At 32.2% G+C, this 72089-nt stretch overlaps 2 protein-coding genes across 2 annotated transcripts; one reads left to right on the top strand and one right to left on the bottom strand.

Moving 5' to 3' along the window:
• Nucleotides 1-33329: 33329 nt before the first annotated feature.
• On the top strand, nt 33330-36983 carry LOC148282499 (sorting nexin-13-like). The gene has a single exon (XM_088224960.1). The coding sequence runs from the start codon at nt 33644-33646 to the stop codon at nt 36785-36787; it is 3144 nt and encodes a 1047-aa protein (XP_088081086.1). The 5' UTR covers nt 33330-33643; the 3' UTR covers nt 36788-36983.
• A 1411-nt stretch (nt 36984-38394) lies between these two features.
• On the bottom strand, nt 38395-53580 carry Orc3 (origin recognition complex subunit 3). Its single transcript, XM_088224959.1, has 12 exons — nt 53404-53580; nt 53167-53319; nt 51675-51850; nt 50894-50999; nt 48248-48489; nt 47665-47812; nt 47233-47358; nt 45279-45593; nt 44755-45129; nt 41946-42182; nt 41047-41243; nt 38395-39109 (listed from the first exon to the last, which is right to left on the bottom strand). Exons 1-12 carry the CDS (start codon nt 53431-53433, stop codon nt 39013-39015), a joined length of 2202 nt encoding a protein of 733 aa, XP_088081085.1. The 5' UTR covers nt 53434-53580; the 3' UTR covers nt 38395-39012.
• Between the last annotated feature and the right edge of the window lie 18509 nt (nt 53581-72089).

Genomic DNA, 72089 nt, shown 5'->3' with positions numbered 1-72089 from the left:
CTGGGTAGAAGGGGTAGGTGTTTGTGGAGGTACTGCTAGTCCGAAAAATGAATGCTTTTTTTTCCATTTTGAGATTATAGATTTTTTTTCTTTTTAAATGACTTTTTGGAAAAGTTTTATTAATTTTTTTTAAAGCTTACCATGAAGAACGTTCCTCCGAAGTTTCGCGGTCTGCCCCTGAAAAACTGTGTATATCGTGTTTTAATATCTACCTACTTAATTTATTACTATAGTAGTTCTACAATGGGACAGAATATGAGTCGTGATTTTATAAAAAGTTGCTTTCGCAACTTGTAGAACTATTGCTCAAAATCGATTAGAAATTCGCACAATGCCAACGCCCATGAATAATAAAATTCAAATTTAAAATCTTGAATTTCATTAATATTGATTATGACTATTCAATAAGTTTAATTCAATCAAAAATCTTCGTTTTCCGACGGTAAACAAAATGTATCTATATAATATATTTTTTAATACATTTTTTACACCTGACAACTAATAATATATACAGTGGTGCCTCGCATAACGAACGCCTCGCACAGCGAACGCTGCACACAACGAACTTCCTTTTCGTTCATTTCACGATTCATACAACGAACTTCGCTTCACACAACGAACTTCGCTTCACACAACGAAGTCGCCCACTTCACACGATCACTGCCGATTTATTGCATCCTTCCGCGCAGGCAGTCGTTAGTCACTGAGCAGTACGCTTAACTTAGGCACGTGTCGCAGCAATCGTTGAAGAGGATGTAGAGGAGCTTATTGAGGAACACAAAGAAGAGCTGACAACTGAAGAGCTTTAAACACTTCTGGCCCAACAACAGGACAATGCTCAAAGGGAAGCGTCATCTGATAACGAGGAGCAACAATCAAACAATCAACCAATTCCAACTGCTGACATCAAGAACATCCTGGTCAAATGGAAAGCAGTTCAGGAGTTTACCAATGCCCACTATCCGGATTCCGCTGAAGCAAACAGGATCAACGACCTGTACTCCGATACTCTTGTCCGTTATTTCCGGCAGATGTTGAAGAAAAGAGAGAAACAAACGACTTTGGACAGGTTTTTCACTGCACCATCGGCCAAAAAGCGGAAAATGGACGAAGATGTGCAAGATTCGATTATTTCTTAAAATTAAAAAATGTGTGTTTTTTTCATTATGTTTTTAGATGTATCTAAATAAAAATAATAACAAAAAATTTATCTTTTTTTTATGTCATCTTACCATATTTTATGCTACAGAACGAATTATTTTTTTTAACATGTATTGTTATGGGAAAACGCGTTTCACATAACGAACTTTTCGCATAACGAACTTGCTCCTGGAACGAATTAAGTTCGTTGTGTGAGGCACCACTGTATATGTGAATGTGTAGATTAGTCAATTTATTACACGACTTGGAATTCTTTGGGATAGATCTTCCGCCTTTTCGTAGATCTCTTCGCGACTAAACAGTGAGGGATGAAGTTGGATTGGCATGGTTTAGCTCAAAGTTTTAGGTCTTTCGTGTTTTTTTAATATATTGTATACGATTATTGCTTTGCCCTTGTTTGTCTTTACTAAATAGTTTTATGTTCTTTTTGTTCAGTTTCTTACATTTATGTTTCTTCATGTAACTGTTGTAGTTGGCTTAGGCCGTAGATATAATAAATAAATATATGTAGGTAGTTTTGGTAGTCGGTAGTACCAAATATTATTTAAATCATTTTCACTGAAATATAATATATGTATTTAATATTTTAGATGAGCTCTCAAGGACAAAATCTATTTTCAGGAGAGGAGTTGAGGAATGGATTTTCCTTATTGGGAGGGATTTAAAGATATACTTGTATGTCTGTGTTAACTTATTTCTCGTCCTAACTCAACACAGGACTTTTAGTCTCGTGGAGTTGGGACTTTTGTCTAAAAAACTGTGTAATAAAACTTATAAATAAATAAAAAATATATTTAATAATCCATGGACATCTGAAACGTTCGACCGACCTTTTTTTAATAATAGTTTAAGGATGTCCAAATCAAATCTTTTTAGACAAGAAGGTACTGGAGTTAATCTAACTTTACAGATATGTCAACAGAGATAGAGACAACTTTTTTAGAAACAAATACTCATCCACATCAACAAATGTTTCAGAGCTTTTAATTAAGAAAAATTAACTACACTAGAGTAGTTGTCACTTAAATCTGTCAACAACTTTTCGTCTTGCCTTCGTGTAAGTAACGCATCTATAATACAAAACTGGTGTATCAACGCAACGCAACGCCCCGGTTCGGGGGTTGGCTGTCTCTGACAATGGCGGCGCATGTTCCACAAGTTGCGAGGTGTTAATTGGTAACGGAAATAGTCAACAATGGGGCATGGGACTAACTTAGTGACTTGTGGACTGGAGACTTAACTGGACTGGACTGGACTTGACTTCACCCCCCTCTCCTGCCGCTTTTTTTGTTAATGTTCAGAATTGAGAATACATTTACCTGCCTTCTTAATTTGGGTGATTCCCGATCACTGAACGACTTGAAGAAATTTAATGGTAAATTAATGTTTCTTTTTTGGGTGATGCCGAGTGTGTCGGATTTGTTCCTACGTTTCGGCTACCATTGCTGGAGCCATCTTCATATATGTGTTTATGTACTAGTAATTTGTGCCGTATCGCAATCGGTAGTAGGCACATTTCTATTCGTTTTTGTAGTATGAAGTGCTGGGAACTGGTTTTTTTCTGAATCTAATAGTATTATGTGTATCTGGATTGTCTTTTTCCTCCACATATGTATCTATAAAGCCTACCAGATTACGGAGAGCTACTTCGGGCACCTTATTTGTTAGAAAATTTGCATCTATTATTTGCATGTGGACGTCGCGCCGCTAAGGAGACTCATACATCATCATAATTCCATGTCTGCTCCCTAGTTGGAGCATACGGAGCACGCGGAGATCCTCCAGGCATCTCTGTCGACTGCCAGTTCCTGCGCATCCTCTCGAGTCAGGTTCGCGTCCCGCGGTTCTGACGTGAACTGCCGGCGAGCAGTCAGGAGTGGACGTCCGGGACGTCGACAACCTGACCAAACCTGGCTAGCGTGGTTAAGGCTCTCAGGAGCCATCCGCAGGACATGGCTGAGCCAACCGTATCGCCTTTGCTTGGTGACAGCTGTCACCGGTGTTTGCTGCGTCCGTTCTCTTATTACTTCATTCCTTACAAAGTAAAACTACCGCACGCCCGAGATTCTTCCGAGACGTCTATTCTCGAAACTCAGAATTTTGATGTTTGAGGCCCTAGTGAGGTACCACAATTCGCATCCGTAAAGGAAAATAGATGTTATGAAGGCGTTATATAGGCGGCATTTGGTTTTCGTTAAGTAAATATGCGATCTCCAGACAGCCTTCATATTATTGAATGTGGCGTTTATTTGACTTATACATATAATATTGTGTCCTCATTGTGCGCTATATTGTATGTGGGAGGCAAGCTTGCCTCTATAGAGCAATAAGTGCACATTTTAATTAGGTTCATAATGTAAATGTGTGTAAAGTCTGTTCATTATTACAAGAATTTCTAAATAAACAAACCAACCGCGTGATACCTGATGGAGAAAAGCCTATTTTACAAATAGCATCTTAATCTAAGCGGCACGGTAAAATTATAGTGGACTGATATTTATCAGATTAGTTAGTACTTATTTAGATTTTATAATATTTAAAAAAACACCTCGGTTAATATTTTATTTAAAAAAAAAAAAATATTGGCGTTCTTATAATTTACCAAAATATTTCAATTTTGGTGACCATTTATAAGGAGTTGTAAATAAAAAAACTTATAATTAGAAATCAAACACTGATTTGAGTCTACTGAACACTTTATTTTATTTTTACAAATATAAACATATAAAAATTAAAACTTCGTGACAACTGTTTCGCCTTATTAGGGCATTTTCAAACGTCAGGTTGTCACATTCGTTTGAAAATACCCTAATAAGGCGAAACAATTGTCACGAAGTTTTTATTTTTATATGTTTATATTTGTAAAAATAAAATAAAGTGTTCAGTAGACTCAAATCAGTGTTTGATTTCTAATTAAAAGTTTAAATATGGAGTTCTACAAAATAAACACCAAATCAATCAATACAATGAGTTGTAAATAACTCACTATTAGAAAATGGAAATCAAGTTGGGTTCGAGTGGGGTTCGAGACCCAAACCTCTGATCCGTGAGTCCGAAACGCTAGCCACGGGACCACAACCCGATTCAAATAATATAGTAAAACTTAACAAAATATATTTTATTGATAATTTTATAAAAATCATTATTTAAATTTAGCTAGTAGTAATCAAGCTAAAATCCTGCAAAAGGACATCGAAAGGAGATTAGTCGGTGTCATGGTGGTCTGGTTATTGCGTTTGCCAGACATAAAAGAAATAAATTATTGTTAAACAATAAATATCGATCCACCGTATAGTATTTTATTCATGCCGTGGTGTGAAATAGGCCAAGCATGGGATATCACGCAGTGGGCTACTGGTTTGCACGTGCACAGAGATCCAGTCTCTGTGAATGTTCGGTAGGTGGATATTGGATATAAACATTTGAAAAAAAAACACAATTTTTAGACAGACATATATTTCTCCGGAGAGCCTAAATGAGGTTTGCCTACTTTGCGAGACGTCAGGTTCTTGCGGTCCTGGGCGTCCGCGGCTGGCCTGACTTGGGAAGCGCGCAGGAGCCGGCCGCTGACATGACGGCCCGGAGTGCATTGCAGATAGGAAAATTATGATTTCGTCATCACATTGATATCTGCAAAAGCTAGATTTTTATTATCTATTTATTTACGGTTCCATGAATCTTTTACATAATTACAATAAAACCAGTGAAAAAAAAAGTACAAAAAGCATAATATTAAAAAAGAACAAAAACATAGAAAAAAGTATGCAATAGTAAACAGTATTTATAATAATAAATAAAAAAATAAATATGTTACAAACATAAATATTTACCTGTAAAAAAGAAAGGTAAATTAAAGAAAATAGCAGTTTTATAATTAAGAAAGATAATAAAACAGAAATATTTTTTAGAAAGTGCTTTTAAAGGATAATTAAAAAGTTTACATCGTGGTATGTATACATATTAATACTAAAAACAATATTTTTTTTTTAAATAATTAAAAACACAAGAGTAAATAGTTAAAACGAAAGTAAAGAACTAATCATTCCTTGAATTTGCAATTATTAATTATCTTTCAAAACCCGGGACTTGATCATCAGCGGCGTGGTATAAAATAAATCAAAATCATCATTGCATTGATTTGCAAGTCACTGCATGCGAATAATTGGTGAATTCAGTGAATAATTAGTACCATGATGATGACTAAAACATAAAAAAATTGTCTTATTGGTCTATGTGGAATACGAAAGTTTATTAAAATGAACAGTTCTGAGCAACCTATTTTATTATTATAAACAAGAGGTCATTTACTGTCCTCCTACTTGATAGTAACGGTAAATTAAAAATTTTAATTAGTCATCAGGGATTTATAATTTAGTTTTGACACAGGTAGAACTAATATTAATTTAATGTATTTTAAAAACTTTCTTTGTACTCGTTTAAGATCTTATGGGTTGCAGTAATAAGCGGGACTTCAAACTGCAAATGCATACTCTAGCTGTAATCTTATAAAAGAATAAAATAAAATTACGATTGTTTCAATATTTTGGAAATACTGAATGTTACGTGTAACAAAACCTAACATTTGCATAGCCTTCATAGTGATGTGAGAAAGTAACTTCGCATTAGTAAGGTTGACACGCATTTGGTGCCAGACTTGAATTTATTAAATATTACAGTGAAATAATTCTTTGAAAAATAAAAATAAAAAAAACCTTTAAAAAAAACGTTTTTAATGTATAATTAATAAACGATTCTTAATAACGCGGACAAAACTTGCTAGTAGTACAGTGGTTGAATTTATTGATGGAGTGTACAATATTTTAAACTTATTAACATATACGGCAAGGTTGAATTTACAAAGCTTATTATATAAACATATTCGGTTTAATTATAAAAAAAGGAAACATTTTTACCCAAGATTTGGATACAAATATTCTATAACAAATTCCGTAAAAGTTTAAAACAATTAAAAAATAAATCTAAAAACCAAATGGAATAATACCAATAATATTTTAAAGGATTAATATAAGAAGAAAATAATTAAGTACTGTTTCAGATAATAATTACACTAAAGGTGTAATTACCATTCACCATCTTTAAAAAAGTTCAAAAGGTTTGTTCTATAATAACCATACCCTATATGAGAAATATTGTTCTGGGCAATCCCATTTTGAATTTTGAATAAATTTAACAAGTCTTTGATTGTTTTTTTATCTTTATGTTTGAACAAATTTCATGTTTTTAATAAAAAAATCGTAATTTAAAAATGCAAGACTAATTCTTGGCTTTGAATTTTATTTACTTACCTTAAAAGTTTTGTTTTTGGACTCTTCAGAGAATTTTGGCGACAATTGTAGTAAGGAGTATTGTAATTGTATTGTATTATTGCATTCTACATATTTTATTGCTACGTTTAAAGTTACGAATAAATAATTACAATATTTTTTATAGCTCTGAATAAATTGTTACAGGTTTTTACATATTGTTACTAGATAAATTGGTTTATTTGCAATATTTCTTCCACTCAGTGTATATTTTGTATGTATTTTCTAATAGCTCGAGTTTCTTTTCTAACTAATATGCGTAGGCATGTTACATGTACAATTGCCCGAGTTCTCTTTTTAACTAGTATATGTAGGCAAATTATATGTACAATTGTACAATTTCCCGAGTTTCCTTTCTAACTAATATGCGTAGGAATATTATGCGTACAATTGCCCGAGTTTCCTTTCTAACTAATATATGTAGGCATATTATATGTACAATTGTACAACTGTCCGAGTTTCTTTTCTAACTAATATATGTAGGCATATTATGTGTATGTACAATTGTACAATTGCCCGAGTTTCCTTTCTAACTAATATATTTAGGAACATTATATGTACAATTGTGGTGGGATTGCCAGGCTGAGGAAGGTGTTGACTGCAATTTAAATCTATATTGGTCGGAGGGAGTCAGAGAAATAGTTGTCCGATATAGAAGGGCGTAAGCTAATTTCTTGTTTTACTAGTAATGACTTAGGACTTAGGATGTTTAGGATTTATTATTTACTTTAAGACTGTAAAAGTACACATAATAATAAAACTGTAATTACTTTTTAATATTATTATAAAATACATAATTTACTGCCTTAGAACGGGGAAGCTTTCCCTAGTTAGGCAATTTTGATGAACCACCAGCAAAAATAAAAAAAATCACAAATATTTACTTTTACTACTTAATTAATTTGCTGTATAAATAATTCATTCAAAAATTTAAATAAATTTTTTTTGGAAAAATTGCCCGAGTTTCCTTTCTAACTAATGTGTGTGGGCATATTACATGTACGTGTACAAGATATCTCCAAAGTGCGGGCGTGATCGTCCCATAAGCCACCTCTCAGTAAGCGATGTATTTACCTTTGCGGTATTTGCACAGTTCTATTTTTTACTCGAATTCCGTCAGTCAACGTCTTCAAGACCAATATTGGAATAAATACTCTCAAATCGCCCAAACGGAAAACAAATATAAATAAATCATGGTTACTCGTAAATTTTTATATTTTTCTTAGCACAACTGCGATGAAAAATGCAAATCTAGATTTTTAAAACAACCTTTCCCATAAAGATATTCTGCACGAAAGTAATATGGAAGTCTGGGCCCCGAAATGGCCTATTAACCATTTTAAGTACCTAATCGTGTTTTACCATTATTTTACATTTATACTTGTAAAAACAATTATACCTCGAATTCATTCATTAGACGTACCTGTAGAAATTATAACGGACTCAGTATTGATGTAGACATTTTTAACTGCACGTTGCATTTGTACAGAAAATTTCTTCATGGGGTCGATTATTTGGGATAGTTGCTGAATGTACATCTTGAGTGGTTTATGCTATGTATATGTGCCGCATGTAATGTATATGTTTGTGTATGTTTTATATGTGCGTTCATGTGTGTGCGTGGATGGCTCGGAGTGTACATTCGGTATTTTTATTTATTTTAATTTATTACCTCCATGGAAAACGCAAATGTCAACAATTATCCTTTTTTCACTTAAAATTCTTATTTATTTTTTATTTTTTGTCACATTTAATGTTTATATCTTTTTAATTTATGAAAACTTAATTGGTCTTTTTATGTTAAAAAATTGTTGTTTTTAATACTGATTTTGTATGACTGTATGTTTTCTAAATAAAATAAAATAAAATATAACAGAAATGAACAACATTATAGAAATGGAAATATAGAAGTCTAGGCATCTACAGTTTTTATGACATGTCATTGGCCGGTTTAAGCGGCCATTTTACCACTGTGCAACATTCACCATTCTGTCTAAATATTAACATCTATATTTCTTCGATTCTTCCATCTGTTGACGTTGGGTTGAATCTAGTCCTAGTTTACAAAAAAATGGACAAACTCAAAACATTGCAGATAAACCCGACTGGTCCCAGTTTAAAAATTGAAAAATATTTTCAGGTGTTGCCTAGAATGTAGGTGAAATAATTTAATCAGATAAATCTTACCCGCAACAATAAAGGTTTCAGCTCTTTAACTTCACAAACGTCAACAGATCGAAGAATGCAAGGAATATGAATGTCCAAATAAATATATATTATTTATTTATTTAACACTTTATGTACATATACATTTTGTATACATATAAGGGTGGGCATATAGCCTTAAGTCAATTTCTTCCTACTTACCCAAACCGATTAGTTTGAGAAAATTACAAGTACATGGACATATTGAATCGTATGATTTTATACAAAATTAAAAACAAAGATAAGTAAAATAAAAAATATAAAAAATTAACACTATACTATAGAGAGGAGAGGGGATGGGAAAGAAAGAAGAAGGATTAAGAACCAACTTAATTATTTAGATAGTAACATTTCAATCTTGACTTAAATGTAAATATAGAAGGGGCGGGGCGGGGCGGCTCTAACATTAGTGGGTAGATTATTCCACAATCGAGTAGCTACTACTGTGAACGAGGAGGCAAGAAAATTAGAGCGATGAAAGGGTATTAAAATGGTTCTCTCGTTACTAGAACGAAGAGATAGTCCGCGTTGTGATAGAGGTTGGAAGAGCTCTCTCAGATAAACAGGCAAAATGGGATTATTTAAAATAGTATAAATATAGACAGAATGGTGAATATTACACAGTGTGTTAAGTGGCCACTTAAACCAGCCAATGACAGTTGCCTAGACTTCTATATTCCATTCTCTGAAATTTACTTCATCTCTGTTGTAATATGTTAATATAAACCGCTCCATAGAAAGTTGAATCCTGTCGTAATCTACAAAATTTTGGACAGACTCAAAACATGGTTAATTTATCATTACGCTTGTTTGTTTTTTTATTTGGGAAAATAGGTACGATTCATTTTTACATAAAATGCGTACAGAATATAAAAATAATAGAAATTTAAATTATAAAGTAAGTTGGTACAGATACGTTTTTCAAAGTGAATAACATAAATTATTAATGAATTAAATTATATATACCCAGCTCAGTTATATATCAAAATGAATAAAGAAAATATTTTCAGCATGCCATGAATAAAATATATATACCTGCCTATATAAGTATATTATATCGAATTCTAATAATTGGTGATAAGTTGTGTCCTTTTTTTCTAAATTAAAGAAAAGCACCAACGGTGGTAAATAATAGATTTATTTATTATACGTCATTCGAAAGAAAAAAATCTGCTCCAAAAGATATTTTGTGTTGCTTTTATGTTACAAGCGTTAATTTATTTCATTACAAGCCTTCAAAATGGAATGTCAAGTAGACAAAAGTTAGCATTTTTGACACCTGTTCGCGTTCAATCGAGGGAATAAAGCTGTCAAAGCTACTCGCAATATTTGCGCTGAATACGGTGAAGATGCTATGAATTATTGACTAATTCGTTTAAAAATAATGAAGGAAGATAAAGCGCACAGAAAAAGGTGATGGAAATGCTCACATTCGTGTACTTTCCTTCACTTCTACGCAGAATGGTAAATTAATGTTATGCAGTGTGTAGTGATCACGTGCTAAACAAACCAGCCAATGATAGGTCATAAGCCTTTTAAATGCCTAGACTTACATATTTAATAAAAACAAACAAACCATCTCGCCGTTTTCCCGTGAGGGTAGGCAGAGAGAATAGAACGCCACATTCCTCTATTTTTGCATACAAATCTCGCTTCCTCTACATTCGTACATCTTCTCATGCACGCGCGCAGATTATTACGACATTTAACATGTCCACCTTCAAGTATTTGTTGGATTTGGTCATGCCATGTATTTCTCGGTCTTCCTCATTTCTGCATCCATCAACATTTGCTTCAAAAATATTTTTAGCCATTCTTTCGCTGTCCATTCGCTCTACATGTCCAAACCAACGCAGAGCTCCTTTCTTGATTTTGTCGATAAGGCTTATCTCGGCCTTGCATAATGTACGGATCTCAACGTTTGTGCATCTATCGTACATAATTGTACAACACATTCGCCTGAGAGATCGCATTTCGACAGCATTCAGCTTACTTTCATCCCTGTTTTTTCAAGTCCATACTTCGCTCCCATCCATCAAGGTCGGGACCAGGACTCCATTGAGAACTGCTAATTTTGCCTCTTGAGACAAACATTTAAGTGCACCATTCACTGTTCCTGGCACTCACCCTCCATCTCCATCTCTGCGTAAGTATGTTTAGGTCAGTTCAAAAAAATCAGTTCAGTAAGGCTTATAAATTATAAAATTGTTAAGATTAATCAATCAAAAAAACGTTAAATTAAAACAAATAGTTTGAGTAAGTTGATAGAGTTTTATGAAAATACCTCCTAGCTGTAACTCTTAACCGAGAGTAGTGGCCGGTTTGGGTAATTGAATTTTTAAGTTTGGCCAGCTACAATAAAAAGTTTCTCATCACTGTTTTAAGGGATGGTTTTACTGAATGGTCGTCCGCTGATACCTTTGCACATTATTAGTAAGGAACGAGCAATAAAAATAAATACTTTATTGCCAAAGTTTGTAAACATACCTCATTCATAGTTTTTTTCCTCCTTCAGTCATTCTAGGTAGAAACCGGACCTCCCGTGTTTTGTGGCGCTTGAAGGTACAAATTGCGGTGTACCATAAGAATATTTAGTTACAAACCAAATCTGCCATAAATTTTAATGCACCCACTACAAATATATTACAAAAACAAGACTGCGAGATTTGCTGGAATTTAATTGTTCAAGTAAATTGATTTTTATTCGATAATCTGAAAACTTTTTCGAAGTCTCGAGAGGCTGATACGAATTGCAGACAATGAACTCCTGAATAATATTCGGAAGTCACTAAATAATATGGTTCAAGATATGAGTGCCCGATTACAATGGAGAATTAAATGAGTTATCATACGAAGTAAACTATAATTTCTGTGCCTCAGCGTCAGACGGATGCAAACCCAAACGTCAAATGTTCAACACAAGCCTAAATAATCTACTTTCTAAGTGATTTCTAATAATTTAAAATGTAAATTTATAAATTCAGTATCTTAATACATCGGTAAATTTATTATAAGACTTACATTTCTTCAAAATCGATTGACATGATCATAAATTGGATACGAAAATCGAAATGTCATTTGATCGAATTCTGGATTTGCATCCGTCTGCCTCTGAGGTACAGATTTTCTCGATGAAAATGTGTATATTTTTATCATCCATTATTAAAAAATCTTTAATTACATGTTACCGACGAACATCATTTATATTTTTAAACAAATATTCACATTTTCGTTTAAAAAATCAGTTTTACTTTAAATGAGTACCTACCTCAGAACAGGTATTTAACATGCCTAGTGAGTACAGACAGTATCTAATATTATTTTTGCTTATAATTTAATGAAAATTTCATTTGGCATAATTGTACTTTATCTAATTTTACTTAATCTTGTATTTTTTCACTGTTTCACGAACCGAACATTTATTATTTATCTTTTATCATATTATATTACATACACAAAATTATAATTTATACTAAGTTGCTTTGACTATCTCACTAGGGTTATTTACCCCGTTCTAACACAGTGACAAAAAAAACAGTAATTAATATATAGAAACAGTTATAAAGATAGTGGACAAAGTGAAAAATAATGTAAAAAATGGAGTAAAAACATGGAAAAAAATGTAGTAAAAACATAGTAAAAATGTAGTAAAAAAATGAAGCAAAAACATAGTAAAAACAAAGTAATAAATGAAGTGAAAACATAGTAAAAAACATTGAAAATATATAGGTAAGTATGTACATAAAAATATTTTAAAACTCAGTAAAATGCGAAATAAAAACAAAATACATAGTAAGAAACATATTATTTAAAGTCATAGTAAAATAAAAATGTATGGGTATAGCAAAAAGCATATTTAAAAACATTTAAAGATGTAATAAAAAAAAATGTGTTAACAACACATTATTTTTAAAAAAAATAAAAAAAAATAAATACATCGTAAAAACAAATTAAAAATATGTTATATTATTTACTAGAGTAAAAGCCGATTGTCAGTACTGAACAATTAGGAAGTTTAGCTCTACTGGAAATTGGATGTATAAAATGTATTCTTACGCGCGGTAAAAATTGAAGCATTAAATTGTAGTGCGAAGTTTTTTGAAAATGTATGAATAAAAATATTTTGATAAAAACGAACAATTGATTGATTTGGTGTTTATTTCGTAGAACTCCATATATACAATTATAATATGAGAAATCAAACACTGATTTGAGTGTACTAAACACTTTATTTTATTTTTACAAATTCAATATAAAAACAAAAATTTCGTGACAATTGTTTCGCCTTGTTAGGGCATTTTCATTCGTTTGAAATTTTTGTTTGTATATTTGTATATTTTTAAAAATAAAATTAAGTGTTCAGTAGACTTAAATCAGTGTTTGATTTCTTATATTATAAGTTTAATAACGAATTACATACTTTGAACGACGTCACTAGTTCTTCAGAATCAATCAATGATAGGACAGTTGTGATAGATTTCCGGCTTACGGTAAGTCAACTGACCAATCAACAGACATCACCGAGAAGAAGGAGAAGAGAACTTGAAACTACACTCGCGGAATCATTTTAAAAACACAAAACTTTAAAAAATCATAGCGCCTATAATACGATACAAATAGTTTTAAAAACAACAGGCTTATTTTAATAGTCTATCAACAAATAAAAAAAATACCATCGAATTTTCTCATTGAAGATAACTTCCCATAGTAATTTATTTATTAATTCATTTCAAATGGCATTTATTTACATGTTCACTAACTTACCACGTATCTTTATACTATGTCCGTGTTAAGCCATAATTTTGATTATCTATTTATTAAAAACATTATATATACATTTGTTTCTTACAGAGACAGTTTAAAGTGACATTATTCTATTATTCACATGAAGAAAGAAATACAATATGCTTTAGTAATTAAAAATAAGTAATAATTGTATACTATAAACTAGTATATTGATAAAGAACAATAACAAATAATGATCAAAATTAATTAATAGAAATTAATTTTATACAGAAACATAATTGTCATAATTATAATATATGGTCTAAAAAGTATAATTTTAAGTAATTAGTTAAAGTATGTTATGTAACCAAATAACATTTTATGCGATATTAAAGTAGTAAAGATTAAGAAGAAAAGCAATAAAATATCAAATTAATTATCAACATTTAGTGAATGAATGAGTGCAAAATATAGAATGTAGTCTTGAACTTTAAAAAAAGGAGCCGAGGAATGGAGTCCAACCCTACTCAACTCATTATGTTTCTATGACGTGTCACATCGTAATAAGAAGTAGCGAATTGCAAAGGATTGTTCCTGAATATGCCATATTTTTCTTACTTTTGACGCAAACAATAGACAGTTTGTAGAATGTTCTACCTGCAGTTATTAATACTCTACAGAGATCCTCAGTTCTCATAGAGGGCGAACGTGACGCCTTAATTAGAAGCTAATTATTCTACCAGTAGTTTAAGATAGTCTCATGTTGTTTGCAATGTTGCTAAGCGGCGAAATGAAGTAGTTAACCTATTATACAGGCACATTATAAATCATCGTTTTTTATACTGGGATTCACGTATAAGTAGGACCTTCAATAGAAGGTAGGGCTTATGATCTTTCATAGCTGGTTTAAGTATCCGCTTTACACTCTGTATAACATTCACCATTCTGCCTACATCTACCTTTCCTCGACTCTTCCACCTGTTTCGGCTCCTTTACTTCACAAAAGTCAACATCAAAAGCATTCCAACACATACCCGAGTCTTTTTTCGGATATACTCATACAAACAAACAATTTATTTTATTTCATTACGAATTGATTGTATTTTTCCCGTACCAACCGAATTCAGTAAGGAAAGTTGCGAATATGATATTTACATTTAAAACTTTCTATGTTTCCGTCACTGTCACTTCAAAACCTTTCCATCGCCTACAGGGTAGTGACAGAAAGAATAATACATAGGAAATAGCCACCATCACCGAGTTCTAGCAACCTTTGATGGCAGGGACCCCGGAGTCCCCCTGGCCCCATGCCAGGTGGAAGAGTTGAGGAAACGTGTATATTAAAACTTAGGCAAAATGGTGAATTTTACGCAGTGTGTAATGCGGGTACTTAAACCAGCTAATAACAGGACATGAGCCCTGTTAATGCCTAGACTTCCATATTTCCCTCTCGAAAATGCTTTCTGCTATGTTGCATTAAATTCATATTCCTAGGGAGTGAAATCCAGCCTGTCTGCAAACATTTGGACATATTTTTTAGAGAACATTTTTTTATTTGAACTGAATTATCCTCTTTAAAATATTTCAATTACTAATTCGAGTACAGGATTATTACGAAAAATTCGCCCTTTCTGGGCCCCGATTACAATGGGAAGATAACCGAGTTCTCTTCGACTGTTTATAAAGAAAAACCGATATTTGTGTACAAAAATGAGTATATTTGAATGAACATTTAAAGTATCTTCGTCGGTACCCTATAATTAAACATGTTTAGAAGAAAAAATAGCATGGATATTTTGTATTTCATACAGAGAACTTAATTTTACTTTGTAGATAAAATTAAAGATAAATGTTAACTTCCCATTGTAATCGGGGCCCTGGACAAGCTCTAAATCAGTGTTCTGAAAACTAATTAAAAAATAATTACGAGTGCTTTAAGTTTGATCCTAATTATTTCTGAAGTTTGCAGTTTCCAAAAAGCGCTCGTTGGTCAAATTAAACTAAGTAAAACCTAACCAAGGAATTTTCTTGATATGTTTTTTTATCAAATCATTGCTTTACATTGTTATAGATACTAGTCGCTCCCGTCGGCGGTGACCGGTGACCGGTGGCCGGGGGAAGGGGGAGGACCTCTTAATTCACTGAGCTTTTCATTCCGCGCCATAAATACCGCGGGCAAATCTACACAGGACCGGCGTAAAATTTTACTACGCCCATATAACTATCACCATAAACCAGTACGGCGCGGTGAGGCAACACTCCGGCGGCGGCAGCGGCTCGCTATTCAATATTCAATGCGTTTTTATCAAAAGAAGCTTATGGCGGCTTCCTTTAGTGGATACCCTGAACCTGAACCAGGTAGACACGCGAGCTTCTCCCCCGAAACACTTAATTTATATTTGACGCAATAAAAGTGGACAAACAAACCTCGCAGCATCTCCAAGGGTCAAGGATTGCCTTTAGTCTTATATTCGAGGGGGACGCCGATCCTTTATATTACGTTGTTTGTCATTATTTTCTCTCGCGATCAATCTATAATATGTAGCGCTATATGTTGTACAAATCCTTGAAAAGGAACATTTTAAAATACAATTCGACTATCTGCAGTCCTTGTTTTATCTCAGTTTGCCTTAGAAAAAATATTTTAGGCATATTTTTAGTTAGGAATCTTAAGTTTTTTTTTATGGTAAAAAATAAGTATTTACGATCATACAATTTGACTTAATAATAAAAAAAATGGGTTATTTTTAACGAGTTGTAAATAACTCACTACTAGAAAATATGAATCAAGTTGTGGTAGAACGGGACTTGAACCTCGGACCACTGATACGTGAGTCCGCAACACCTAGCCAAGGGACCACAACCCGGTTCACTGAGTTAGGAATGTGTTCATTTGGAAATGGTGAATTTTTATTAAAAACTCTAAATAATAAAAATTTTAAGTGAAATAAATGACATTACATATGACTTGATAAATATCAAACGCCGGTATGTCCACCCATTTTTTTTTTACATTTGTTCTACAGAGTGTAGTTAAAAATAATATGATCACTTCACTACTATTTAAATTAGAACATGTCCTGAAATGAAAACACTGTAAAAAAAAACTATGTTTCAAATCAGAAGCTAGTTGGTCCACATGGACATTGTGGTGGGTTGTTGTGGACATACTGGAGTTTGATATTATTTATCAACTCACGTGTAATCTTTTTCTTTTTCCTCCTGGCGGTGTGTTCCATTTACTCGGAGTCAACCCTCCAAGTCCTCAGTCTACTCGTCGGACTGGATTTGTTGTTTGGTTTCTATTTCACGGCCCGTTGCCACCTGACGCAACCCCTCTTGCTAACTGAGACTCGGGATGCCACCGTCGACTATTGTTCCTCCGCTGCCACCTTCGGCACAACGTCCTGCCCGACGCCGCTGTCTTCCAACAGCTCACAGCCCGAAGTATGTCCGGGTGGCCTGCCAGAAAATTTGTGCCCCGTCCGCCGGTTCCGCCGTACCGATGCACTTCATCTCCGCCATCACAGCCGATGCGGTCTTCACAGGCAAGGGATCGCGTTGTGCCCCGCAATACTGGGTCCTCACTTAAACTCAGCCACCTAAACACTTCGGTCGTTCGAAAGGTGCCCACCCCCGCGACGTGAACGAGCAAAATTAAAATTACTCCAGTGAGAACTGAGAAGAGTCTCGTTTAGGTATGACAGGTAAATATTTGCCCATAAACTATCGCCCGAGGCCAAGGGCACATTACATATTATGTAATAATAATGTTTATTACATATTATGTAATAATAATGTTTATTACATATTATGTAATAATAATGTTTATTACATATAATGTAATAATAATGTTTATTACATATTATGTAATAATAATGTTTATTACATATTATGTAATAATAATGTTTATTCCAGCTCGCTTAGGCGGGTAGTGCAATATCCCACCAGATATGTATTATTTCACATATTATCACTTTATTTAAAACAGCCCTAAATTCTTGGCTGTAATAAACTTATGTTAGTTAACCGCAAACCCGTGAGAATGGCAAGACAAGCGTGTTATATCTTACTATTGCAACATTTTTAAATCAGTAGATACAATATTAATATTCTACAATAGCGATGTAGAATTTAAATTTATTTCAACAGAGAGGGAAAACATTTTTGAGAAGGGTATATGGAAGTCTAGGCAATTACAGGGCTTATGACCCGTCATTGGCTGGTTTAAGTGGTCACTTTACACACTGTGTAACATTCACCATTCTGCCCATGTTTGACTACCACATTTCCTCAACTCTTATATCTGTTAACTTTTGTGAAGTAAAATTTTATCAAGCAAAAAATTTGAAAAAGCTTTTGGACATAATCAAACATTGTTGAATTATTTATTTATTTAACTTTTTGTACATAATGTTATTTGTACATGGGCGGGCTTATTGCCAAATGGCAATTTCTTCCAACCAACCAATAAAATAAAAGTTTTATTTTTATAATTCAAGTTACAGAACATATTCAAAAGAAAAAAAAAAATAAAAAGCTGAAGATAAATGAAAATAGAAATAAACGTAATAAATTACCTTAAATCAAAACTATTACACAATAGGAAAAAGGAAAAAAGAGGAAAGAGGAAAGAAGGAGAGATTAAGGAAGAGAAAGGAGATGTTTCTTCAGACGTGGTATAATTAATTACCTGGTAAAAGAAGAAGTATGAAAATTGGAAAATTGTTTTCAAGCATTGCCTAGTGGGTGATTTGGTTCAGCCGGATGAATCTCACCCACGTGATAAAGGTTTCAGCTCTTTTACTCAAAAGTCAACAGATGGAAGAGTTGAGGAAATGTGGATGTTCAAACATGGGAATGGTGAATGTTACACAGTGTGTAATGTGGCCACTTAAACCAGCCAATGACAGGTCATAAGCCCTGTAAATGCCTAGACTTCCATATTCCCTTCTCAAAAATGTTTTCCCTCTCTGTTGAAATAAATTTAAATATGAACAACTCCCTACGGAGAAAATCCAGCCAGTCTGCAAGCATTTGGACATACTCAAACAGCGATGTAGAATATTTCCGACAGCGGAATATTATGGTAGTCCTGGCATTTAGTCGGATTTAAGCGGCCACTTTACACACTGTGAAACATTCACCATTCTGCCTATGTTTAAACATCTATATCCTCAATTTTTTTTTGGTAATTTTCTTGAAGTTCAGAGGTGTAACCTATATTGATGTATGTGAGATTCATCTGACAGGCAACGCCTAAATATGTTTTTCAATTATCAGAACGGTGAATATTACAAATAAATAAACGTTAGGTAGTTTAGAAACATCCATGTAATTTTTGGATTATTATTTATATTTTATAAACTTTATTTTTTTCCCGTTCTAAGGCAGTCAATTGCATTTCGATTATTTTTTTAATTTAAAAAAAAAGGACAAATAAGATTGCAAAACACATTTTATTCACAAAATATTTATAAAACATTTATTGAGACACAAATCCCAACTCCATGTAACCAAAGTCCTGAATTGAGTTAGAACGAATATACACATGTATAACACTTTAAAATCATACATATCACCATATATATCATACAGAGCAAAAAGATAATTAAAAATACATGGCATTTCAACATAAAAAAATACAAACAATGAAAAAACATTTGAAGTACATGAAAAAAATATATATGAAATAAACTCACTCAAATATTTGAAAAACCATCAAGGAGTTTCTTACTCTAATCCCACCCCTTGAGGAAGATCCAGCCCTGAAACTCTTTTCGAAAATAAATTTTGTCCTTGAGAGCTTAACACGCTCTTCAAAGATTGAACACTCTCGGTGTGATAAAGGAGAGGTGTCGCTGAGCAAAAGTCGTCCGGGTTTTGGGTGTAACATAATTCATACTCTAGGAAAACCACGTACAAACGTTTTGCTGAGACCTGTCCTTATTGTGGAAATGTCACTATATAAATATTTGAGATGTTCCTTTCTCTTTCTTCTTTCTTTTCCATCACCTCTTCTCTCCTCTCTTCATATTATAGTGTTAGTTTTTAGTTATTTTTTGTTTTAAATTTTTGTACATACAAATTTTAAGATTCTGCATAATTCACATTCTATCACTTCTTCACAGTTTTTTTAATAATCCCACTTCGCCTGTTTATCTGAAAGAGCTCTTCCAACCTCTATCACAACCTTGACTATCTCTATGTTCTAGTAACGAGAGAACCCTTTTAATACCCTTTCATCGCTCTAACTTTCTTGCCTCCACTTTCACAGTTGTGGCTGCTCGATTGTGGAATAATCTACCACAAATGTTAGAGACGCCACCCCCTTCTTTATTTAAATTTAAATCAAAATTGAAATGTCACTGTCTAAATGTTTGAGTTGTACCTTTTTCCTTCTTCTTTTTTTTGTCATCTCCTTTCCTCTCTTCATAGTGTGAATTATTTTTTTTAGTTAATTTTTGTTTTCAATTTGGTGTAAAATTTTACGATTCAGTATAATTCCTTAGAATACGTCCATGTACTTGTAATTTTCTCAAACTGAGCAGTTTGAGTAGGTAAAAAGAAATTGCCTTAAGGCAATATGCCCGCTCATACATGTATATACATTGTATATGTATATAAAGTGTTAAATAAATTGTTCGACCAAAAGTGAGTCAGTGTCTCTTTTAGGTAAAGTTGCCTCACATCCAGTACCCTCGTGCATTGGAACAACTGTACATGGATATGTTGGAGGACGCCGGAATGATTCTAAGCAATAATTTATGCGAAATTATTAGGCATAAAGAATACACAAAATAATGTAATGTGAGTGAATTTACAGTTTATTGTATTTTTTTCGTCCACCAGTTGGTTTGAATACTGTTTCCTCGGAGTGCATCGATCTCTCGGAATCCCAACTTTTTTATTTCGAATTTAAAATCAATTTGCAAAGATGATTTCTTTGATCCCTGTACATGTCAAAATACTTTCTGTATTTCTTATAATAATTATTTAACAATTTTAAATAATATCGTTTTCAGTTAAACGGTACAAGTTTGTTCTAAAATGTCGTGAGGAATTCAAATGAAATTTTATTAAATTAACAAATATGTAACGAAAGGAATGTAGCGATTAAAATGGGAGCTATGCCGCCGCCGCCGCCGACGGCGACGGCGCGACAGCGATCACCTTTCCTTTCTGTGACAGATGATCGAGAAACGCTCATTTGTTTGAATTTCAATTCAAATAATACATTGCTCTAAAAATGGCCAGAAAGGGACCCGAGACACGAACGAGCCCGATAATACTCCGTGCCATCGCATTTCCATCGTCCAGGACACCATTCAAACACTGAAATGGGATCTGCCAGCGCGCCCGCCGCCGCCGTATTCGCCAGATCTGGCTCCTTCTGATTGTCACTTGTTCGGGTCGATTGCCCATGGTTAAGTTAGGACGTTAGAACACTTGGCCCATTTCGAAGAAGTGCGAAATTGGTTGGATGAATGGTTTCGGTCCAAAGACGCATCATTTTATCGTCACGGTATTATTGTCAGAGAGATGGCACAAATGTATAGCTAAAAGTCTGTTCATTATTGCAAGAATTTCCAAATAAACAAACCAGCCGCGTGATACCCGACGGAGAATAGCCTATTTCACACATACCATCTATTCTAAGCGGCACGGTAAAATTATAATGGATTGACATTTATTAGATTCGTTAATACCTATTTTAATTTAATAATATCCGTATTTTTCGTTTTTTATTATAAAACTCCATAGTAAATGACTTTAATAAAAATATCAATAAAAACGCCTCGGTTGATATATTATTTAAACTAAAAATAAATTTTTGCGTTCTTATAATTTACGGAAATACTTAAATTTTGGTGACCATTTTCAACGAATTAGTAAAATGAAATTGATTAGAAAATGGAAATCATATTGGGGTAGAGTGGGGTTCGAACCTCGCAGCTCTGATCCGCAAGTCCGCAACACTAGCCACGGGACCACAACCCGATACTAATAATAAAGTAAAATTTAACAAAAGAGATTTTAATGATAATTTTATCAAAATCATTATTTAAATTTAGCGAGTACCTACTCTCAGGTAAAAATTTTGCAAAAGGAAATCGACTGGAGATTAGTCGGTCTCATGGTGTACTGGTTGTTGCGTTTTCAAGGCATTAAATAAATAAACTATTGTAAAACAGCAAATTTAGATCCACCGTATTGTATTTTATTATGCCGTGTAGATTTTTGCCGTGGTGGGAAATGGGCCAATCATGCGATAACACGCAGTGGGCTCGTGGTTTGCACGTGCGCAGAGGTCCAGTCTCCGTGAATGTACGGTACTGAGGGGCGATATTTTTTTTGTATTTCACCAAAAATTTGCATTTTTTTATTGATAAAAAAAAACGGAAACTTGGTTTAAAAAAACCAAAAATCCTAGCACATTTTAAAATGTGTAGACGAAATTGCACGTTTTTTAGTATGCATCTTTGTTAAATTACCAAATGAAATAAAATAAATACCCTTAATAGGATTTTAAGCAAATAAACGTATATTTAAAATTTCTTCGGCAGTTTTAGTTTTAGTTTTTATTTTTTCTTCAATATAGGTATAATTTATACGCTTATTGAAAGTCAATAACAAAACAACACAAAAAGATGGTCAGTTTTCAATAAATAAAAATATTAAAAAATAATCAAATAAACTAACACAAGTAAAATAATACTATTAATTCAATATACTGCTATCTTCCATTAAGTCCATAATAGGCCTTTTTTGAAGTCAAATTGTTTTTTTATTTTTTATTTTTTTATTTAAATTTTATTGATAAACCCTTACGGGTTACATACATTTAACAAAATGTTTTCACTTTTGAAATTTACATTCTACTGTTCATGATAATATTTTTAACATCTTTTGTAAAGGTTGTCTGAGTCTTTTGTTTAGTTTTGTCTGGTAGTTTATTGTATAATTTCAGTCCATGGTTTATAAGTCTCGATTGTCCTTTTCTCGTTTTAAAAGATTGTATATGATATTTCTCTGATATTCTCGTATTGTGTTCATGTTTACTACAATTTTTTTCAAGTTTTAATTCTTCGTCTACAATTACTTCAGTGGCTAATTTATGAATAAATTTTAAAGATTCTAGTTTAAAAAGTTCAGTTACGTTTAATTGTTTAGTTTGTTCAAAAAGTTCTTTAGTTGCTGTTAGATAGGGAAGGTCATATACTAACTTTAATATTTTATTTTGCTGTCTTTGTAGTCTGTTTATGTCATTTTGATATCCTGTTCCCCATAGTAGTTGCATATAACATATTTTAGTTTTTACATATGCTTCATACATTAAAATTTTTTCCTTTATTGGAACAAAGTTTTTGATTTTAAAAAATAGACTCGATAAAGTTGCCACTTTGCTAATTAAATTGTTGATATGAATTGTCCATGTCAATTGTCTGTCTATTGTTAGTCCTAAGTATTTAACATGTTTAATTTCAGTTAGTCGTTCATTATTTATGTAAGCATGTATTTCCATTTACTTAAATGGAAACACTTGAAAACAACATTAAATGTCCCACTAAAATTAAAGGAAATATACTGAATATGGAATAGCTTAGTGAAAAAAATATTATTAACTATTATCAAATCTTTGAAATAATGAAATTTCATCGAAATATTAAAAAATTAGTACAAATGTCACCATTTTGAACAAAAAGCAAAACAATAAAAAAATGTATTTTCATAAAACTGCTCCTAAAATGGGATCCTCAGATTTTAAATGTTTTCAAATTTAGATTTTTGAATCAATCAATCCTCTGTAATTTTATCGTGACATGTAGACCATCATCGCATTGTATGAAATCGGCCATTGGGTTTGTTTAGAAACTACAATTTGACAAAATAAATGATACGTATAACAGGAGAATTGGTATTTTTGAAAATACTTTAAGCTATAACAATCGAAACGGTATTTTTTTTCTACGTAGATTAAGCAGGTATTGCAATACTCATCCAAAATTAAAAACCACCACAAAACATTTATGTTTCCCCGTGGGGGTTGGCAGAGAATGTAGAATGCCACTTTAGTATCTTTGCATTCAGACCTCACTTCCTCTATACTTATACATCTTCTCATGTACGCACGACGATTATCCCGCATTTTGACACGTTCGTCATAGAGTATTTATTGAATTTGGTCTGCTACTTCTTTTTCGGTCTTTCTCGTTTTCTACATACATCAAAATTCGCATCGTAAATCTTTTTATGCATTCTTTCTCTAGCCATTACAGCCTTACAATATAATGCACGGAACTTGACATTTGTGATTCTATCTTGCACAGTTTTACCACACACTCGCACTTCGTCAGCATTCAGCTTCCATTGTCCTTGTGTTTCTAATTCCACACTTCGCTCCCATACATTAAGGACCGTACCGGACTCCTAAAATAAGATTTTAATTAAATTGTAGTCGCTTGTTTTATTGATCTCGTAAAAATGAACTATATTAGTGCCTACTGTGTTCGTGTAGGTAGGTTCCTATACTTCTATATTATATATGCTACAATATACCTACTTATAATGCGGGCTTTTAATGCTACGGACACCTTCTAGTAATTTACAAGGCGTGGATATAAAGCAATTCACATATTTCAAATTAAGATGCTACTGTTTCACTAAACCCCGGGGCTAGGCTGCTACAAGTGTGTAGGAAAACGGTGATTCTCAAACGCCGTACCTAATTATAACAAGCAAACGGGATTCAAAAAATCATTCCAGTTATATGCGGGAAATAAAATGATTTTTAATATTTTAAATTATGGCCACCCAGTTAGTAAAGTAAAGGGTGAAACAGCCCGTAAAGTAATGTAGACTACAATTTGTCAAATAAGTTGTACAATAATGGTAATTCATATTTTGGCAACAGTGCAATGTACTAAGTCAAATATTTTTTTATGCATTTATCTTCAGTGTGTTTTATCTGCTAATTTAATATATTTATGGAAGTAAAAACAAAATATTTGTCAAAATTTATGTGTGTAGGTACATAGTATATTTAATTTACTGAATTTTATGGTATATTTATCAAATTTTAACATGAAAACTCTTCTTTGTATCTACATTTGTTTTGCTTAATGAATTTTACAGCAGGTATATTTATGAAATTTATTATGACATATAACTGTTTTTTATCGAAGAAAGTGTAAAATGTACAAAGCGAATTTAGTTTACTTAATTTTATGATGTATTTATAAAATTTCAACTTTAAAAAGCTGTATTTTGTCAAAGAACATGTGATGTGTATAATAGTACCTATGTTTTGTTTATAGTATATTTATCGAAGACAAAAAAAATATTTTTAGTAAAAAAACATATAAAGTGTATATACACCGCAAGACAAATAAATTTACGAGTTCTCAAAAAAAACTAAAATTGACATATAATGAATTATTCTTGATATTTAATTAGTTTTTTTTTTATATTGTTTGACATATGTGATGACTACTCGTTATTTCAAAGTTAAAATAAAAAATCTTACTCATGAATTGTACTTAGAAATTGCCATTATATATCAGGTATTACCCGAACCTTAGAGACCCATAACGGTTCATTTATGGTCGAGTGTTTGTGATGAAATAATAAAAGACATGTTATTTTTTAATTCATATTTAAGAAGTAGGTTCTTATCGCTTTATTTTAAATTAAAGTATTTTACATTTAAACATATTTATAACATTTAAAAATATTTAGTACTTAGTGAATTCACTTTTATTTTTTATAACATGTAAAATTCTATTATTTAGAGAAGCGTAAAGCGAATCTAAAATTTCTGATGTTATTTCTTCTTCCCAAACTTGAATTAAGTTTTTTTTTAATTCCTCAATGTTTTTTGATTTTTTTTTCCCGACTTTTTTTTTCATAATCGCCCATAAATTTTCTATCGGGTTCAAATCAGGGCTATTCCCGGGCCACGTCAACGATTTTAAGCCAATTTTCTCCTTGAATTCATTGATCTATAAAAAAACAATAAATTATTTATCATGTGGTCACAAAATGCATTTAAAAATATATATATTTGTACTCACAGTGCGGGCTCTATGGCACGGCGCAGAATCGTCCTGAAAAATTGGGTCCGCGGTATACTGCGTAATGTCCTCGATTGTTGGAATAATATGTTTTTTTAACACTTTTTTGTACTGAATGGCATTCATCGTACCCTGTACAAAATTTAGAGGTCATGCACCCCCAAATCATCACGTAGGGTGAATGTTTAACGGTTCGAGTGACGCACGACGGATGATATCTTTCCCCACGTTTTCGTCGAACTATCTTTCTGCCGTCTGGACCAAAAAGGTTGAATTTTGATTCATCAGAGAAAACAACATTTTGCCAATCCTCCAAGGTCCAATTCTGGTGCTCTTTCGCCCAATCCAGTCTAGCCTTCTTCATTTTGTCCGTGAGTAATGGTTTCTTTGCGGGACTCCGTGCTTGGAAACCATGCTCCAACAGCCGCCTGGACACTGTTTTTACTGAAAATGTTGATGTGCTGGTAGACTGCACCTCTGCGTGTATTTCAGGTGCCGTTAAAAATCGATCGCGCATAACAATTTTTTTTATTAAGCGATCATCTCGGGCAGATGTCACGCGCCCCCGTCCGCTTCCTTTTTTCCGTTCTATGGATCCAGTTTCTTGGATTTTTTTTAATAAAAACCTCACTGCACCTTCTGAATACCCAACTCGACGAGATATTTCACAATTAGATATGTTTTCTTGCGACAATGTGATTATTTTGGATTTTATCGCAATCGACATTTGCTTTGCACTTTCCATGATTGTTGTGTTATGTTCACTCAAACGCGGGTAAAACAAGACTGTTGAGATATTTTAAAATGTAAATATTGTAGAAAGGTGACACATAGTGTCCTTAATTTATTAAACAAAAGAAAGAGGTATCGATAAAGGATTTCTTAGAAAAAGGGTTCAGTAAAGTCAAGGGGCGCGGTAGCAGGTAAACTCGTAATTTTTTTTGTCTTGCGGTGTATTATCTATACTTTGTTTAATTATATTTATAGTACATTTATCAAATTTAAAAAAAAACTCTTCTTTATCAAAGAACATGTAAAATCTGTATAGTATACATAATTTAATGAATTTAATAGTATATTTATCAAATTTGAAATAAAATGAATTGTTTGACTGGCACTAAATGATTTTTATTGAAAACAAGATTTTTTTTCACCAAACAGAATATATTTTTAATTTATTAAATGATCGAGAATCATATTTTACATTCAACGGCTATTATATATAAAAAAATATTATTATACGCCTCCACTCGTTTGCGAGTGATTTTGGAACAATTTCTTCTTGTTTTGACAACTTTATATAAAATACTTAATTTTGTTGTTCGTGACAACTTGCCCCACCTTGTCACAACCTGCCCTGCCGTATGTTTTCAAGTATGTATCTTTGTTGAATTTACCTTAAAAAACAATATAATAAAATACTGTTTACTATTTCTTTTTTTTATATTAGATAAATACCTATAAATATTGTGTATTTAAGTATACAAAATATGTACTATTTATGTATAATACACCAAACAGTTCCAATAGTGGGTATTTCTAGCAATAAAAAATGTAAAAAATTAGAAATTATTATTTATCTCCGAAGAGTTATGTTAAGTCTTTTGCTAGGTCAAAATAGATACCAATTTTTAGTTTTAATTTAAAACAAAAAATACGGTTTATGATTCTGAGCATATCGGTTCCTTAAAATCGGCACTGCCCACATAGGAACCGAGAGATTTATTTATGTATTAGTTTATACATACATTGTTACAAAAATGGCACAAAAACACTCTGGCAAATTCTTCTTGTACTATGAGTCCTAAGATCCTTATAAGTTTAATATTCTGCTATACCACACTGCTTCGCTTGTAATCCTAAGGGTCTCACTTTTAAACCTGATGTAAAGTTACGCCCAGGAATAGTGGTAAAATGAGGATAGGAATACCATATTTATTAACCCTCTGTTATAAGGATGATGTTCCTATTCGTATTCTACCACTATGTCTAGGCGTAACTTTATACCTAGTTTATGAGCGAGGCCCTTTGTGTTTAAGTAGAATATCGGTTTATAATTTTGCATATGTGATTTTCTAAATAAACGAATAATTTGAATAAAATATCAAATCAACTTGAAAATTAATTGATTTCCTTCTACAAAATAAAGTTTATGAACCACGGTCAACAGTAGGGTAATATACCTGACATGGTGTTGATGGTCTGACGGTAGCGCCTAAAGCCTGTAGCCCGCAGTATGTAGGTAGGTATTCGTATCAATAGCCTATTTATATTGCGGGTCCTAAAGTTTGTCAATTTTAATTGATAATAAAAGTTTCTATTAAAATATTGTATTCATGGGTAGTTTTAATGTTTTATTTGAAAAGGAGCTCCTCCAGACCGTACAACAACGATGGGTGTAGATTAACAGGTATAAGATTATATTTGCTATTAGATACCTGATAAAATAAGTCAGGTGATTGTTACAACCGAGTTCTGCCATCATGCGTTGTCCCCCCACTTTCCCATCTGAGACATTGTTCCAATTCATGAAGTACTGAACATAGACATTTTTTTTCAAAACAGTCATTGACACATTTCTGGTCATGCGGCCACAAGAGTAGATCCCAGCAGAATGCTCGCACGAGGTTTTTCGGTAATTTGAATTATTTAATTCCAAAAACACGTACGACGTTTGCTCTGAGAAATTTCTCTTTTGTGGCCCCAAGAGTGCTCAATGTCCTGGATGAACGTATTAAGTTCTCCAAAACGAAAGCCATTTTCAGAAAGAGTTTACATGTCTAGATGTTGTCTAAGGGAAGAAACCATTGCAGGAGATTGCTGCGAGATATTGCATAGATTTATTTATTTTAAGTGTGTTGTCCAGATGCCCTTTTAAATATATGTATGTTTATGTAATAATATTTCATTTTTATTTTTGCTTTTATTTAATTATGTACGTGCTTCCTCTTTCCGTTATGTTGTATCCCAACATTAAAAAATAAATAAATAAATAAGAATTGTTAAATGATAAATAAGTTGCCAAAACAAATTAGGGTTTTTATTTTTTTATTATTTTTATTTTCTTTTATTCAGGAAACATACAGTACAAAGTTTAATATTTTACACAATTAGACTTAATTCTAATGGACCAGTGAAGTTTCCATATTATAAAGCAATTATATGTAAGGTTAATTATGAAAGTACAAAAAAGAGAAGGAAAAAGAAAAACATAAATGAAAGTTGTTTAAAAATTAAAATTTAAGTGAAAAAAAGATATTTTAAAGTTTGTAGTTTGTAGTGAGTATTTACAAATGGAAATAATATTAAAGATGAAGAAAATTTGTAAGAGAAATTAAAAATTAAGAATTGAAATAAAGAATGAAAAACATGCTCAGATGTAAAAATAAAATAAAATAGTAATAACATTTTTTAAAAAAAAAGGAAAAACATAAATATACACATATTTATTTTAAGGGATTCAAAGAAACGATGAGAAGAATCTTTAAGTGAAATATAAGACAATAAATTTAGGTCAATTTAAAAAACATCTTCAAAATTAATGACACATTATAGTAAGAGCAGCAATATATTGATTTTATTTACATATATAATACAAGTAATTAAAAGTAGTTTAAAGTACAAAAACATGCCAATGCCGCAGAGAAAAAATAAAGAAGGAATAACAAGTATGGCAAGTAATCTTTAAAATTTGAAAAAGCAATATAAGGAGAAGATTTTAAACCAAGAGAAGTCGATAATTTTTTTATTTTTTTTAGGGTTGCTGGGTCATCGTTTCGTTTCGTGGGATGCGATGATTTTTGTTAAAAATAAACATCTATGTAGAGGTAACTAGACTAGCAAGAGTGTCACCAGAATGCGTCTGAATGTAATAACAAGGTTTTTTTTTAAACATATTTTTGTGCATAGTATTTATTGGTTTAGGTTATAACTAGTTGTTTAAATTTATAATTTGTACAACTACTATCTAAATAAAATACGTGACATTACATATCTACAAAAAAATATGGGCTTTACTCATAAACTTGGTACAAAGTTTCGCCTAGGCGTAGTGGTAGAATACGAATGGGAATATCATCCTTGTTGTAATGGTAGATGGCGTAACTTTATACAAGGTTTATAAAGTAAGATTTTTTTGATATCTTTGGATTCGGTATCAAATTTCTTTTTAATTGTAAAAAAAAACACTGCAGTATCTGTACCAACACTGTTTTTTTTTTGTCAAACTTACGGCCTTTTCCTTCTGGTTTTAATCCCCGGGATCGGTTTGCAGTAAACAGCAAACACCCTCAAATATAGTACTTCTTTCTTCTTGATCCATTTCGGTCCACAGCGCTCTTTCAGCTGACTATACATATTATGAGTATGTAGTTCCTAATTTTTTTTCAACGAAAATTGTGACAATTTTTTTAATTTCAAAATCTATCCAAAGCAAAATAACATATTTTTTTCTAATTTTCTTAGTTAAGTTATTTTTTTATGTAAACACGTGCACTATGACGTATACACGCATTGGCATGTGTGTGAAATTAATAGGGCAGTGCGGGGTCACACGAACATGATTTTAATAAAATAGTGCAGGCCCTATAATATTTTAAAAATAGATTTAGGTCTATATTCTCATAAAGAAAGTTGAACAATTATGTACGTTATTTACAGGACTAAATTTACATTGCCGACTAAAAAGCCAAAGGGCTCAATTGACCCCATAGCTAGGGTCAAGTGAGCCACCTTGCGTGGTTTATTGAGACGTTGGGCTTAGTCAGTATTTTCTTTGGAGAAATTTAAAATTAAAAAAAAACAGCTTCCTTCTTAAAGCTTTAAGAAAATGGTAGGTTATAGGCATTCAAAAATCAAAATGTTAGTTTCTCATAGTTGAAATGGAAAATCATTACAATCGTAGAAATATATATTTATTTATATGCATATTTATATATAAATGTATTCATTTCATTATCATCATCATTCCTTTTCTGCACCTAATGGTGCATAGGGCACTGAATTGGTACATCAATCGCTGCCGATCTTGATATTTTTTCATGAGTAAAAACACTTTGTTAAATTAATATTTCGTGTCAACCATGTCAGGAATCGAATGGAAGCCGACTCAGTAGCCAACGGAAAATTGCCGGGATAGCTCTCTTGTCGCTAAAGTACATTCAGCCATTTTTTACTTATTACGGTCCAGTATGTTTGTAAGAAGTATGGTTGAGCTTTAAGCAAGTTTATCTGTATTTAATTTTGACATTGTTACGTATATTTCGACTTATTATCAATTATTTTAGTTATTTTACCAATGTGTAACAGTCTAAAGGGTTGAATGGTGGTGCCATTTTGGCAGACTCCCATGAAGATGAATCTCCGCCAGGAGGATCAGCTTTTAAACAAGAAAATAACCAACTTGTGGATGACGTTCAAAGCAAAGATGAAAATAATTATGTTTAAAAAGAGGTGTTTCCTGTACAAGGAGAATATCATCATGCCGAAAAAGCCGGCTCAACACCTGTTGAAGAATCAGCATAATCAATCAAAAAGATACGTCGATTAATTTGTACAAATGTGTTTCTCAATGACGTCCAGCCGCAAAACAGTATTTTTTTTACCCCAGTACCTGTTTTACGGCATCTTGGACATGGAATTCGTAAAATTTGTTGTTATTTATGTTCGTAATGTGATAAAGAAGAATAAGAAACTCTTGAGCAGAAGAGCATTCGTGAAGCAACTCAACAAAGATTTGGTAAACCTGGATGGAAAAACGTCTTGAATTCCGACTTTGAAATGATCTCTACTAGAAAATATAAGCTAAATTCATACTAAAAAGAAAATGTTAGGCTGCAGTGAGTATAAAAAGTCAGTACCTACCTATGTTGTGAGCACAAAATTGGTGTTTGTATAGACTGCATTAAATTTTTATTTTATTAACGTAATAATTTTGAAAATAATATTTGTTATTCTAAAGAAAAAATAATTTTATTAATGTTGAGTCATAAAAAAAAAGTTTCAGTTGATTTTTGCGAAGTCTGTTTTTTATTTGATTTATTTTGTTTAACTTTAAGTTTTGTTGCAATAAATAACTGAATTTGTACTTTAAATTTATAAATTTAAGATGGAAATAAAATTGGATGTGTATTTCTACAAAAATTTAATAACTTACATTTATCAACGTTTGAAAATAAGTTATTAGAGATACACCAGTTATTGAATATATTTAATTATAATTACAAATATACGCCCATAGTTCTACTCCAATTTCATTTATAATTCTTACCCGTAACCGGGTGTCATCATGACCGACATTGTCAGACTGGTCTGACGAAATTCACTCACTATGTGCGTATTTTTATTAATATAATCAAAATGCAGTTCCACCAAGAAATGTCAATAGGAAAATTCAATATATTATATATAGACAGGCGCCGTGGCGCAGTTGGTTAGACGGCTATCTGTGAAACTGGCGTCGCGGGTTCGATTCCCGCCAGTTGCAAGAAAAAAATCCAAGAAAGATTTTTTTCTCAATTGGTCTGGGTGTTGTGGTGTATTTTTCATTACCTTCTTCCATATTCCCTGAATCCCACCTGCTGACAAGCCTCAAAATAGAGGCTTAGCGGGTTATTCCTATTGGGATTTTCATGTTAGTTGAAAATAAATATATAAAACTGAAAAAATTCAATTTGGTCAAAGTGTGTAGCAAGTAGCAGTCATTTTTATCTGTTATTTCGTTGTAGATTTTCATATCATCAGCAAAAAGTAGAAATTCGATAACAATAAAACATTCAACAATATCATTTATAAAACTAAGAATAATGCTTACCCTAGATGGTTATTCTGTGGCTGGCCAATAGAAGCGGGGATAGCACGAAATATAGCTACATGATTTTTTTAAACGAATTATTCTCTATTAGCTAAATAACCTTCAAACCATTTATTATGCAATAATTAGTAGTTTATACCTAGAGTGAAGTTTCTTAAGAAGAATTTTATACGAGATCTTATCGGAAGCTGTAGTGAAATCCATGTATGATTGGCAAATAAATGAACATATTCCCCACAAACAATCGCCCGAGACCGAGGGCAATATAATCAGTGTACATAAAAATATATAATAAATAATGTATACTTGATAATTGATTGTGTATAATATCGTCTGGTTTCTGGTACAAGTTGGTAACAACAAATTTTCGAAAAACGCATCAATGACGCATCAAAACGCATTAATGGCATCAAATAATCTTTGTTTAAAAAGTAAATAAAAATATTTTCTAATATTCAACTTCCAGTTTTAATTGAATTGTTGATAAGGTTTTAACATTCAAAGGGTTACTCCCTAGTTAAAATGTCTCGATTTGCAGATCTAGCGGCAACAATTGTAAGCCTTCAGAATCAATCCAAAAATTAAACCAATTAAGTTTTAGTCTGGCTGCGATAATGAAATGACTCGAGCACAAAAAAAAATGTACTAGTATACCAGTATTACTTTTTAATCTGACAGTAAAAAAAGTCATTTTCATTGTGTTGTCGGTAGTATTCAAGTACACGCTGTTGTAGTTAACAATATTTGTCTGGGATAAGCCGAGATATGCGCAAAAAAACAACATTTCGAGAATATTTTGCATTTTTTTAAAAACTTCCACCAATAATTCAAGGTCGCAAACAGAACGTGTTATTATCAACTAACAGGTCTATTTAACACACTAGTTATTAAAACTCTTGAATTATTTCCAGCTAGAGCTCAATTTACCGACCTGACGTCTGGGCTATAAAACGTAATTATCTACTTGTGCCAGAAATCCGACGATATATAAATACTTGCCCCTATCCGAAGAAGAAGTATAGACAATATCATATTATTCTATTCCTTGTCAAATTTTCTTTTTTAAGACACACGATTATGTAGTTTGTCTGTGTATACGGTATACGTCAATGTCTTCAATTTGACAGATGAAATTTGTCAACCGAAATATTTACGAATGTTTACTACAGTTAAATGTAAAGTGCGGAGAAAACAATATTCAAAGATTTCAGCTATACTAAGTTGGTAAAAATAAATGACAAAAGTATTGCTAAAATATTAATGGTTTATCAACAGTAATTTAAGTATATACATTATAATTGAACCTGAAGATTAATATTTTATTGAAAAACTTACGCTAGAATATGGAAGTAAATTTCTTAGGGTGGACAGTCGTAGTTTTTTTTCTATTTGTGACAACATTTGGTTTACATGTTTGCGTTAACATTATATTAGGGTTTATCGCTTTCTTCGCCGGAATACTGTCAATGCTTTATTTGTCTCACCATAGTAAAAAGCCAATTATTTCCACCGAAGACCTTCTAGACAATCCGCTGGACCAGACTTCTTACACGAGCTCACTCGTGCAAGTGACGCGTATTTTCAACGAACCGAAAAGAAAAACCAAAACTGATAAAAGAATAACTGGCAGCGAATCAGTAGACACCTTTCTACAAGAAATCTTCGGATATATAATCAAAGACTACGTCACCCCATGGTACAGCGTTATCACAACTGACAGTGAGTTTATCGAGGGCATCAGATGCAGCGCCCAAAGTGTGGCGGTCAGCGTGTCTAACCGCGTGAAGTCGGTGAACTGGCTGAGCTACCTGCTGGGGCGGCCTGTGGCGTATGTCACGGGCCACCTGCGGCTGTTCCGCGGCGCAGGGGGTGGGGCGGCTCCCGCCCGTCCCCGAGCGCCGCGCCGCGGCTCCCCCGCGCGCTCGTCGCCTGCAGCCGCTCCCCCCCACCACCGCCGCAACAAGAGCGACACCGACGTGGCGAGCTACATGGGTAAACACAGGAGCGTAGCCAACTCCAGGTTTTATGTGGAAAATAAAAATACCATCGATTTATCTTTCGAGGAGCGGTTCTTCAAGCTTGAGAGAGAAATGGAAAAAAATATTATGTCGCGAGAAAAGATGTGCACAGATAAAGATAGTGAAATCTCACTTATCGACGAAATTTGTCAATTGCTGTATTACGTGTCCATGGAGACTAAAGATTTCAGCGGGGGAGCTTCCCGCGCTGTGATAAGGGCAATCTCTTGCGTCACTTTACAGTCCGCCTTGGATTACATCGCCGATCCTGATACGCTTAATACCCTCGTCTTGAGGTTGATATGCTACGATGGCCTGTCTTCGGAATCCTTTCTATCCGTAATTCGTTCCACAGATAATGTAGACGAACTAAAATCGACTCTAGATTTGGTGCACAAAGAGATACAAAATTTAGTGTCCCATGACACCGTAGGTGAATGCGATATTGCTGTTAAACAACAATTGTCATCTCTGCAATACTTAGTTCGCATATTAAACACGAGAAGTACCGCATTAACTCCCTGTGAAAATTCCGAAAAGCGACACGTTACGCAGCTTCCCATGAGATTCCTTCTAGAAAATCATTTGGCTCTTGGTTATTTCCTAGATTATGCACAGTCAATGAGCTCGCATGAATATATATTTTGTCACTTACAAATACAGGCATGGAGAGCTGTAGTTGTGAAACATTTTGCGTTGCAAACTAGAACTTTTCAAAATATAAGAGAAGCGACAGTGTCCGAGATTAGGTCTGCGGGTCAAGCAATTTATGACCAATATTTGGCGGGAGGTATTTTAAACAGTGTGGATGTTCCACACACTTTGATGAGGAACCTAATCGCCAATTTAAACTCACCGTTTAATGAAAATTCCCTTTCTTGGTTTCAAGAAGCTGAAGACTTTATATTTTCTAAACTTAAAATAGTAGGAGTCGGATTTAAGAATTCCAGACAATATTCTATGTTATTGGCAGAGTTGGATATTGAGAATTTCAACACTTCTGAATCAATGAAATTAATTGAATCTCAGCAAATTGATAAAAATGCTGAGAATTTCGGTTCGAAAAGCAGCCTCAGTTCTTTATCAGACTGCGTTGTTGAACAAAATAGCCAAAACGAAAACGAAGTGGAGAAAATCAGCGGTACATCAAAGTTCTTTATTGATAGCTTGCCTAACTCTCGCTCGCAGTCTCCCGGTGTTAAGTCGACTGAGATATCAGTTTCCGATGAAAATAATAGTAAAAGTGAACCATCAGCGTCATTTCAAATTCAAGATCCTCAGACACAAATTCAGCAATGGATCGTTCGTAAAGAATCTTGCCAACTGGAAGCGGATATTTATGAGACTGGTGTGGTTCACGAACGTGGTAAAGCCTTCGGTGTTTATGCGGTAAAGGTGACTCGCAAGTGTCCATCAACGGGACAACAGTTCTGTTGGCATGTATATCGTCGCTATAGTGATTTTCTCGAGTTGTATAATAACATTAAAGAACAATATCCTGAACTAGGAAAGATGGAGTTCCCTTCAAAAAAAACATTTCACAATACGTCTCGCGGTGTTCTAGAACGCAGAAAAGAGGTACTCAGCATTTGGCTCAGTGCTCTCGCTTCTCTAGGGTCTCCAAGTGGCCCTCCGAGGTATGGTGTCCTGCAGTGTTCTCTGCTACTACCGTTCCTCAGTCCCAAAGGTCTTCAGGATAAACAAAGTCAGCAACGTGTAATCGACACGATGTTAGTACAACCGCTGCGTCAAGGAATGCGTACTTTACGGGGTGTACCTGGCCAGTTGTTTAACACAGTGGACGATTTGATGGAAGGTTTATCCAAGGTACTTAATAGCGGAAAATCAGATTCTACCGTATCAATACCTTGTCACCTGCAAACTATCGGTGTGATGAACTTGCAGGAAAAAAGTGACGAAGGAGGAGAATTGCCATTAAGAGTTTTACTTTTATTATTAGATGAAGTATTTGAATTAAGGAAAAGAAATCAGTGGCTTCGTCGTCAAATATCAGCTTTACTTCGACAGCTTTTGACTGCGATGTTTGCCGATGTACTGAATAAAAAAATCATCGATTTCATTTCTTCTTTGACGTCTCCCGGAACCATCGTACATTGTTTAGGTCTCGCCAAGCGAAAGTACTGGTCGGGAAGCAATGTTTCATCCAGAAGGTCGGAACCTCGCGATGATGCGGAAAAACTTAGAGCACGTGTAGCCGTGAAGGCTGCGCTACTCGCCGCGTGTCAGGAGGAACTGAAGCATATTATTGGTTCAGAAACAACTCACAGAGGTTTGATGACCATTTTTGAGCTTTTCCAAAATTCCGTCTTAAATAAAAGATTAACGTTTGTGCTGATTGAAGGGTTACTCGTTGCTTTGTATCCTGATATGGATGTAAAAGGTATTTTCAAAAGACTATTAAAAACTTCTCATTCATTGAAAATGTCTCATCTTAGAGTAAACTGTTAATTTTACTACCTAGATAAGTATAATATGAGTGAAAAGTGTTGTTACAGTTATGTATCATTGACAAATAATATATTATTTATGTTTAGACAGTTTTGAAATAAGTATTTGTACATAATATTATCATTAGTTAAAATGCTGAAAAGGACAAAGTGTAAATTGTTTAAGAGAGGGAAAATAAAGTTGAAGATGAATCATATTTTTTGTTTTTGTTAATGTTATTATTTTTTTTTAGAAAATAAATATTTGCATTCTTATAATTTACCCAAATATTTCATTTTGAGGGCCATTTTCAATAAGTTTTGAATAACTCACTATTAGAAAATGAGAATTAAGTTGGGGTAGAGTGGGATTCGAACCACGCACCTTTGAGCGGTGAGTCCAAGACACTAAATGCGGGACCACAACTCGATTAAAAGAAAAGCATTGTCATTCCTATTTAAAAAAAACATAAATTTTTAACCAATAAAGGTTTCAAAATTACAGTAAAGAATGCAATTATGAAATGTGACAAAAAATTAGGAATAAAAAAAAAAGTTGTTATTGTTATCTATATAAATAATTACTTAGTATAAACAAAAACAGGTTTATCAAATACCATACACATGCATACACATACATGCATACATATTATGCACATTTACACGCATATATGAAACATACACATGTATTATATAAGTATATGTATGTCATACATCGTATAAACCACACCAATATGTACATTTAGGAACTTTAGGAAAATATCGCACCTTTAAAGACAAACCGTCACTTAACGAAATTTTTCAAGAATTTATTTTAAAATGTTCTTTTTAAAAAATCTAACTTTTCTGAATTTGATGTTATAGTGTAAATAAATATCAATCATTATGATCCCAAAAGATGGCTCAAAGCACCATGATCTTAAATTCCATTGCAAAGCAAAAAAGCCTTGCATTTTTTTATTTAAGCTCCTGTGTAAAATTTTATATTTTCGTTTAGTAATGGATTTTCATTATAATTTTTCATCAACATTACACATGTCATTCTTTCGCTGTCCATTTGTTCTGCATGTCTTAACCAACGCCGCACCCCTTTCTTCATTTTGTCCATAATGCACGTTTCTGCTTTGCATACTGCATGAATCTCAACATCTCTCTCTCGCACCTGTCATGCATTGTTTTACCACACGTTCTACTTTCATCCTTGTCTTTCTGATTCCATACAGTACCAGAACTCCACTGTGAACTGTTCGTTTCGCCTCCCGCGACAGACGTCTATTTGCCCAAGGTTGACTTTAGTGCAACGTTCACCCTGTTTCTGACACATCCTATTTTCAATATCTTTTTCTGCATTTCAATCCTGACTTCCCAGATACACAAATTCTTCTTCCTGTTTCAGGATATTACCGTTTACAATGATCTCACATTGTAATCTCATAATATTTTTCAATAAAATAAAGAAAAAAATTAAAAAATAATAAAAGCATTCCAATAAAATACATGTATGTATTTAAATAACATAGAAAAATCATAAGGTATTTTTTGATAAAAACTGTACAAAAATCAGTACAGCATTCATTACATAATATTAAAATGTCATAGGATGCCCACGTTTAAAAATAAAATAGCAAGTGGAATTCCAAAAAATGTTTAATCAAAAAAGAAAAAAAAAATTCCTAACATATAAAGAAATTAATAGAGAAACATTACAAACAGTGCTTAGATATTAGTGAGGAAGTTTAGTGCTACAAATTGTATTTTGGACATAAAGAACTCTCAGCAATCCGCCACCCTAAAAACCAGGCATGTGTCCAATTAGTGAAAATGGCAGATCATATTACATACATACAAAATCTGGTCAAATTTTCAAACAGGTGTTTCGTAAAAATGGTTTTTATTCAGCAATTTGTACTCGCATCTTTCGTACAGTTAAATTAAATCAAATTATTTATAAACTTTTTAAGTATTTGTTCAATGTTGTTTGTTTGCTGCGGACTACTGAATTTGGCATCCGAATACCGGCGAATTATAGAGCCTAATTTTGTGCTATCAACTAGTAAAAATAATGGCAGATTATAGCTGTTTTCGAATTATGGAGCGGCGGATTACTGAGAGTAATGTACTAACAATATTATGTACGAACATTTGATTATATATTCACTAAAATGTTGAAAAAATATAAAACACATAAATTAATTATAAAAACAAACATCAAACTTCCCCGTGTTAAATATATACATATATATGTAGCTACCAAGTCAGCCTCGATACATGGTCAGTTTTTCTTTTGGAAGTTTTAATAAAACCCAAAAACTGTAACTCTGATACCGATTTTGTGAAGCGTGCTCTGATAAATTATATGTAAGGAAACATAATAGTAAAAATAAAAACAGAAAATAACCTCACATTATAATGAAGCAATGATTTGGGAGGACGCAAAGAAGTTGGCAGCCGATAGAGATGAATGGGGGCTCTTTGTGGATACCATATGCTCCAACTAGGGAACGGACATAGAATGATGATGATGGTGGTTATTTGAAAGAGTCAAATGATTGATAAACAGAGATAAAGAACTACATATTTTGAGATGGGAATAACAGTAGATGTGTTGTTTTTATTAGTTATCATTGATCCTAAGTAGGTGGAGTTATTAACGCGTTCTGTTATATGTGAGCCTATATTGATTGTGTTCGGGATTGGGTAAGTATTAATGATTTAAGTGGTCGGTACATTATTCTTATTGAAGTTGTTACTAAGTCCAATCTCAGTATTAGCTTTCTACAGTTCAACAAATGTCTCCGTCATCGCATGCTGGGATCTGCCAATGATTTCAATGTCATCTGCGCAACCTAGTATTCGGCTTGATTTATAGTTTTTTTTTTGGATTCTAGATTCTCTAGAACATCTCTCTAAAGCAATATCAAGCAAAAAATAGGCAAGCTAGTGCATCTCTTTGACGGGGGCCATGCAGTGTGCTAAATGGCTCAGAGGTTTTGTTTTGAATCCGGACTCTATATTGCGATTGGGTCACAGTGAGTCTCACCATCAGTCTGTTGGGAATACCTAGATACTTCATCGCCTCATAGAGAGGTTATTTATTTATTTTTATTTTACTAACATAAATGGCAAATCTGTCTTTTACAAAAATTTATAATATCAACGTATTTGGCTTATTATTTTTTTAATTACCTATTATTATTGCTGTCATATCGCGGGGTAATTACAACAACCAGGTAACTTCACAATCAGGATTTTTGAGTTGACCACTGAAAACGTACATTTTTGTATCTTCATCCATTAATGCTTAAAAAAAAAGAGTTGTGATGCATTTAAATAATATTATAATGATATTAATGCACGACTTGTCTATATATATTACGTTTGCACAAAAATGCGAGTAAATTATTATAAATCTTTTTCAGTAAAGGTCTTTAACCAATTAAGAGAAAAATAACTGTGTCAAATTATCAAATTCCGCAACAAAGAGCAAAATAAACGATCGTGAAGTACATTTGATACAACATATGAAAGCCATTTGTTGCTAACTGCTGGCTTCAAAGCCCTATACAAAATGCAACATATATGTGACCAACATTTGATGATTATACTGTTTGCATTACATGCGGCTTGTTTACCCCCTTTTTTACAATGATAAATTGTAAAAAGCCACATAAGAAGCCCACATGAGTGAGATGACTAGACATACTGTCGTAGTGTCCCCGCCTCAGAGTAATAATTAGAGTAGATGAGCCCTTTAGGTTCAGTTATTAGTTTAACACCAAACTTGTAACACATGTTTTCGGTTTGCGGTTGCAAATCTTGAACCGAGTACCTACAGCCTGTTGTATTACTGTAAACTGTAGCTAATTTCGTGGTTGATAATCATAGGTCCGTATGGGCGACTATTAGCCAGCAGTGCGGATGGATATTATGTGGTTTGGGTCTCGGCTAAGATGGGGACAGTACAAATAGGTTTCTGAGCTGGTGTAAGAAACGATAGTGCTTAAATTTTAAACAATGGAATTAATTATTATTTTTAATCGTTACGTCCGGATTTAGTAATTTTGATTTGAAATTGTAAGGTAAGCCCCGACTTATATGCTTCTATGGAAGTACCGCCTCTGGTACCCATACCAATGTTTTTTTAGCTCCAATTCTTAGCAAATTATTTCATCTAGGTACTAGAAAACGCCTGAAAATACTTATCAATTTAAAAATACATAGTAAATTTAGGGGTACAATTGTTATACTATATGTTCTTGTGAAATAATTTGCAAAGGATACTGTATCGCAGGGTGGACTTCTCTTCTATCATCGTCATCATCATTGGATTCTACAGGATCCACTATGGTCAGGAAAGCTTGGAGCCAGTCATAAAGGTTAATCAGTTTCCCGCACTCCAGGTGAAGTTTGTACGCTATCGATAGGTCTGGTAGTGAAGGCAGAATTGTCTCTGAATTAGACAAGTCACAACATTTACACTGTAATATAAAAAACAATTTCTTATATTTCCTCTAATGAAGCTTTATTTAAAATCGATGTTCAGGACAATGTTTGTACTAAACTATTTCTTTGAATTAAACAAGACTGATATAATGTCTGTAAAGCAGGCCAAAACACCATAAAGTGTTGTTGAACAGGATAATCTTCACAAGTTCACAAAAAGCACAAAACTTAGTTGTTTACTAAAGTAGACTGATATAATGTCTAGGATAATCTCAAGTATTGTCTTCTAAAGGTCACAAAAAGCACAAATGTTAATTGTTTACTAAAGTAGACTGATATAATGTCTGTAAAGCGGGCCAAATCATCATAAAGAAGAGCTATTGACCAGGATAATCTCGGGTATTACCTTCTTAAGGTCACAAACAGCACAAAAGTTTATTGTTTACTAAAATATAGTGCCACAATAGTATCTATTCATGAAGTATATTATTGCACCACAGTTTACAAAGATAATTTTGGATAATTCTGTAAAAGATTGAGGTCATAATGTCAACAAATTTATCTCGATATTTAAAAGCTTACATTATCAGTCCAAATATCTGACAATTATTTTAACACTTTTACTGGTTAGAGTCAAGTCTGTATAAAACTATGCCGTAATGTATTTGAAACGTTTTCCTTTGGGATTGTTATACCATCTAATATGGAGACTAAGTGTATATAAAGTTTATATAAACCTGTAAATATGCAGAGGGGTTGTTGAGTGCGGTGTGAATGGAAGCCCTCGGTGTTCCTACGATGTGCCTTTTAACTTTATATACATTGCTGAAGAAAAACAACTCGTGAAAAGGTTGAGTAGATGGAGGAAGCAAATGTTTTCCAAAAACTTCTTCAGTTAAATATTTTAGCACTTCATTGCGGACCAGTTCGAACTCTGTTACCTGTTTTTCTTTATTTGAAGCTTTTAATAATTGCTGAAAAATATAATTGACAAATAAATTTATCACATAAACACAAATATGTATGTATTGTTCGCACCCAGCCGCCGGACAGGCTAGGTGTGAATATAGTTTCTCTCTCTAACTTTAGCTTAAAACCTGAAAGTATGTGTGTCATTGTTAAAAAAACATTTGAGTTAATATTTATGAGTCGCTAATGTGCTTATATGGTAGGTATAAGCAAAAGGTGAAAAGAAAGACTCTTCATTTATAGCATTGTTTTAGACACTTTTTATATTACACACTTTATTCTAACCAACTCGTGATTTTATAACTGTGCTTCGGTTAAAACTGCTTGAGAATATGTTTATTTGTGACAATTGTAGCTATCTAGAACAATATCCATATATTATAATAGTGCTACTTATATACGTTATTTAAAAACAATTTTTTTTTAATATCGTAGATAAGTGATAAGTAAGCAATGTAAAATAATTGTAATCAGAAATTTTGAGCTAGTGTCTTACTATAAGAAACAAAGAACAGGCATCGTCCCTTAGTACCTACTCTAACTATGGTGACTTGTGCATCCACCATCTCTCAAGGCGCAAGCAGCTGTCAGCCAAATGTTTTACAACAAGTACCATCTAAGCGGAGAACAATAAATGGTGAACACTTTCAATACCTACTCTTAAGTTATCGGACATGGCTTTCGTCATCTCGTTGACCATAATATGTTAAAGAATGCTATATTTGTTTAGTTTTTAGTTTCCTTTTTGTGCCTTGGTAACATGTATACTTGCCAAACTTACCACTTTTTTGCTCAATATACCTATTAGTATTTATTTTTTGTTGTAAACCTTTTAAAATATTTTTTAAGTTGCTAAAATTCCAGTCAAACGATTGGGCATGCGCTTTGTAGCTGTGGTGATATCAACTTACATACATATTATGTACATTAAATTAACATAAAATTATTTCTAACTTAAACTTCAACTGTAAATAGGGTCCACATTTTCATCCGCTCTGTAGCTGCAAGACATGCAATCTAGATTATATTTGTAAACGATTATTTATTAATAAAAAAACTCTTCTTAGTCATTTTTTATGTACAGTGTAAATGTAGATTTCTAAATGTCAGTGAGCTCTGTAGTTGCAAGATGTGTTGTAATCTAGCTCCTACAAAATTATAAAAAATTAACACAATTGGAAATGAGCAACTAGGATGGCAAATGCCTATGCGTTCTTTAGCTGCAAGACGTGTTGGGATGTTTATTGAATAGCACCCTTGAGGTGGATTTTCACAAAAATGGCGCTTTATAAATTATCTTGAATAAATGTACATAAATTTACATAATAGTTTGCTGTTATGTTATGACGAGAATAGATCAAACAGACCAAGTGGTGTGGTATAACAAAATATTTGTATGGATCTATCGGTTCCTATACGGGCAATGCCTGTTTTAAAGAACCCATAAAGAACGATTGGAGACCATACATACTATCTACAAAATACATGCGTACTTTCAGAACTATAAATTGAAGTTGTTTTAGAAGGTTGCTTTAGGAATTAAAAATTGACTGTTATGGTGTGGCATATTTGGTTTTTTTTCTCAAACATTTATGTACACATAAATCAATCATTTATATAGGTATTTATTAGTGCACTAAAAAGATGCGGGGCTATACCAAATGTAAAATGAAGTAAAAACAAAGACAAAGTAATTTATAGGAACTGAATTGTAGGAAGAAGTAAAAAGCACTGCTTCTACATTTTTTTTTTTTTAACATTTTTTTATTTTTTTTGCACCCCAACAGGCTGTGGTGCAAAAAATTCCCATTATATCCCAAAATCCCCATCCCCAAATACCCATTCTGTGGGATCAAGTCTAGATTGGATAGATGGATACATGGAATGTTTTCAATGACATAGTGGACTATTTTGGTACAAAGATTTGCATTAATAGGTTGACAAGAATGCAAGAAATTAAACTAACTTATCTGGAATACACAAATAGCTGGCTAGTAGTGGTAGCCTGTTGCATACTTTGTTTAAGGAAAATGCTCGTCACAAATTCATGTACAAGGGTTGTCCGAGAATTTAAGATTATTATTTATTTTCAGCGACCTGGGCATTATTTTTGAAAAAAATTTAGTTTCTTAACCTCTCCCTAGAAGCTTTGTAGTGTGATCTTGGCATCCATTTGAGATGGGAGATTTCTCATCTAGGCGGGAGTCCGCTGTGATTTTGATCAGAGCCCGGACTATTTGGCTGGAAAACACTTTGAGACCGACGAGGACATGGAGGAAGAGGTGAGAACATTTGAAGATGGTGGCATCAGAGTTCTACAACAAGGGAATCAAGGACCGAGTACATTGATCGTAACGGGAACTACATAAAAAAAATTAGTAGAAATATGTACCTATGTCATACGCTTTCTCTGTAAAATAACATTTTAGTGATTTACAAAATAATAAAAGTCTTTAATTCTTGGACAACCCTGGAACATACACGAGTATTGCAAATATTTGAAAAATGAGCATAATGTAAGTGCATCCATTCAAAGCAGTAGATATTTGAAGAAAGAAAATACAATACTGAATGTACCTGTTTCAAAGTTTGTCGGTTTAATTTTTCATTTGATTCTACATCGTGGTCATTATCCAGATTGTTTGTGATGTATTCCAAACTAGCATTTTTTATTTTCTCTTTAAAAGACATTAATTTGTCCTTAAGTGCTAACACATTTATTTGATGATTATTGTGAGAAGATTCTTGAGATTTTTTCACAAGTAAAAGTCGTTTTCTCGGTGTATTTGTGATTGTAACAAGTGGAGAACTATCTTCTACTATAGATACACTTTTTTTTATAACATCGAGAAATTCATCTTTAGATTGAAAACTAATAAGAAGAAGACATTGGCGATATTCATCTGATTCCACGACACTAGACGATATGCATGCAGTGTAGAGTTCTCGTAACTGCAATATAATCATTACATATGAATTGGTCAGACAACATAGTTTAGTAGTATGTATATGGTACATTAACACGCAGTTAAAGCGGAAAGGATGATTTTAGCATCAATTAGAACTTTACTCAAGTGTAATACATATTTCAAATTTCTTACTTGTTTTCCTAATGGCACATTGGGTAGACTGCCCACAATTGACAACAGTATTTTCAAAGATATGTGAAAATCATGAAGGTAGTTATGAAGGTTTTCTATAGCTTTTCCTAAGTCAATTTTTAAATAATCGTCACTTTGCAACAAGGAAATTCTTATAGACGCCGGTTTAGCTTCCACATACGGCCTGAACGATGGAAGTTGCCGGACTGCTTCCAAGTCTTCCTTTGTGAATTGGGATATGGTTGTAGGAATTTGTTGTCTCGGGCAGCACAATGCGTTGATTTTTGTTGCGTAATAATGCTCCATCATGCAAAACTGAAAATTAAAGAAATAATATAAAATTCTAAAGTATAATTTTGTAAGAACAAACCGTAAAAATTTAGCCCAAACCCAGCGGGAATTATCTTTCGACAGTCTGAAAAATCTAGCCTCATACGCGGCAACTGTATTAAGACATTTTTTATTTTACAGGCTGATACTTAGATGATACACGATAGACGGCCAAAATTTTTGTATTAAAATATTGCCTGAACATTTGTTGGTAAGTGACATCTCTGGATGAGTCCAAGAATCATATTTGTTTATAAAGATCTGCATGAGAGAGGGCGAAAAAATGTTCAAACAATTTTGAAATTCCCAATCGGCAGCGACCTCGTGCCGTATCTCGCGTGTCATAATACTTTATCTTTATGGAACTATGCGTTAATCGTGTTATTAAGTACCTAGTGTTATTTTTGTACTGATCAAATAATTTAGATCTATTTAAATCCCTAGGGAAAAAATTCAGCCTGTTTACAAACATTTGGACATACTCGGAATATTGTTCGATGCAGTTATTTTGTATTCATTCTCTTCAAATGTATATTTCCTGATAGGGAACATATTGACCTAACAGCTCTTACTTGGGAGGTTTATTGATTACTCCAAAAAATTGAAATTTTCTTAGATCAGCTATGAAAAGAGGAAACTGATGTGTCCATTTAAATAAATGAATATGAAGCGTAATAATACAACTTAGGGAATATAATTTTAGTCATATTTCAAAATCAAACATTACTTTACAAACTGCAGGTAAAAATATGTTTTGGGAGTTTTAACTTTATTTTGGAAAAAAATTATTAATATTTTAAATTTTTATTATTATCTTTTATTTACTAAAATCTACGTATACACAACAATACAGTTACATAATCTCACATAGTAATACTGTTATATAGAAATTAAATATAAGTCACTATCTCAAAGAAAGGGAATTGAATAATGAAGTTATTTTAACCTTATTATGTCACGTAAGTCTATATAGAGTACAAGAGTTGATATTTTATTTATCTTTTTTTTTTAAACAATTAAATCAAATAAAAAAATTAGATTATTATTTTATAAATTCTGGAAAATAAATTATTTAACAGGCCACGCCTATGTGGGATTTTTAGTTTTTAGAAATAAAGTAAATATTATATACAGGGTGTTCTTTAAACCCTGTCACATCCGAAACCACGATGATCAGTATGGGAAAGACATATTAGCATATTTAGAACAAAGAAAATTTTTAAATATAAAATATTTTTAAAAAACAAATGGTTGCTTACTTCTGCTGGGGAGAAGTGAGGGGAGCGTGGCGCAGTATCAAGCTCCCCCCTCCTCATTTCACTCCTGCAGAAGTAAGCAACCATTAGATTTTTTTGATATTATATTTTTTTAAATTTTATTCGTTCTAAAAAAATATTTGAATGTGCCAATATGTCTTCTTGCTCATACTGATCATCGTGGTTTCGGGTGTGACAGGATTTAATGAATACCCTGTATATATATTTATGTAATAAAAAACATAACAAATGGAAACAAAAAAATGTAAAGTAAATAAACATGTTAAATTTATGTTTTTACACACATGTATTTCAAAATATGTTATCTTTTGCTTAATGTAACACAGTTTTTTAAGAGTTTAACATACCTTTAAGCTTTGGATGAATCCTGTTACGGAAAAATCATAAAAAAGGAAAACATCCATCAAAAGTTTGAAAACTTTCCCGGACAAATGAAAGGGGCAGTTTTCATTCAGGAAAATTTTCTCCAGCACCTAAAATGGTCAAATAAATGGACATAAGTTGGTTATTCTTTGTGACAGTACATTTGTAAAGATTAAATACATGGAAAAAAAGTTTGGTCACAACAAAAAGAAAAGAGATTCATCTCCACTATCAGCATGTGACTAACTTAATGATAGCGGAAAAATAAAGATAGTTAATTTTCATGGTAAGTAATGGAAATGTATTTAAAAAAATTAAAATTACTATTAAAAAATACAGACCATTATTATTTTATCAGTGTACTGAAGAAAAAAGAAAAAATACAACAATTAATTTGGAAAACTAAATAATGTAACCTGATTGAGATAATTGGTGGATGAATGTGACTGGAAAACTTGTACTAGGAGACGCGATGAAATTTGGTATGGAAAGCTTTTATGTAACGCTGACACAGACGTAGCCACACCAAACACCAGAACAAAGGGTAGCACGCACGTGTAACCACTGTAAACAATAAAAAAGATAAATATTTAGAGAAAAAACAACATTAGCAAGAGGCATGAGAATACTCAATACAGAGAGCTTTTATGCAACATTAACCAACATGCAACCGTGCCAAATACCAGAACAAAAAATTAAAGCAGAGCAAATTTCAAAAAATATAGATTTTTTGCAAGTCTGGGCACAGAAATGTAAAAATAAAATCATGTAATAATTAAAACACATAAAATAGACCCCACTTGGATATCAGAGCAATGTTTACCTATGTAGGAACCTGTCGTAACATCATAATCATTGTTTTGGAATGATATTTAAAACAAATAAATAAATGAAAATTATAAACGGTAGATGTCTGTGTGTAACATCTGTGACCAGCTGCCTTAAATTAATACGTTGTCATCACCGAATAATAGATTATTAAATTACAAAACAACTTACCTCAAAATTAAAATAAAGTCTTGTAATGTTTCATTATTAAAACTCTCAAAATCGGGAATAATAACCACTAGATGATTCTTTGCGCTGGCAGATTTCAATTTCTTCGAAGGAGACAGTATATTGGGAGTAGTGCTGTTGTACATATCTTTAAACCAAGAAGAGAGGACTCCCATGTTACATTGGGATTTTTTTACCCTTGGATATTTATTTATTGATTTTTCATCATCATCAGAATCTGTATCCTAAAAAAGTTTTGATCAATTATTGTAACTTTGTTATTAGTGTATTTTAAGTGCAACATTACGTGAATGCAAATGAAGGCTCCACTGCAATACTGATGAATGTCTTAACAATGTAGTTTTGAGATATTTCCTTTTGAAAGTTTCAAATAGGTTATGCATAAACATTGGTATCTTAAAATATACGTATTGTTTTAAACATAACTAATCAATAAACTTGTACTACAATTGAACGTAGTTATGAAGAAAACAGCCAGCCTTAAAAAAGTGAAACTGAGATAATAGCACCTTTGTGAAAAGAGTGAATAATCAAATCTATACAACAGTTGGAATTTTTCTGACTTTGACAAATGATAAACAATGAACAAATCAGTTTTTTTAAATAGTTTTATAGAATCTATTTATATTTTTGACCAGTTTGAATGATTTTTAAAGTGCCGTAAGATTTTCCTGGTGTTGTGGGTGTTTTCTGCAAATTGAGAAATGCCATTTTTGTGATCGAAACTATTTTCAGAAGGTGATTATTACAGTTTTTTTTGTATGTTAGCGGTATGGCCGTTTTTAGCAAAACATTAACCTTACTGCCCCCGATAACACGAATTGGCCGCTTTCTGCATAACTACGTTCAATTATGAGAATGAAAAATAGGGACTATAATTATCACTGTCCACACTGTCTAAATCATTAGTTAAACTAACTCTATTCATCTCTCACATTTGACAAATGATTAACCACGAAACTGACGATCTTGCTCAGTTTTAAGATGTGAAAAGCTACTATGTGAATAAAGCAATCAAACTGCATTCATAGTTTAATCGCTCGAATGCTAAACTAACAGAATTCAAATTATCTCAAACTTGGACAAAGGACATAAATTCATAGGTGTATTTCTTGATCTTGCTAAAGCATTTGACTCCATATCCCTAAGCATAATGGCACAAAAGTTACAAAATATATGCATAAATGATAAAACACTACATTGGTATACAAATTTCGTACATGGAAAATATAACTCAAATAACAAAACTAAATAATGTACGAAGTTACTTTCTAAGAATCAAATATGGAGTTCAAAAATTAGCTTTGCTGGTGATACTGTAATTCTACTCGACGATTGCACTTGGAGCGGTGTTTATGCGAAGGCTTAACGTATATGGAAAGAGTCAGATCCTGGCTAGATAATGTAAATAAATAAATAAATAATTTGTTTATAATTTTCTTTTCTACCCGATTACAACTGTGTATTAGTATAGCAGCACTTTTATTTTTAAGTTTTTCTTACTGGGTGTATAGATTAATTCAAATGTTTTACTATATTTATGTATATCATATCATCTTTATATTCTTACTAGTTATATGTAGGATTATGTATTTGAATGTACCTAATGCTATATTTTATTTCTTACTTCATATATTTCATTTATGTACCATACTTGTAAAAGCCCTCCAGGCGTTTATGTGAATGAAATAAAATAAAATAAATAATAATTTGCTTAATTGAAATGCTAGTAAAATAAAGTACTTGAGTTTTAGTGAAAACATTATCGGTCAACCTAAATTGAACCCTGATATTTATTTACATACAAGAGACTGTTCTAAGACCAATATATTCAAATTGGATACTATCAAAAACGCGAATACAATTGAATAATTAGGGATTTCTATTGATTATAAGCTTAGATAGGAAGCTCATATCGATATTAACTGATTTGATAATGAAAATTGGTAATTTTGTTCAATCATATAAAGTATTATATATTTCTAAAATCTTAAAGTTTTCTTTAAATTAGCATAAGCAATGTATTAACTATTAAAGATTTTTTTATAAAAAACCCACATTGAATTAATTCCGCGAACTATCACTTTATTTGAAAACTATCAAATGGGTACCGAAATTGAGAGCTGAGATCTATGCTTTAGCATTTGAGAGGTTTAATTTGATATATTTTGGATATTCATCATTATTGCAGTGAACCCTTCAAATATTCAACGATTCCTGCTATTTTCTTAAAAATAAGCAAGTGATAAGTATATTAGAAAATGTAAGAAATGTGGTTCTTTACAATAAAGACATACAGTTGTCACTTTCCAGGGTGGCCCTTTTTATATCGAGGAATTTGGCTTAGTTTTAGTTACATAGATTATTAATGTCGATGCTCATATTTACATAAAATAATTAAGTAGGTTGAGTATAATACATTTTCAAAGAATCTAAATTCTTCCGAACCATGATTCTTCCGAAATGTGTTCTACTCTAATCACACTTTTTTTCAAATAAATTAAAAAAATATTAGTAGCAACAGGAAATACATAAACTATTCATTTGGTTTTAAAAATGAATATAAATATAGGTTTGTTAAATAGTATCTTATTCAGCCTTTAACTTTACATCATTATTAATACAAACCTCAGATTCATCATTCATAAACTGCATTATCATATTCTCTATCATTTGCTTCACTGAGTTGGCATCTTGGGAATATATAATAGCAACATGTGAAGTGACCTCACATCTAAAATAAAAATGACCATTATTACTTACAAGGCGGAAGACAAGACACAGCATTAAGATAAATTTTTAGAATCAGTTCAGTCATATCACTCCACTACCTCGGGAATTACACTGGCTGGGTTTTCCACAGAGGGAGGAATACAAACTCTGTGTGCACCACTTTTCTCCGAGATACCTAAGAGAACTATGCATTCCAGATGAACTAACTCAAAGATGTCTTACGCTTGGATCAACTATAAGAAAAGTCATTATACCTGTACGCATTCAGCGCACTAAATTCTGTGAACGCTCATTTGGAGTCGCAGTCCCCATGGCAAGAAATGCTCTCCCTACAGATGTGCGAAACTGTGTGAGAGAAGTGAAGTTTCGGAAAAAACCCTAAAACTCATTAGTTCTCTATATCATTTGAACAAATCTGTGGCATGTAATGACAAAATAAATAGTTTTACTAGAATTTTAAGTCAAATTAAAAGCAATATTCATAGTGAAATTTTGTAAAACCCCCTTGAGGTATAGTTATCCATAATAATACATTACATTAAAATGGTTATGAAAACACATAATAGATATACTTAATCTGTTATAATTTATTAGTAATTATTAGTGGTACAGCAAGTACTAAAGTATTTACATATGACCAAGAGTTATTTATAGGATAAAGTATATTTGAACTTACAATAACTGATCTTTCAGAGCTGTAAATTGCACAATGTGATCTGGTTGATTAATTCCAGTAAGTAATGTAGCGCAGGGAATAATTTCACTGCAGAGTGTTGATTGGTTGTTGTAACACTCTTTAATAAAGCAAACAAGGTCCTTCAATATCCTGTTGTATGTTGACGTATGCAACTTCTGAAATTCTCAAAAAATAAAAACATGCAACTACTAGCTCACCTATGCAAGTAATATAGGGAGAATTTAAAAGTACAGCGGAAGTCAGTGCTGCGCAAGCTCCCCACATCACCGCACATGTGCAGATCTATTGTTACATTAATTAATAGGGTTCTTAGGCTAAATCAAAGTAGGCACTAGGGTTACCATATTTAGCTAGGGTTTCATCAGGACTTTCTAAAATTGGAATATGTAGCAACAAAAAAGGCAATTTTACAATGATTTTTTTTTCATTTTATGTGGTGCTTCTTGCGGAAGATGTACCGCTGGCCATATTTTTTCTATGACTTAAAATAAACGTAATACTGCAATATTGATTCTACAGTCCCTGGCAGCAGATGATATTTTTATCGCTCCTTTTCACTGGGCTGACATGAATGATATTACTTTTTCCATTATGGTTTTATGAGCACGAATGAAAATTAAATACTCAATTTAAAAAAATTAGAAAAAACCTTTTTCTTTCACATAACCTATCTACTTCCACTCTATCGAGGCAAGTTCAGCTTCGTTAAAATCCTTACTGGTCCAATGTCGAATCTTATTCGACATAAATTTTTTCCATATATCATACTTTGGAAAATTATAAAATATAGATAACAAGGCCATTACTATTTACAATCTCGTTTTTACGGCAAATCCAGTTTTTTTTTTTTAAATAAAAAAATTAGTTTCTATAATTTTCCAAAGTATGATATATGGAAAAAATCTATGTCAAATGAGATTCGACATTGGACTGGTAAGGGTTAAAGTTCTTTGCATACATCAATTGCTGTGAGCATTTGCCACCTTATTTTCACATTCGTAGTCAATACTTCCGAGGAAGATTGTTGTTGATTAACAGCGTTGCACTGTGTGAGTTTAAATCGGCACATTATAGGTTTCATCGGGACGTCGGGACAGAAGGATAAATAATGGTGACAGTCCCGATATATCAGGACGGATGGCAACCCTACACTAGCATAAAATATTTTTAAGGTTATTTATAAATTGAAACAGGGACCGAAAAATAATATGGCAATCAAAATGACATGTCAATAATTAAAAACATTTTTTTGTTAACAGATCATTGATGTTTTTCTTTGACAATGTTTGCAATGGGTTTTTAATGTAAAATTTAAGTTTTTAAAAAAAAATACAAATAAAAATAAAGCTGCTCAACAGTGACTAATAATAACAATAGTAAATCATTATGATAGAAGTAATATTGCTGAGGATGACCTTTCTTTAGATGTGACACACAAATCTGTTAGGTGAAGACAACTTAAAATACATACCTCAATCTGATTCTCTACATGAACCCAACAGTTCTTATAAGCCTTATACCAAATTTCACCGTGGAATTGAAGTTCAAAGAAAGGTTTTGGTACATCCTGTTTCTTCTGCTTCTTGGATGTACGTCGGAATCCATTTTTGAAAACAAAGCAACCCTAAAATTGGAGTATAAAGGATTAGTGCATTAAATTATGATATACAATAAATAAAAATACAGTTTAAATAAATATGTAATTAACCTTAGAAACTGAAACAGAATCCATTGTCATAAAGGCAAAGTAAATACTAATTACTAATAGTTTGGAACTTAAATGACAATAAGTATTAGTCGCAATGTATTTTGGAACAGTTTTAGTCGTCTAGGTTTTAGGTTCGGTTTTGACTTTTGACAGTTAGTATTAGTAGTTGATGTTTACGAAATTTGGAGGGAAACATACAGTTCTTCTTCTTCTTCGTTTTTTCATGGCCTTTTCTCATTTCAACTCGGGTGTTCTGGCCAGTGTCGAGTATTTTTTTTTTTTTTTTAACATATTTACACATGTGTTAGTAATATAATATATACAAGTTAGTATGTTAGTATTTAATATAATATATACATATAATAATAAAACATATTTACAGCTTTACACCATTTACAACTAGATATTTACATAGGATTTTAAATACACGTTTATTGGGTGGGGACAGGAGAGTTAGAATATGAATAGGGAATGGGATATTAATATCAGACAGGTCGGATAGGAAATCAGGATAACAATCATTTATGGGGCATCCAAAAAAAAATGGTTTAAATCTTCCTCATCTAGCTGACATTCGCAAATGGCAGAGTCCCGGACATGGATTCTGAACAAACAGAAAAATCTAAAGATGTTGTTATATCATAATATAGCGTTCACAAACTAATAGCCGCCAGGCCTCTCTGTCGAATGCAAACTCCTGTTCGGTAAGGAAATGCTGACGAACAGCCAGCAATGGAAGTTCAAGACGATGAGAATCTAACACCTTATAAATAATAGTAAAAGTAAACAAACGCGGGGAAGCATCCGCAGTGTGTATCGTATTCAACAGCACAACCAACCGAATCACATGACTATAATTGACATCGGAATTGGTTTACCTGTGTTCCTTTTTTTTTCTACGTTAATTTTTATGTTGGCTTGGCTTTTAAAGACGAGAAAAAAAACGGGAAACCAATTATTTCGTTTCAAAACCGATCGGAACTTTAACGGAAAAATAATTTTTAGCCAGCTGCACAAAATTGTACCTTCAAATTTAAGTATAACTTTTTATTAATTTATTAATTTGAAATTAATTCAGTTTACCTACATTTTCAAGAACTTATGGCTTTTAGGCTGTGCTCGTGTAAAGCCATAATAATTGAAATAGGGAAAAAAATGTAAATCGTAAGAAATAAATACATGTTAAAGAATAATAATTTTGAAAACAACAATGTAAAAAATAAAATTAATTACACAAAAAATAATAGAAATGAATCATATTTAGAAATAAACAAGTAATCCTGAAAACAAAGTACAATGGAAAATTAATATATTTTTTCTTAAAAATGTGTTAAGTATCACTTTATTATTTCAAAAACTGTTGTTTTTTAAAAAATTACTCCTAAGTCTTTATTTTAAATACTTAATTATTCTATTTTGCAATTTATATTTAAATTTATAATTTTGTTATAATTTTATTTCTTTTTGTAAATGTTTTTTGCATTTGAGTATACTTTTTCTTTCATATTTATTTTGCTTATTATTTTTAAATCACTTTTTGTAAGTTTTTTTTTCCTTTCTCTCCACTATAAAAAATAAATAAATAAAAAAAAATATATATATAAATTTTGGTTACTTTATATATTATTTTCTTACACGGGTTACTTTAAATACTGTTTTTTAATTAACTTTAAGGAGTTTTCAATTTTATTTTAAAATAGTTTTGAGTATTTTTTTCACCTTAAAATATTATTAGCCTATCGAGCCTCATATAATCAGCCCCGTGGGTCTTAATTATTTTGTTCTAAAGGCCTTGGCTAATTATGATTTCGAATGCGCTGTATAAGTTATCCATAAAACAAAAAAATCATTTTTTTATGAATCACTTTGTAAAGCACCCTTGAGGGCATAGAATTAAGAGACTATTCTTAATTCTATGCTTGAAGAATTACATTACGAAAATGACGCAATATACGTTATCAACAAAAATAATATTAGTTGGGTCTTATTTATAGACCAAGTATAAAATGATGCCTAGGCATAGTGGTAGAACAAGGATGGTATAGTAAAAATTCTTAAACATAGCATAAACTCGGTATAAAGCTGTGATAGCGATCATAGTTACTTATTCCGCGTTTATACCTGGGTCCAACGTGGTAAAGCTCTGAAATAAACCCGCTATCCGTCATCTGTCAATTTTTTCTTTTGTGAAATGGATTGAAATTATCTTAAATAAACAATTTATAAAACATTATATTTTCCCGAGGTTTTAAAGTAAAATATCGGTTTTGAGTGTAAAACTGATCATCAAATTTTCATTTAATCCTTATAAATTTTATTTTATTTTATTTTATGTATTTTTATTTTTATTTTATTTTATTTGGGAAATTAACAGTTCTACATATTTATAGTAAACAAAAAGATATAGTGTATAAACTCAGAACTAATAACAGATTTCCACAAAGTATACAAAGTTATTAATGAAAATATATTACATATTAAATAAATACATATAAGTTTATACATATAAAAATGTTATTTTCATGTACTCGTAAATATTTTTCAATAATCAAAGAATTTTTCATATTTTTTTAAGAACAGTAAGTCATTTTAAATTGGGCTGGATTAGGACAAAAATGCTTGAAGATAAGGATAATTTTATTTATCAGATATTTTTACAATGATCGTTATTTTGTTGTGCCGTATTATTTATCCATGAAAGATTTATTGTAATACATGCTTAAATTAAAGTTCATCCATCGTCTAAACATTTTTATCAATGGCATATTTCGGTGTGTAATTTATTATTTTTATGACCAATGTCGATGCCAACGTCCATAATCTTTGAGTGGTGTAATATCTAAGAATTGACTTTCTTTATTTACATTAAATAATATCTTTCCAGTAAATTAATATCATTATCGATTTTGATAGACTTAGATTTCGTTAAGCTAGGGTTTCCTAGGACAGCGGTGCCCGCATCTTAACGGCCGTAGTGAACGGTCATGCGGTGGACAGCCGTCGTAACGGTGCCTAGAGAGTGGTTTCCTATGAAAACGGTGTTATCAACACCATTTAACACCGTTTCTCTAGGAAACCCCTCTCTAGTCGACGTTACGACGGCTGTCCACCGCATCACCGTTCACTACGGCCGTTAAGATACGGGCACCGCTGTCCTAGGAAACCCTAGCTTTAGACGCTGGACATTTGTAGCTTGTTTTGTTTTGTCACTAATGCGAATAACATGTTAATATTTGAAACTGCACATGGGCACGCAGCTTATTCATAGATATGCTAAAATGACGCATGGTTAAAAAGTTAATGATGGAATAGGCTTTGTAGGTAGAGTTATTCTAAGTTGTAAGTGTTTTTATAAATAATATTTTTTATACAGGATGTTAATATTTTTAAAATTTATTTAACTTTTTGTACATGGCTTTTTTTACTTGATTTTTTGTCCATGGCTTATTGCCAAATGGCAATTTCTTCCAACTAACTAATAAAATAATAGTTTTATTCTAATAATTCAAGTTACAAAACATATTCAATAGAAATCAAAGACTAAAAAGATAGAGATATATGAACATTGAAATAAACGTATTTGTTTATAAATTACCTTATATCAAAAATATTACTCGATGGGAAAACGGAAAGGAGGAGAGATTAAGGAAAAGAAAGGACATGCTTCTTCAGACGTGATTTAAACAGATATACTGCAGTAACATCTTTGATGGTGGATGGGAGATGATTTCACAGTCGAGCAGCATGGACACTGTATGAATTAGAGAAGAAAGAGGAATTGTGGATGGGTATTAAGAGAGTGCCTTAAGAATTCGAACGAAGAGGTAAACCATGAACTGATAAGCGTTGAAATTTTTCATGCAGGTATATGGGAGCGTTAGGACTATTAAGTACCGGGTATAGTTATTTCTTAGCATAAACTTGGTATAAGGACATCTAATAAGTAAGGCCAATAAAATTATTTATGAGCCTTCCTTCTATTCGCAGTATAATTTAAAAACATAATTATTTTAGTAAACGAATAAATAACCAATTTAAAGTGTAGAGTGTAAATTATATTACAAAAATGACGCTAAGTAAGTTATCCAAATTATTAAGCAAATTATTGTTAACATTATTGAGGATATTTCCTTTTTTTTAAATGCGTAACGTTGAATCGGGTTGTGGTCCCACGGCTACAAATCGGAGGTCCGAGGGGTCCCCCAGAATAAAAATATTTGTGTAAATAAAAAAATAAAAATAACTGACTGAAAATAATTAGTGTAAATATTACATTCAAGAGAATTCATAAATTAAAATATACAAACAGAAAAAAGAAACTAATGACCCCTTAAAATATCAGTTTTGAAATATGGAATAATTGGATGGGGTGTGCAAATGACACACTGATCAAACAAACAATAATAGCTCAAAAAGCTTTAATTAAAATTATCTTAAGAGTTTTTATCAGAACTAGCTCCCTCGGTATATGCGAAAATCTTAATGTAAAATCTATAAAACAACTTTATGTAAAAGCTCTGTTACTATACGCACATAAACATTATTCTCTACCTTCCGTTACAAATACAAGAGTTACTAGATACTCCACCCTGATGCTGCAAAAAAATAAAAAAATTAATACAACCTTCGGTTAATGAGCATTGGCCCACTACTCGGTTAAAGTGTACAATCTACTTCAATTATCCATAAGGACAATTAGTAAGTACTCTCAATATAAAATTACTACTAAAAAACGGATAGTGGAGGTGGGTTGCGCACGGATCGATGAGTGGATCAAGCCAAATATTATTATTGTGTTAAATTTGTTAAATAACTAATTGAAGGCATGTTTCACATTTTGTAAAATGTTTCCCTCGGCACGGGACACCCCTAGTGAGGGAACATTATTCTATATAAAAATAGAATACGAACAATGTAAAAGTATAAATAAAAATAAATATTAGAGAGCGCAGATTTGACAGCCGGATAGATCTTTATAACCTCAAAATTGTCCATTTAAAAATAAAAAACTTTTTTTTAAAAAATAAATTGTAAACATATAATACATAATTTTATATAATATTCCCAAGGAGTTTTTGTAAAAACTCATTTAGGGACATGCAGATAACAATATTTATTTACAGACGTTTTTATATTTTTAACAATAACATTATTTACATAAGCAGAATAGAAATTATGATGCACTACAAATTAAAAGGTCGTGAAAAAGTTTAAAAAAATTACAAAATAAACATAATACAAGGTATGGATATGAATTCAAAATAACAACAACAACAACAACAACAACTAAAACAATCACGCCGTTTCCCCATAAGGATAGGCAGAGAGGATAGAACGCCACATCACTCTATCTTTGCATACATATCTCGCTTCCTCTACATTCATACATCTTCTCATGCACGCGCGCCGATTATTCCGACTTTTGACATGTTCATCTTTAAGTCTTTGTTGGATTTGGTTATGCCATGTCTTTCTCGGTCTTCCTCTATTTCTGCATCCATCAACATTCGCATTGTAAATATTTTTAGCCGTTATTTCGCTCTCCATTCGCTCTACATGTCCAAACCAGCGCAGAGCTCCTTTTTGAATTTTGTCGATAATGCTTGCCTCAGCCATTTAAAAATAGTATTTATATAATACAATTTATAATAGAAAAAATAAGAATTCAAAAAAAATGTTTACAAATTACATGTACGTATATATGCAAGCTGAACGAGCTGAACAAGCTTGGAGAGAGTGCAAATGTTAAAAAATAACAATAACACAGTTTTCCCTGAAGATGGCTCCTGCAATGGTAGCCGAAACGTCGGATCAAATCCAACATACACGGTATCACCCAAAAAAGATACATAATATTAATAATGAAAAAGTTTATAAATTTTTTCAAATATATGTGCCCAATACAGGAGAAGTACGAAAAGCGTATTAAAATTACATATACATAAAACAATATAAAAAGTATGAAAAAGCATAAAAATCATCTCAAAAGTATTAAAAATTACGTATACAAGCAAAACCGGTAAAATATTACAAATTATATGTTGAAGATGCGCATTCTCTGGATCAACTAAAATAGCTTATTTGAAGTACTTCTGAAAAAAAAATTCTTCAATTCGCACGTCCTGTTTTGGAATTGGCACTTATTTGAATTATTGTGGTAATTTATTAAATTCCTTGAAACCTTCTAGTGCCAAACTTCACCCACTCACAGATTACTTTTTGTATAAAGCGTAATTCATTAAATCTAGAATTATTTTTTAATGTAACCGAACTGATATTTTTTCGACAGCAATTATCTAAATTTACAAAACTATAAAGCTTCATTAATTATCTCACAATACATACTTATATGTCAATAAACACTTACTTTGTTATATTTTTCCCGAAATTCAAATATAAATACCTAAATTCCCCATTACCTATTAAACACTTCTCGCCCTTAACCATTGGCTTTTCCCTCAATTATGATTAATGTACATGCTATAGTTCAAAAGATTATTTTTATTTTCTACTTAAGTACCTTGAATTATATAACTATATAACGACATTCAATCCATCTAATCTTCACATTCGTTTGAAAATGCCCTAACAAGGCGAAACAATTGTCACGAAGTTTTTATTTTTATATGTTTATATTTGTAAAAATAAAATAAAGTGTTCAGTAGACTCAAATCAGTGTTTGATTTCTAATATTTTAAGTTTAAATATGGAGTTCTACAAAATAAACACCAAATCAATCAAAAATGAAATTTTTAGTTTCAAATTAGAGCAAAATAATATATATTACTTAAATTTTGTGATTTTTCCTACCCGTTTTGACATTTCAATGAATTTAATTGGAGTTATAAGCGAAAAATTGAAACTCCTTTTAGACGGTGCAATACCGAATGAGCTTTAAACGACAAATGTATCATACCAAAATGTGTCGTATATAGAGATAGAGGTCGAATTCTTATCCGCCAATATAGTCGAACGTTCAACATAGCACGGCACCATGAAATAACATAGGGTGGATTGAATGATAATTATTTTTTGTATTATTTCATTTATCAATAGGTAAGTAAACTCATGAAACAGTACATCACGAGGCCGACTATTATCTCTACTCGATTTTTTTAGCAAAATTTGCACCCGCGAGTAGAAACTAAATAAATAAAACCGAAAAAAAAAAAAAGAATCCACCCACTCTAATTTTACCTGACCGAGTGGATTGGCGCAATACGTGTTAAACGGGCCCGTACATGACCAAAACCATCAATCATTTTAATAATAATAATTATACATATATAAAATAGTTAATCGATCACCACAGGTTGTTATATAGGTATAATATGGAAACTTCACTGGTCCATCAAAATTAAAATTAAATTTCCACACTTTGAAATTATGAAATTTGGACGGTATGTTTCCTGAATAAAATAAATAAATAAAAAATGTATGCATTGTATTGATCTTTGGTTCAAGTATACTGCCGTCATAAGAAAGAAGGACGCATCTAACATTTTTTTCGAAAATGAGTTAAATACATATTCGGAATCAGGAAAAAAATACGCATCTACAAAAATACATATATCTTCCTAAAATAACCACAACCCTATTATTTTCACTGTTAAATGAGACTAAACTGCAAAAAATCTTGAAGATTACTAAATATTAAAGGCTGTTCTGACTTATATAATTATAAAATACTGGTTAAAATACTTATTTTTTATTCTATTCCGTTTTTAAAAACATCTGAAATGAATGTACATACTCGTTTTTAATTAAATTTAAGATCTGCTGGTAATTTCGAAGCTAATTGATTATTAGGTCTAGTGTTACTAATGGCCAGTAACGTCTATTTTATTTAGTTGAGAAGAATCTATTGGCATATTAACAGTAAAAAAGAAAGACGTTTACTTAATTACTAAATGAAAAGGGCGTTTCTAGCTAGAAACGCTTTTCATTACAGTATAACATATTTTCGTGTATTTTCTTTACTAAAAAGAAGATGAAAATGTTAATTTTTAAATGTATAACGTAAAATTTATTAAAATTAATATATAAATTCAGTTAGGGCTAACCATAATACATACTGTCGAATAATAATATATTTAATTTTTGTAGTATTTTTCACACAGCGAATTTTTCCATCTCAGAGTTACATTTTTTTTCCGTTTTTTTTTAATGTCGAAACGTCCTTCTTTCTTGTAACGGCAGTGTATTGTTGTAAGCATTCGTTTTATATTATCCATTCGTTATGTGCCCTGTCTTCCGTCAGATTAATTTTTGTACAATTAAATGCTTGTGGAAATTTATTTTTTGAACTAAATGAAAGTTTTAGTGGTGTTGGAAGCACTTATTCTCGAGTCTCGAGTGATAAATGAGCATATTTGCAATCCCACGATATTTTTTACTAGTACCTACTACCTACCTAGCGTATAATGATTTTTTGTTGTACAATAAAGGTGGTCTTGAGGTTCGCCTGTCTGCGTCTACTTATGGAGTCTACCCTAGACTGACTGACTTTATTTTTATTACTTCAGATTGCATGATAAAACCATCGTGCATTTATTTTTTAGGAGTATTATTGATATTATATAATAAAATATACGTTACTAGGATTACGGATGGTATTTAAATGTCGAATGTACAAACCTTGACCGAAGATGTCCTTCAAAATGATTTCTCGATGTTTTGTTCAATCCTGTTTAAAATAGGTACAAACATTTTCTAAAATAAATGGCAAACGTATTTTAAATTATATTTAATACGCTGAATATAAAGTAAGCCGTTTTAAAGACCGAATGCGATTTTGATGGTAATTATTGAAAAGTTGAAAAGCCGGATAGAGGCGGAGAGTGAAAAAACGTTGAAAAGCGAAGGTGACAAGGTTGTGGAGATGTTCCCGCCACCGACCGACCGCGCGACCGGACCGCGTGACCCCGCGACCCCACGACCCGCCGCGCACCGCGCCGCTAGGCGGTAAGGACGGGGATACACGTCAGATTTTGTTTCAGATTGTCTGATCAGACTTTCGGATCCGACAAAGACTGAAAACACGTTCGATTCTCGTGTCCGTTTTTCTTTTTTTGTGGTTACGTCGTTTCCGATCTGTCTAGCTTACTAACTTACATGTATACATTCAGCAGTGATATTGTAATCTATCGCGCTAGCGAACATGGATAGCGAAGATTTTTTAACGATTTCATTTTTATTTATTTGTACACCAATCGAAAGTTTTATTAATTTAACCATTATGGATTGGTATACTGCGGTGGTCAGGGATGGTTCTCGCTAGGGGGCAAGGAGCACAATGCACTCCCAATAGTTTCAGAAATAATCGTCATTTTTATCACCGCGCCGCTCGCCCGCGCCACCCCGAAACCGCCCGCCACACGCCACGTTCTAATCCGGCAAGGCTGAAAGTGCATAAAAAAAATTGCTGTTAAAGTAATTCCGTTTAGTACTGGTATCGAAGGGAGAAGCTAAAAGCAGTTTAAACGGTGAAATAAAACGTAGCAGTGATACTATGGATTATACGGTTTGCTTATTAAATCCTGAGCAACGCACCTCCTGTCCCTGACTCGATCTGCAAACTTTTTAGAACAATGCCAAAATGTTCCGACAGTTTTTTTTTTTTTTTTTTTACTTTATAAACAATGATAAACAATAAAAATGATGTGACCTCACTGGGGTTCACCGAGCCGAGGACACTTAACCATATATATTTTTAAATATTTTTACATGTGAGAATATATAGAAGACTTAATACACAGACATAAATAACAAATGTTCAGACAGTTTTAAATACTGCGTATTTATGTTTATATTTAATTTATGTATACCTATTATATAACCTTATTTATATTATAAAACGCACAATAAAAGAACAAAAACATAACGTAAACTATACATTTGTGGAGCAGGTGATTCAACATTGGTTTAAGCAAATGAGACAATCCATTTTACTTCTACTTAGCTCCACCATATATTTTTTTTATGGCCTTTTGAACATTTTTTGTGTTACTAATTGTTTTGATGGACAGTGTATATTATTTCATGATGATATTACTTATAACATTATGTATTTCTACGCAAATCACAGAACGTAATTCGTCTCTTTTTAATAAGTAAGAAGCGTTAGGAATCCGAATTCTTCACATCTTGGATTGATATTTTATTATCATTGTTACTGCCTTTAATGAAGAACAAAAGATGTCCTGTAATCTAAAAGTTCGGGTCAGTTATGAGATTACTTGGTCAGTAGTCGGTGTCACAGATTTTTAGTCATTGATAGCAACTTTACAAAAAATAATAAATTAGGCGTGTTTGGTAAAACTACATATTTTTTGTAAATTGTTTGTACAACTACTATCACTACAGCAGAAAGCGAAATATATAGCATATTTGAAAAAAAAATGGAAAATAGGCTTTTTATTATTAAGTTAATATTATGATGTTTTAAAATGTATTTGGATATATGTTTATTTTTATAAATTTAGTGTTTTTTTAAATATTTTAAAATAAAATTCTTACGTTTTTAAAATAAAATTCTATACATATATACTTTTACACATCTAGTAAATGTTATCACTGTAACTCTCCAAAAAAAGAGACAAACTCTTGTGCTTGGAGAGTGACTTACACTATTGTAGTTGTTTATTTATAAAAGTTTATATAATTTTAAATACGAGTACATGAGAAAAAAAAAACCTTGAATATATAAAGAAAAAACATAAAACAATAATACATTTATAATACTAATTAAAATTTACTGTAGTTTTTACACGTGTTCAAAAAATTTCTTTAGATTAACTTTAAATTTGTTTATTGATATATTATTTTTAATAGTTTTAAGTTCATTGGGGAGATTATTATAATTTTTACACCTTTGAAGACAAAGCTATTTTGACCATGACTTGTGTGGAATTTAGAAATTTTAATCTTATGTTGGTATCTGAAGGACTTATTCATCACAAATTCTTTTATTTTTTCTTCTTTATAAATTTGTATAATAGAATTTATTTTATAAAGAGTGTCTACTGTATGAACCTTTAATATTTTATATAGACTTTCCGTATTAAATGTTGAGAGTTTGGTTTGTTTTTCTTTTTAATAACTAATTCACCATAAAGTCGAAGAAAGATAATTAGCCTTTTCTTTGTCCAAGGCGAGGATTGAACCCTCAACTTATGATTTCGTTTCACTGCGGAGGCCATCAGGTAACTATTCTTTTGCACCCTCTGAAGTTTTTGCCACCGACTGTCACTAGTGGTGGTGTTAGTGTGCGAGACCAGATTAATAAACTGTCTAAAGATAAACTCGGATTACATAATATATAAGGAAGTATTTATTATATGAAGTACACACATAACATGGACATAATACGAGAATACCAGACAAATACCATATTCAACTTTCTAAAACAAGACAAGGACAATCAAGACTAATGAACCAGGTACTGAAATTATACAATAAACTACTAGACAAAACTAAACAAAAGACTCAGACAAACTTTTCAAAAGATGTAAAAAATATTAATTTGAACAACAGAGTATAAATGAAAAATGTATATATTATTTTATGGAAAATGAATGTAATAATCCGTAAGGGTTTATAAATAAATTTTCAAATAAAAAAAAATAAAAAAACACCAAAACTTTTTCAAAGGGAATTCACAAGAGAGGCCGCGTAGTCGGTTGGATCGCTTTGTGAAAAGTGCCCCGAGGAAACGTGGCGTTGCAAAAGTACCTAGGCACTGCGCGCCTTCAGACAATCGGATCGGCAAAGCTCTGGCGATGTTTCTCAGTCGGAGGACCGAGATCGGTCGTGTGTGGTCGCAATAATTGTGCGCGTTAGGCTTAACTCTGGTCCCCACTCTCTCCGGTCTTCGCTGACCACTACCTCTCGAACTCGCCGGCCGCGGCCTTGAAGGCCCATCACTAGTTATGGAAATGAATGCATTTTCAAAATTTAATGTGTTAGTGTTTACTAAACGCTATTGCTAACGCTAATGCTAATAATGTTTCGGAAAGGTTTACTCCCAAAAAAAGTTTGAGACTTTTTTTGGCTGTCCAGAATTTTCAGTCTCGTTTTTCGCCTTGGCTTACTGATTTTCGCCTCAGAAAGAATTTGGTGAGGTTTTTTTTTATTTCATAGATTTCCCGAATCGATTAAGCAATTGGCCGCATAATAATAAGGAATATTTTTATGTTTTTTTAAAAATATTTTTTATTTCTTTTTTTAATTACCATAAAAAAACATATAGTATTTTACTGAATATTTTATTTTCTCTTTCTTATGTTACACAAAAATATTATAATTGTAAATTTTTTATTATAGGAGCAAAAATTCATCAACATTTTCTTGTATACCCACGAACAGGGCATCCCTTTGTGGGATTATTTGTTGACTATTTTTACTATTAATATGTATTTCATTGCTATGTAATAATGCTTTATTTTTTTAATACTCTGTTTTACCTCTTATGTACTCGTATATTGTAAAAAAAAACACCTAATCTACATGCACGATTTATACAATATATAAACACGCACACCTACATTTATGATCATTACTCTTTTTTGATATACTATCTGTGATATCCCTTATTTGATTTTGTGGTTTATCTTATGTATTATTTCTTATAACTTTTCTGAAGCTCCTTGATTCCCCAATATATATAAGGGCGGGTATATTGCTTTAATGCAATTTTCCCTACATACCCAAACTCAAATTTGAGAAAATATTATACTTAGTAAATATGAACATATTGTGAAATATTATTAAATTTGCGGTGAGGTGGAATTATTTAAAATATTGTGAAGAAGTAACTACCTACCATGTAAGCTACTGTTACATAGATTCTATCGGATGACATTGTTACTACTTTTTTGTTGTTAATTTCATTATATTTGCACACTTAAATTAATATTTTTTTGTTGATGTTTATCATCGTACTTCATAAAGATAATTCGATTGCTAATTATTCCATACTTTTTCGAACTTGGTATGTGTTTTACTTACTCGGAAACATCTGAGAATATTGTCAATTTTTACTTTATGATGATTTTTATATTTTGAATTTTTTTTTTTTTCTTTTTTTTCTTTTTTTTAATCACCACAACAGGCCAGGAGGCCTAATTACAGTGGTGAATTACATCACAGAGCACCCAGGCTTAAGAAAAATCGCATTCTAATTTTTGTGTTCTCACCGGGAATCGAACCCGGAACCTTCCGTGCGTGAATCAAGCGTCTTGACCACTACACCACGGAGGCCACCAATGATATAGATACGCTGCAATTAGAGATTCAATGCAGTGCCCTATGCACCACTTAGTGGGTATGGGGAGTTGTCTGTATTGTCTCGAATTATACATAGTATATCTCGAACAATGTATAGTTTGCTGATAGTCATACCTATATTTTGTTTTACTCGCGTTGAGCTTTAAACCATTATCTTCAAGCACGGACTATTCGGTTCAGGAGTAATTGAAGGTGTTCAAGTGATTTAGCTAGAATAACTGTATCGTCAGCATACCGTATGTTATTAAGTGTCTTTCCATTGATCTTTAATGCCATCCCGACTGCGAAAAGTGCGGCTATAAACATTTTTTCGGAATGTAAGTTGAAGAGCGTGGGGAAAATAATGCATCCTTGTCTGACTCATCACTGCAGCCTTTTGCTGCCAGTATAGACTGGCAATTATTCTGATAGATCATTAAGTCTAGAGAATTTTAATATCTGGATCATTTTCTCATGTCTCACTTTGTCGAATGCCTTCTCAAGTCGATGGAGCATGCATATACTTTGTGGTTGACGTCCCCACATCTTTGAATCAAGTCTTGGACGCCGAACAGTGCCTCATGAGTTTCTAGACCGCTTCTAAATCCCAATTGGGTATCACCCAAATTTTTTTCAACTTTCCGGTAGATTCTTCCAAGAACAATCCGAAGAAAATTTTACAGATTACGACTCATTAAACTAATTGTCGTATGATCACTGTATTTCTTAGGCATAAAATATTTTTTGGAAATTGTAATAAATATGGATGCGGTTTTTTTATTTGGAAGGTAAAATACCTACGTCGAAGTTGTACAATTAACAATTCTATTCAAATTAGTAGCTTCTCGTACTGTCATGAACATGTAATATATTGTTAGTTATCATTCGTATAGATATTTGTTTTTTTATTAATTTATTGATGAAGTTTGTAAATTAAAATTGTTTCATTAATTTACTTACTAGTGTATCCACAGTGTATCATATGTTTTAAAGAACGTTATAAAATAGTTGAAATGAATACACCTACCTTAAATTTAGCTACAAATTTGTCATTTTATACATATTACTCATCCCTAATGTAGGTGCATAAAGCATTTTGATTGAAAAGTGGAGACGCTTCCTCGAAACAACATTTGTAAGCCCTTAGAATAAAGATCGTAATGAGTTTCAATCCTGTTAGTTAAATTGTTATGAAATTCTCGTTTGAAAACGCGACTGAAAAATAGTGAATGGGAAGATTGAGCGTAAATGCTTACCTAATCGCGGGTAGCGGAAACTTGTTAGGAATGCCGATGTATTATGAAAAGTGGGACAAGGTCGTATCTACAAATGAAAAATGCAAACATGAAAAGTGTGGATGATGCATAGTATTATTTTCTTTGATTTAGTTGAAAGTTCTAAAACGCGCTCAATCAAATTAGTAATTGAACGTAGTTATGCAGAAAGCAGCCAGTTATAGAAAAGTGAAACTGAGATAGTAGCACCTTTGTGAAAAGAGTGAATAAACAGATCTACACAACAGTTGGAATGTTTTTGACAAATGATAAACAAGGAATATATTCGGTTTTTTTTTACACTACAAACCAGAATTCAATTATGTATCTGACCAGTTTTAATGATTTTAAAAATTCATTGAGATTTCCTAGTGTTATGGGTGTTTTCTGCAAATTGAGAAATGCCGTTTTTGTGATGGACACCATTTTCAGAAGGTAATTAAAACATTTTTTGTATAAAAACGGTCTGGCTGTCTTTAGCAGAATATATAATTGACCTTACTGCCCCCGATAAAAAAATATCTCTTTTTTTTTTAAATTGTGGACTGGCTGCTTTCTGCATAACTACGTTCAATTGAACTATGTGATTGCGGCACACGCCAAGTCAATAATTATTCTATAATCAACGTCGTATAATAAATAGACCCGTTGATCCTATACTACTAACAAAATAAAGCAAATATAGCAAATATAGCAAATATAGCAAATATAGCAAATATAGCAAATAAAGCAAATATAGCAAATATAGCAAATATAGCAAATATAGCAAATATAGCAAATATAGCAAATATAGCAAATATTGCGTTGCCCTCAATAACTTGAAAATAAGATATAGCGTATCACGATACACCTGCAATCGATAATGTATGAAAGTAACTCGTTAAAATAGATACGACACTTTGTTTTAATTCTTCCGTCTGTGACATTAACGAAATACGTATGTTATTAAATTTGAGAAAATAATCTGGTAGATAAAACACAATTTTATTATGAACAAATAATAATTGACCATAGTTGGTAGGTTCCAACATTATAAAATGTTGAATTTAGTACCTGTGCTTGCTTAATAATATTCATAGTAAATATAATTTATATTGCTCTCTAATGTCTTCATAATATTATAGATAGATTCATTTAATGGCAAAATCCGTTCACTGTGTGTAGAGTTATCACACAAACCAAATCTTCTTTTAAAAATATCAGTTGAGAGCCTCCTGAGTGTCTGTATAAGCTAAAGAGGTGTTCTTTTTTAGAAAAATTATGTACGAGTACTTACATGCTTTTTCTAACATAATTTAATGTTTTTTATTGGGATCTTTAATGGTAAACTGCAACAAGTGACGCGGGATTTTAATTGCATTTTAATAAAAAATAAATAATCTAATTTGAATCAGATGCATATTGTGAAATTGCAAAGTTGTATTTTATTTATTTACTTAATGCACAAAATACACAATTTTATCATGGACACAATAATATGTATTTTATGTCCCGACTTGTTAGAAAATTCCGTGTTAAGTCGGGACTTTTCGATATATAAATAAAAAATATTTATTAACAAAATAAAACAATATCCAAAATAATCAAAATAATATACAAAATGATTAAATAAATAAAAAAACAGTGAACGACGTATGACGTCACAAGCTGCAAATCGGCAGTTATTGTTTTCAGTTGGTTAGCTATGTAATGTCGTGCCGAATGTTTTCAAACTGAATATTGAAAAAAACATAATTGTGCGCTCAAAATTTAAAACAAGATAATTTTTTTTGCTGATTTTTATTTGGAGAATTTTTATTTTCATGATTCATATAGGGGGTGGGGCGCCAAGTGCTCCTTGCCTAGATCGCTGTTGCCAGTTTATTCGCTTGTTCGTATATGATTTTTATTGTTGTTGTCATCATATTCTTATGTTCCGTTTTGTAGCAACAATTCACGGACAGTGTATACTTGTAATGCCGTATTAAATAGACTTCATGAGCTCGGCAATAGTTATTCCCAGGTATCTGATATATTTAGTGTAGGGTATTGTTCCTATAGAACAAACCTTTTGAACTTTGTCAAAGATGGTGAATGGTAATTATATTTATTTATTCATGCATTTCATAATATATATAGTTTTTTGTTCACTTTGCCCAGCTGTATGAAACAGAAGTTATGATTTTCTAGTTGTATTACTGTAGAATGTTTTGTTATTTAAACTTTCTACTGAATATGCTGTATAATTTTAAGGTTTGTTTTTTTAATATAAATCTTGTAAGATTTTTAGGTTTAATTTTTTTTATAAATCTTGGGTATAAGTCGATTTATGCTTTTTAAAAAAAAAATATTAAGCCAAATATGTTAGTATTATAAATGTTTGTAAAAGGCAGATTTGCCGTTTATGTTAATAAAATAAAAAATTTAAAAAAATCATTGTAAATACCAGCATTGTCGTTTTGTCGAATGATGTATTAGAAGTAATAAAATCTGATAGCGCAATAAGAAAAACTGCTTATCTTGTTTGCCGATTAAGCCGTCGATATGTACAGTTATAATAAAAAAAATAATACCAAAAACTCAACTTGTCGCTCTGATATTTCTTCCATGAACGGGAAAATGATCGTAAGTCAGAAAATGGTCAAAATGACTTAAATACACAGTAGTGAAGCTAGTTTTTTTGTGCATCTTTTGGTAAATTTGTCGTAACGTGGTAAAAATCTGAAAATAAATGCTCGGTATTAGATATGCCACGAACAGTGATTTGGCCGAATGTCGAATATTTGACTACGCTCTAGGCCGAAGCGCCAAATATTCGGCAGCCGTATGCTCGCCAAAAATGTTTGCATTGCTTTCGAACGTGACAAGTTACGACCTGTCTCATTGCGGTGCGTGCGGGGGTGACGGAGTGGGCGTATTTGTTTCATCTGCGAGTAGATCATGTCGCGACACGTGTTTGTTCATTATTACATCACATTGTGTTACTTATAGTCCTTATTAGTAGATTGAAATGTCACTATCTAAATATTTGAGTTGTTCCTTCCTCCTTCCTTTTTCCTTCCCATCTCCTCTCCCCTCTTCATAGTATAGTGATCATTTTTTTTGGTTAATTTTTGTTTTTAATTTTGTATCAAATTACAAGATTCGGTATAATTCCTTAGAATATTTCCATGTACCTACTTGTAACTTTCTCAAAATGAACGGTTTATATAGCAGGGGCGAACCGTGTATAGAAGCGATTATGCGCAGCTTACCATTATATTTGACTAACAATAATCATGTTTTATTGTAACTTTATTAGCAGAAAAACAGATAAATGATTAACATTTATTTTAAATCATTTCCACCGTTTGTATTTTTATCCTAATATAAATATAAATTTTAATAAAGCACGCCCAGCGCGTGCTGTGAGCCAAGAAACTAGCCGATTATTCCAGATTATTTTTTCATACAAATAGTGTACTATATTTTGAATGTATTAACCCCAGTGCGGGTTTTTTCTCCTAGATTAAACTTGCAGATTACACAAATTATTTGAAGATTCTTGATTTGGAAAAAAGTATTTCAAACATTGTTTCTTAAGGACTATTTTGCACAAGGATGCACAGGAGCTGGCCGCCGACAGAGATGCTTGGAAGATCTTCGTGGACACCATATTCTACAACTAGGGACCAGACATGGAATGATGATGATGATGATGTGTAACAACAAGATCTCGCAAGGTATTGTTCATAAAGAAAAGCGCAATACGTTTGCTACCAATAAATGCTGAAAAAAATCTTTTCATTCATCAAAACTTACCACTGATAGATTTTAAGTATTTAACGAATAATTTGTAATTAAAATAAATACATTTTTTTCATGGCTTTTTTGTCACGAAAAAAAAACAACAAAAATGACCAATAATGCGTACCATTCGGCCAAATACCGAATACCAAAAAAAGTATTCGAATATTCCCGAATACCGAATAGTAGCCGAATATTCGTGGCATTTCTACTTGGTGCTTATGTTTTAAGTTTTTTATGGACAACGAAATATTATGACGTTCATTGGCAGAAAGTCGTTTTACGCAATTTATATTTTAAGCATAGAGGCCACTCACAACCTAATTTTGACGAAGGGAAAGGTGGTGCGTGCCGTGACAGGAGCAGGTTGTGACAACGCAT

Source organism: Micrasema longulum, unplaced genomic scaffold (genome assembly GCF_059751315.1).
Source record: "Micrasema longulum isolate JH-2025_06_02 unplaced genomic scaffold, ASM5975131v1 h1tg000322l, whole genome shotgun sequence".
Classification (NCBI taxonomy): domain Eukaryota; kingdom Metazoa; phylum Arthropoda; class Insecta; order Trichoptera; family Brachycentridae; genus Micrasema; species Micrasema longulum.
This window is presented reverse-complemented; position numbering and strand designations above follow the sequence as displayed.

Bases quoted from the DNA above. Each gene is read 5' to 3' on its own strand.
- LOC148282499 (XM_088224960.1), top strand. From the start codon at position 33,644: ATGGAAGTAAATTTCTTAGGGTGGACAGTCGTAGTTTTTTTTCTATTT.
- Orc3 (XM_088224959.1), bottom strand. From the start codon at position 53,433: ATGACAATGGATTCTGTTTCAGTTTCTAAG. The intron at 51,000-51,674 runs GTAAGTTCAAAT...TTTTTATTTTAG, and splicing joins GCTCTGAAAGATCAGTTATT to ATGTGAGGTCACTTCACATG. The intron at 39,110-41,046 runs GTATCCTTTGCA...ATAATTTATCAG, and splicing joins GAAGTCCACCCTGCGATACA to AGCACGCTTCACAAAATCGG.